A 72089-nucleotide genomic window follows, 5' to 3' on the forward strand; every position below is an offset into this window, starting at 1 on the left:
CAGCTTAGGAAGGTCTTTAAAGCAGTATTATGCCCCTTTCTCTACTCTCATCACAGACTCCTGACACTCATCCCTTGATCTTTTATGACTCTGATCTGAGGGCTATGACAGCTGAATTGCTGCAAATCCTAGTGAGTGATACCACCAATATTGCTCATTCCATTTGATACTTCAAGAAATATTGTTTAACCAAAATAAAAAGAATAAAACAATTTAAAAAAGCAAAATATGTGAATTAAAATATCTTAAATAAATTGATTGTTGAGAAAAATTATTCAGTAAAGCAACCGCCAGAAAATCAGCCAAAAAGTATATTTAAAGCAATCAGAGACTACCACTTCATTTTGCCATATGTTGAGTAGGTTTTTTAAAACTTCCAATTTTAAAAAAATGCACTGAAAGTCTTAAATAGTATTTAGAGCGAGAAAAGAATATGTGTGGTGTTATACATTTTGTTGTTAAGTGTGAGGTTGAAAATAATATTCTCAACTACTGAACTGATAGCACTTTATTTACAGTGCACTGTATTTACCCTAGCAGGCTACAGCCATAATCTTTTGCTACTGACATCCTGGAAGAAAAAAATTTCAGTGCCAGGAAGAAGTAATGATGAAAGTACATCCATGTGGTTATATTTTTCAAGTTTGTGCAAATATTTCTTTAACAAGAATTCAAAAGCACATCACTAGAAATGTAAAATAGATATACTGAATATGCTTTTTGTGGAACCTAAATTATGTTTTTAACCTTATGTCTACAATGTTTTGATTTTTAACCTTGGACAAATTTTACTAAACTTTTGGGGCCTTAAATTATCCACCCATTCAAACAAGTTTCAAATTCCTTTCTCTCTTGCAAACTAGGGTTTTTTTTATTATTTTCACAAAGATTCAATGTGGTTGGAAACTACGACTTAGTTGTCATTTTATGTGCATGAGGAACTTTTAAATTAGAAGAAATAAGACTACCATAATGAAGGAAAAGCAGTACCCTCTACTTATTTATATTTTCTAGTTTTTAATGTTCATCTATAGGATGGATGGATGGATTTTTTTATTATAAAATATTACCAACAACTTTGGGTTATTTCATTTCACTGTTTTTACAAGAGCCTATGCAGAACATGGGCACTAAATATACAAGGGTAAAGTACAAATGAGGATCTGAGTTGGATCAGGAATTAATCCTATTTTAATACTTAGCAATTAAAAATCTGATGGAACACTTGAAATTTTGCTTTTAATATTGGGTTCTATAATTTTAAAAAGACTTTCTTGAAAGGAAAATACAGATAGTTAATTTAAAAGAAAAGAAGCAGCAAAAGTGACCAATAACATATGAAACATATGAAAAGATCTGTCCTATTAGTAAAGAAACTTAAATACAAACAATAAACATACTGAGTATCTTTACTGTTGTTGGAGGTATGGGGAAACTGGAACTCTTACACTTCACAGAAGTATCATTTGCTAAATGTGAATAAATTAACTAGATATTGCAGTTTATAACCTATCCCTGGATTTAGCAGCATAAAACAACAAGCATTTATAGGCTCACAATCCTGCAGGCACCTTGGGATGTTCTGCTAATCTGTGCTGGTATGCTCACATATTTAGAGCCTGAGCTGGGACAACTATTCTGAATTAGCTAGATCCACATGGCTTGCTTACTTGCTGGAGGCAGGGTCCCATGGCAGTAATCAAAAGTATGCAAGGCTTTTTGAGGCTTAAGCTCAGAAGTAGCACAGTGTCAATTCCAGGGCATTCTATTAGGCAAAGCAATTTGCAAAAACAACACCAGATTCAAAAACTAAGAGAACGGAATCCATTTACTTATGGGAGAAGTGAAAAACTGTTGCCATTTCAACAGTAAGCTATAGGTAATTTAATCTATACGTATCAGCCTAAAAATTCACCATACTCTTATACCCATGAATTCCGTATCTGTTAAGTAAATATACTTTATGTGTGCAAGATATTTGTAGAAAGCTATTTATAGCAGCATTGATTATGTTAGCAAACATTGGAAATTTTTCATCAATAAGATTTTATTGTAATAAATTGTTACATTCTTTAATGAAAATTACTACAGGCCTTAAAGTGATATTTAAAATGATATGTGTGCTTATACACATATTTATATAGATAGCAAACACTATAAATACATTTTAAAGGACAAGAAACTAATTCCAAAAATTAACAGTGACTTCCCATGGATGATGAGGTTATAATGGATTTCACTTTTAAAACTTATTTCCTAAATTTCTTTTATAAATAATTCATGCACCTATCCATTAATTTACATTTTTCCCCTTTGGTTTCCATAACAAAGTAGACTCTATACCTGTGATCTTAAATCTTATGTTCTAGCTTTGAAAACAGACATTAAATAAATATTTTAAAAAATAATTACATGAATAGAATTCTTATATGTCCTAGAAATGAAAGGTAGAGTCAGCAAAGAGAATGTGTCCCAATGAGATCTAAGCTAATTTGGTGAATCGCTGGTGTCATTTTCTGGAAGAGTATCAGAGAAGGTGTCTCTACAACAGTGTCATTTTAGCTGCCTTCAAAAGACAGCATAGGAATGACTTAGATGTAGAAGCACAGGCCATTCCAGACAGAGGTAATAGACAGAATATGAGAAGGCCCAGAGGTAAGAAGAAAGAAAAACTGAAAGGTTAATGTTAGCTGTAGGATATTGATTATTTACTTATTTTATCAAAAAGATCACGCATGCATATGGAAGAAAAAGAAAACTACAAATGTGGCACAAGGAAATGTAACTTTTCCTATTACACTAGATTTACTGAGAGCTACAATCCAATTACTGGAATCTAGCTAACTCAGAGTCTGAAAGATCTCAGGGTCTCATTTGTGCAGGCTTGGAAACAAGTCTATTTCTCATTTCAGAACATGAGACCAACTGATCCCATCTAGAGCACTCAGTTCTGGCCATCAAATATGTACAGCCTGATCACCTGTCCTCTCATTTTTCTCTGCAAACTACGAGTCATTTCTCCCCACTCATCTTCTCTAGCTGGTGTCCTTTTTGATCCCTTCCCTTGTGCATTCTGGACTCTTATCTTGCCACCAAGAAGCATCTTTAAGCTTCTTATTCAATGGGTATTTTATCTCTGAATCTAGACTAAAAGCTATTCTGTCCCAGGGACATCATTTACAACCATCTTATTTCTAGGGCAGGAGAAAGGTAGCAGTATTTTCTTTGATTTTCATCACTTTTTCTAGACCTCTGGCAGCATCAATTTATACCCCTCCTCAACTTCATCAATTTACACATCTTTCCATTCTTCTCCATATTCATAAAGGGCTTTGTAGGAGGGTTCAAGTCTTTATCCATCCCTCTCATCATATTCTTGGGAGATTTCAATGCCTGTGGGGTTGATCCAATAGATCTCAATAACATTATTTTTAAAAATTTCTTAAGCCAATGACCTTCATTCTTATTCCATTTCAGCCTCCACTCTGTGTCCATATATCAGATTTTTGTGATTATATGGTACTGTTCCTCCTCCGAAGCTCTAAACTTCAAACATCAGCCATCTGTCTTTCTAGTTTCTCTTTCATTCTCCTACACTGCACAACTTTTTCCACTGTGCTGAGATTGCCGTCCCATGACACCTCCATTTTCACCCAATTCCTCTGGATATCTCCCTCTTTTCTCACTTGAACCCTGTTGTTGGCAACTTCAGCTATTATCTCTCCTCCACTCTCAGCTTCTTGCATCTTGTCCTATTTCATTCACTCTGCAGAACTTCAGGTCAATATTAAAATATTTTCTATTTAAACAATTATGGAGGGAAATATGAAAGCAAATAAATTGGTACCACAGTAGGTCAATGGATTTCAATTCACCTAGGTCCTGAAAATGCCACTTGATAATCCTTTAGCTTGCCTTTTTCACTTCTCCTGCTCCATGTCCTTCTCTGCCTCCCAACCTCCCATCCCAGTCACACTCACTTCATATTTTCTAGCCCAATCCATTTCAAAAGATGACTTCACGTCTTTTGCGAATGATTAGAAAATCATGACATCTTTAGTCCTGTAAGAACCGACTTTCTCATTGTCCAAGAATTTTTCCTACACTTGTATTTTGGTCCTTCCCAGTGATCTGTGACCCATCAAATGGTATTGCTTTCCACTCTTACAGGGAACTCAGAGGTAGCAGTTGTTTTGCCCTTTCAGTCAAATAGTCTGTCAGTTTTTGTAGATGCAGAGTTTGTGGTGTTTATCCTTGTATAACTTCTGTTTCTCTCTGATTTTACTTTTCATGCTTTTTTAAAAGCATAAAATGTTTCTAATGGTATATTTTGAAATGTTTTTAAAGTACAGAAAAAAATACAATGGACACTCATGTACCTGTTACCCAGATTTAACAATTTAAATAAATGTTCATATTTTCATTAAGAAATAAAATATAACAAATAGTCCTTAATATGTTGGATATAAATATACATACTTATATAAAAATTAGCCTAGGAAACTAGCACATTATCCACTGGATAGTAGATAACATTCTGCATGTTTTTATAAATTTAGTTCATAATACACATACTTAATACATACTGTTGTTGGAGCATTAATTCGTTTCAAATAGAATGAACAATCCTTTTGCTTAGAATGCACTATTCAAAGTGCTTTTTGTTTTAAAGGTTTCTGACTTTCTTAAACAAGGGTGTATTTCTGACATATGTTTGGTATAGCTAAACTTCAGATTTATATTGCCACCAGAGAAATACAGAACATCTGGCATTTTTGAAAGTGATCCTTTCTTGATTTATTTAAGTATAATAAATGTATTTACATGACGTTGGTTCTGCATTTTATACTAATAGACTCTAAGTCTAATGAATCTGAGAGTAAGTTAAATATCTGTTCACTCCCCAGCTTCACTGAAATGACTCTCATCTATTCTTTTCCTTCTAGCTATTCTTCTAATGCATTGCCTAATTGCCTAAGATATAAAGAAGCATTTTGCCTAAATGAAGCAGCATCAGTAAAACAAATGATGCTAGACTTTGACTATGATAGTCATTCTAGTGCTTAATCATTCATCCAGAGAAAATTATCTCTAAAGGGCCCTGTTCCCTCTCCTATCTGTCTCTAAAAACACCCACCTACATATTCTGGAAACATTTTATTTTATTTGAATTTTAGTGAAAATAGACTTATGTATGAGAAGTTTACCAAGTTTAAAGTCATGTGGCAGATTTCTTTTTTAAGTATTAAAATGCTACCTGGGCTTCATTCCCTAAATTCTTCTCTCAACAATATTTGAAAAATAGTTGTGCATGAGTAATAGAATTAGTATCACCTGCTTTGTTTAATGTAACACTATTTTTAAAATATTTCAGCATTCTAAACATAAAAAAACGGAACATTGCAAATCGTGTTTAACTACAGAAGGTTCTTAAACTTTCATTGATACAGTGGCAATTCGGTTTGCTGACAATGCATTAGAAGGGAATGCATTCGAAGAATAGCTAGAAGGAAAAAAAGTTCGACAGTTATTTTTTAAAAGCAGTTTAGAAACTACCACACTTAACTAAAAACAAACAAAAAAACCTACAAATACTTCTCATCTCACTGACCCCCTTTGTCCACAGCTAAGAATAGCAGCAGAATGCTATGTCACTATACATAGAAAGGAGACAACCTGAACCTAAATGGATGCCCACTGCAGAGACAACAGGTCCAACCTGATGGTGCACACCCTGAGCTACAGCTCCTTCAAAAGTTATCTTCCCTCACAGCCTCAACACCAGGCAAGGAGCATTAAGAGTTTGTCTCTGTTGTTTTGTTCTTCCAAACTACAGATATATACAGTTGAGAACTCAGAATTTCTAGCCAATAACCACATAGTTAACACCACCTTAAAAATTAAAATGCCAGAAACATCTTTAAATGCTTTGTCCCACCAGCAGCAAAGTGCACAGAGTATGAGGCATACAAGAGTGCCTTTCCATTTAAAAAATTTTTGGAAATACTTACAACTTTGATACAGTTTCAGGATGCTACAGACACTCATGGCCACTTCATGTGAACCACTGATAATTTCCAGAGCACTTTGAGAGACTGCACTATGATGGTAATCAATTTTTTTTCTTTTACCATACAACCCAGGAATCCCACTCCTATGTATTTGTTCAAAAGAAGTGTAAATGTGTATCTACACAAAACCTGTATGCTGATGTTTGTAGCAACTTATACAGAATTGCCACAAACTGGAAACCTCTCAAATCCTTTTAAAATTTTTTTAAATTTTTTTTTTTTAATTATACTTTAAGCTCTGGGGTACATGAGCAGAACGTGCAGGTTTGTTACCTAGGTACACTTGTCCCATGGTGGTTTGCTGGACCCATCGACCCATCATCTACATTAGGTATTTCTCCTAATACTATCCCTCCCCCAGACCCCCACCCCGACAGGCCCCGGTGTGTGATGTTCCCCTCCCATGGTAATCAAATTTTATAATTAAACCTAGTGAGGGTAACAGACACTTCTCAAATAAGGGATGTGTTGGTAACAGTGCTCCCTTACTCTAAGGTATTCACAAGGAGAGTTTTTTTTTTTTTAATTCATCCTTCTTCTCTTCTTCATCTGACTCTTCCAACGTTTTCTAAACGTTGGAAGTTTCCAACTTTAGCGGGACTGTCCCTCTGTAGCATCAAACTTTCCTTTAGACTTATAGTCAGCAACATCCTTCTTATACTTCAGCTTCACTGCCTTAGTGATGTCAGGCTGCTTTTCACGGTCACCTAAGTTATTCTGCATCTCACCCAACTTTTTTGTTTGTTTGTTTTGCCACATCTCCAGTGGAGGTGTCAAGGTTTCTGGATTTGATCTTGGGGCAGAATTCTGAACAGAACAGGAAAACTTCAGACAGTGGCCTTTTGGGGGCATCAGGGTCCTTCTTCTTGCCTCCCTTAGCTGGTCTGTAATCCTTCATTTCCCTATCATTGCATTCTTTATCCACATTTGCCATGTTATAATTTCAACTTTTCTTCCCCAGACATTGTCTTCGACTTCTCAGAGCACTTCTTGGAAAACTGCAAAATTGACAGAGATCTGAGTTTTTCTTATGTTCTCTGCACGTTTGCACAAAGAAGACATAAGCAGACATCTTGCCCTTGGGTTTCTTGGGGTCACCTTAGCCATGCTGACTGTATTGTCTGCTAGTCTCTATTAAAAAAAAAAAAAAGATAGGGTCTCACTCTGTCGCCTAGGCTGAAACGCAGTGGTGCAATCATAGCTCACTGCAGCCTCAAATTCCCAGGCTTAAGCAATCCTCCTGCCTCAGTCTCCTAATAACTGGGACTACAGGCACACACCCCCACCCCTGGCTAATTTTTTTATCTTTTATTTTTTGTGGAGATGGGTCTCGCTATATTGCCCAAGGTGGTCTCAAACTCCTGGGCTCAAGGAATCCTCTCACCTTGATATCTCAACATGCCAGTATTATATGTGTGAGCTACCGCACCGAGCCACAGCACCTTCTTTTGCATGGAACAGAAAAAATATATATCCACTAGCTTCCAGGAGGATAAACAGTAACTCCTGCTGGATTTCACTGGACATTTTATAGCCAGGGCATCACAGGATGAAAACAATATAAACAGGTGGGTCCACACTTTCCCCAGATCAGTTTCCTTTCAGTTATCACTCATTAGCTATTTAATAGAAAATTCAGCTTTCTGATTCTATCCTTGTGTTACTGTATCCATCAGGGTCTTGGGAGAAAATGCAAGTAACTAAGGTGAGGTTTTGAAGATAATTTAATGAGAAGACTAGTTACAAAAGTGTTGAGAAAAGAAAGCAATAAGAAATATTGAAGAATACTGGGACAAGTAAAAGTGGAAGGGAGTGAAGGAGCTGTGGAAATCACGTTCCAGCCTCAGACTCCCTGAACAGGACAAGTCTGCGGGATAATTTGGGGGCCTACTGCATCCGCATAGATTATGTGCAACTTGTTGGCATTTTGAAGAAAATATGAAAATAACCAATAAGTTAGAAGAAGAGAAGTAATCTCTGGCCCAAAAACAGAGGATCCTCATATTAGAAGTTACGACTCCATACCATACAGGGAATGTCAGTCCAAAAACACAGAAAATCCAGAGACTACAGCAAAGACCAGCCAAGCTGTCTTCCTTCATATTATATATTTCACAAGATGTGCTGGTCTGTAAAAATACCCTCCCTCTATTGCAGGCAGCAAGACAACTCTTCGTTCCTATTGATTATGCTGCCATTAGGATAGAATGTAAGATGCCTTTAAAATTCTTATGCTTATATATTGTTCTGACCAATTTCTTTCTCTCTAAGATAAACATAAGTTCTTGAATAGAAGAAAATCAATAAAAATGTCCTAGACATTCATCATAAAAGAATGATAGAGTAGAAACTTGATGAGAGCTACAGCCATAGAAGTTCCTGGAAGGAGCTATAATATTAGAGAGAGAAATAGACCAGAATCAATGTGCCCAGGTTTAGAGGGAGGTAGAAGAAAAATTAACTCATCCTCTGTCCTTCTTGTTCTGCTCTTCCATTGGCCACACTCAAGTGGAAGTCAGAGTCCAAACAGTCCTGGTGATGCTTCTGTAGGATAAGCCTCAAGGCACAGAAGCAGGTCAGAGAACTTATGGGCAAAGGAGAGGCAGATGCAAAATAACCAAATAAGTTACTAAAACTGTTCCCATTTTGTAAACGAAGTTGAATTGTAAAGTCAAGGGTAATGCCAACTTAAAGAAATCCAGGAGTGAATCCTCATTTTAGGTAAATTCTTATTTACCTTATTTTAAGAATATTTATATGAATACATAAAGTATTTGCTCTTGTAAACATCACATAAAGAAAAGATAATCCTTTTCAGAAAAATATTTTTTTTATTTCAGAAAAAGACTTTTGAGAAACACTGGCTTTAATTTCGTCATCTGAAAATAATTTAATGTTAAGTGCCCCCTACATGTCACTATAGAGACACAGTTCTGATTTCATAATATTACATTATCTTTATGTTAGCTATATCTTCTAATTCAGGATACCGCATAGATTTTTAAAGTTTTATGCAATGTTTAAAGCCATATGTAATACTATGTAACTGTGCAGCTAAGTTAGACCTTTATTTATTTTTGCCCTGTGGCTCTAATTATTGAGGTATAAATTTACATATAGTAAAGTATAAAATATTAAGCACTGTAAAATTATATGTACATATGCATACATATATACAACTACCAGATAAAAATGTAGACCATAAGGCAGGATTTTACATAAGAATCTATCAGCCCTGTTTATAATGGAATCATGAAAATGAGGTGTTCATTTGGGGCTCAGAAAAACGTCTCTCGGGCCTACTTTTCCTTTTCCTGTTTATTTGCTAGAGTCAACCTAACATGCTCTACTTAGACATAATTCTCAGTATCTGGCTCACATCCCAACAATATAAACTGGCACGGTTGTACTGAAAGACAAAGAGGAATCAACATTTGGCAAACATAATGATAAAAACTGATTCAGGGCAAAAATATCAACAGATGTTATAAAGTAAAAGTACAATGAGGAATAGAATAGTTATCTGGTCTCAAAATATTAATTATATATTTATTAATTACAAAATAAAATAACTTTACAATGCAGAAACCCCAATTGATCAGAGATAACATCAATAATTCTTCTGGATTCGATAAACCAAGAGCACAGTGCTTCTGTGGGTATTCCCATCAATACTGACTAACAGGAATTCAATAATGAGGAAACATCAGACAAACCTAAATTAACAGTCATTTTACAAAAGATTAAGCCAGTACTCCCCAAATATGTAAATACCATTAAAGACACAGAAATACTGAAGAGCTGTTCCGGAATAAAAGGACTAAAGAGACAGGATACCTGAATGCAATGCATGATTTGGAAACTTCCTTCAGTGTAAAGGATAATATTGGGACAACTGAAAAACTCTGAATATGTATCAGTGAATTTCCCAGTTTTAATTTTTTTTTTTTTTTTTTGATAGTTTTGCTCTTGTTGTCCAGGCTAGAGTGCAATGGCGCGATCTTGGTTCGCTGCAACCTCTGCCTCCTAGGTTCAAGCGATTTTCCTGCCTCAGCCTCCTGAGTAGCTGTGATTATAGGCATGGGCCACCACACCCAGCTGATTTTTTTTTTTTTTTTTTAGTAGAAACGGGGTTTCTTCATGTTGGTCAGGCTGGTCTTGAACTGCGTACCTCAGGTGATCCATCCACCTTGGCCTCCCAAAGTGCAGCAATTACAGGCGTGAGCCACCGTGCCCGGTCCGTTTTAATTATTATAGTGTGGTTATGTAAGGGAACATTCTTGTCTTTTGGAAGTACACACTGAACTGTACCACATAGAGACATGAACTATTCCACATAAAGTGATGTGAATTGTATAACACAGAGATATAAAGATAGAAACAGAGATAGTGACAGAGAAAATCATAACATTTAGAGAAATTTAATGAAAGGAGTTTGGGAATTCTTTGTACTAATCTTGAAAATTTTCTGAAATTATATCAAATAAAAAGTTAAACAGAGGGGCAAAAAACGGAGGAGACTAAACTAGGCAAAGGAGCCCTATGACAAGACAAAAAAAACTAGTCCCGGTCCTAAAACAAATCAAAGAAGAGGTGATAATTTTTTTGGTGAGAAGTTAGAGATGTCCATTCTTCCTATCACAAGGCAGAAATAAATCCTTCTGTTTTAGGAAAAACAACAAAACAGATAAACCTCAAAATAGAGTAATTTTGAGGAAAGCAAACTCCAGGCACAAGCATTTTCACTGATACATAGTATGCCATACTCCATGGCACACAGGCTGTAAAACAGTTTCCCCCAAAGGGACCAGGGTTGTTGCTATAATGGGTGTTCTCTTTGAACAGTGAGGACTGCTTGGCTGCTGATCACACAGCACCCTCAGTACCTTAGCGCTGCACTAAACTCTGGTAGGGGGATCTTCAAGAAAGGCTGATGTTAACATTTCCAGCAGCCTGGAAAAATGGGAACTCTGAGTCAGATTTGGGTTGTTTTAATGAAAATAGAGAGTTCTAATTTCTCCACATCCTTGCTAACACTTGCCCTTTGTGTATGTGATAACAGCCATTCTAACAGGTGCAAGGTGCTATCTCATTGTGGTTTTGAATTGCATTTCCCTAATGATTAGTGACATTGAGCATCTTTGTATATACCTGTTGGCCATTTATAATGTCTTCTTTAGAGAAATGTATATTTAAATCCCTAGTTCATTTTTTAATCAGGTTATTGCATTTTTGGACATTGGTTAGTAGGAGTTCCTTATATATTTTTGAAACTAACTTATCAGATATACGGTTTGCCAAATTTTTGTCCCATTCTGTGAACTGCCTTTTCACCCTATTGATTGTTTCTTTTGCCACATGTTGGCAAGGATGTGGAGAAACTGAAACCCCTGTACAGTGTTTGTGGGAATGCAAAATGGTAAAGCTGTTATGGAAAACACTACAGAGGCTCCTCAAAAAAAAAAAAAAATAGAATGACCATATGATCTAGCCATCCAATTTCTGAGTCTATATACAAAATAACTGAAATCAGGATCTCAAAGGAATAAATACACCCCCATGTTCATTGTAGAATTAGAATTATTAACAATAACCAAGATGTGAAAACAACATAAATGTTCATCAACAGATTAATGGATAAAGAATACATGGTATGTACATACAATTGAGTATTATTCAGCCTTAAAAAAGAAACACATTCTACAATATGCAATATCATGAATGAATCTGGAGGACATTATGCTAAGTGAAATAAGCTAGATACGGAAGAACAAATACTGCATGATTCCACTATATGAGGTATCTAAAATAGTCAAACTCATAGAAGCAGAAAGTAGAAAGGTTGGATACCAAGGGCTGGAGGAAGAAGAACATGAGGAGTTGCTAATCAACTATATAAAGTTTCAGTTATAAAAGATAAATAAGTAATGGAAACCCACTCTACAACATTGTGCCTATAGTTAACGATATATTGTACACTTAAAAATCTGGTAAAAGGGTAGATTTCATGTTAAGTGTTCTCACCGCAATAAAAAGACCCCATGAGCACCTAAAGAAAATAAAAACAGAGAAATGTGGCAAATATTAGACTGATATTCTGTGAATTAAAAATGCTCTCCACTTCTTTATGACTCTTCCATAAGGAGGGGAGGTCTGTATTTTTATTTTTGCTTTTTTTCTCACCGATTTTGGAATGGGCCTGTGACTGCTTTGGCCAATAAAATATTGGTGACATGTACTGGCTTTCCACCCCAACTTTAAGAAACCTGGCAGCTTTCACTTCCTTTCTTGGAATGTTTGTGTTGGAAACCCTGAGATGCTTTAAGAAACCTGCTGGAGAGAAACTAGGTGCAGAGGCCACGTGGAAAGAGAAAGAACTTGAGACTACATAGGAAGAGAGGCCTGAACAGCCCTGCTATGCCAACCAAACTGGTCTTCCTCTCTTCCCCTCCCAAGGCACCAGACATGTACATGAGCCATCTTAAATATTCCACACTAGTGGAGACCCCTGATGGCTGTATTCCCAGTTCATATCACATGGAATAGAAGAAACACTCAGGTGAGCTCAGTTAACATTCAGAATCATAAGAAGTCATAAAATGGTTACTGCTTTAAACCACTAGGTTTTAGGGTAGTCGGTTATAAAACAAAAAGTAAGAAGGACAGACTCATATTCACTCATGTGTAATTATTTCACCTATTCAATAATTATTTTATTAAGCATTTATTAAAGACCCCAATGGCAGGCTCCTTGCTGTTGATTTCTGCCTTATTGGAAAATAAACATAAAATACAAGAGAATAAAATACATCCATGATGTTTGTAACTAAAGTGCATGGTATAATAAAAGGAGATTGGACCCAGGCAGGAAAGTCAAGGTGAAGCCGCATCATTTGTGTGGAGAAATACCCAAGGTTTTTTGTCTTGCGCTAAGGAAAACAAAGACATGGACATACACCGAGTGGGTTTTAAGAGCAGAAAGTTTAACAGGAAAAAGAAAGAAGAGAGAGCTTCCTCATGCAGAGGAAGGGGGCGCCCAAGTGGGTTTTCAGGTTCGGGGTGAGATGCAGTTGATTTTCTAGAGGAGCTTGAGGAGACGGTGTCTGATTTACACTGGGTGTAGTGGATTGGTTTCACCAGGTGTGCCATTTACATAGCCCACGAAGAGGCTGGCCATCCCACCCTAATCTTTTATTATGCAGATGGGGTTTCCACTTGGCAGGTGCCATGACACTCGCACACGTGGCGGAAGAGAAGAAGGGAAGAGAAAACTTCCATGTTGGATATACCTGGCTTCTGGTATAGCTGCCAACATTCATCTATGCAAGTTACCAGCTTGCTTATCTATGCTTGCAGCTTGATTTTTCAGGCTGCTTTCTGTTATAAAAGAAATAATTTGGGGGCTGCTTTTTAATAAAAGAAAAACCTTACTGAGGATTCCTGTACCCTATCTGCCTAAATAATTTTTTTAACTCCTATATTAAAGGCTGTGAGGATTAAACTGAGATCAAGCAGTAGTAGGAGGTAATTGACATGGGAGAAACAACCTCCTGTGAAAAGCCATCACAGTATCACAGAACATGGTACTCCGAGGACTGAGAGGGTCTTGTGGCTAGGGCCCAGCTTAATGAGCAATATATATGGACAGGTGAGGACAGAATCAAAGACTGAAGCCAGAATTTAAACTTAATTACACTGTAAACATCTGGTTAGGGACTATCTTGTTTGCCTTGTATTCTTACTACCTAGCACATTTCCTGGCACCTGATAGGTGCTCAATAAATGCTAAATCTTTATAGGAAGGAGGAAAGAAAGGGAAGGAAAAAGAGAAGGAGAGACGGAAGGGGAAGAAGCGAAGAGAGAGAGGAAGGAGTAACTTGTCCTTTGCGCTGGCGTTACTCTGTTTAGACAAGAATACACTCTCATCCAGTAGTTCTCAAATTTTGTCACGTTACAGTTATCTGGGATTTCAAGAAAATCCTTGTATCCAAGCTGAATCCCATACCTAATCAATTAAATCCTCTTGAGTGAGACTCAGACATCACAGGTGCTTCCAATGTGCAGCCAAGCTCGAGGAGTGGTGTTCCCAGCAGTCTATGCTCCTCTATAGCGCATGATGCTCCCTGACTTACTTTCTGCAGAGACCTTGCAGTTGTAAAGGTCAGAAAATTAATCTAGGTCCTAATGCAACCAGACATTGGTTGCACTAGTCTCCACTAGTCTGGAATATTTAAGATGGCTCATGTACATGTCTAGGAACAAAAGACCACGTCTAAGAATCATTGAATATTACTGAAAATAGAAGACATAATTTGAAATATACGTCTCCATGCTTATGTCAAATAACCCATAATTGCTGAATAACCAAATCTCTGAACCAATGAAGTCCATGTTTCAGGGCCCTGACTTCAGCTGGCAGCATCTTTACCTGATCTGTCATTAGTTAATTCCTAAGTAAGCTGTCCTCTTTCTGACTTCTCCCCATCAAAAATCCATATACTGTTTGACGGACTAACAGAACATTTTAAAACGTAAGCTGTGTTTGTACTAATGTCACTCAAACCACCTTGTGGCTTTCCACCAGCTACCATATAAATTACATCCTATTGGTAAAAACTTTTATTACACTGTTTTTCTGACATTTTTTTCAGCAATATGATGAGCTTTGTTTGCTTATTTACAAATTAAACTCGTCCTTTTTATAAAATTATCACGATGCCTAAAACTCACCCTCCATTTGAGTCCACTTACCCTACTTATATAATTATTCCACAATATACCTTTGATTTCCTTTTCTACTGCTGTCAAGTTAAATTTCCCCTTCTACATGCATCTATTGTATCTTCTGCTTGTCCTTTCATTTCACTCCTTACACTTTCATTAAAAGTTCAATGTCTATCTTCTCTACCAGTGTGTAAGCTCCATAAAGGAAAAGCCTGAGTTGCCACACTATCAGAATATCCTCAAAGTCCAGCAAAATGCTGTGCACTTAATATAAACCCACGAAATGAGTTTATGAATGAATAAATGAGCAAGTAGATGAATAAATGCCCATTGAGGGCAATAAAGACGATTTATCTTTGACATTTTGTAGACATCTCAGAAAAGTTCTAATTCTGCCCAGAGTCACTTCCTAGAATAGATTCAGAAGGAAAAGGAGAGAGAGGAGCTGTTACTTCAGGCTTTCATTATGTTCCAAAAACTTTCCTTACGTGGAACGCTTAGAATCACTCAATCATGGATTATTGTCCTACTATAGTACACAGTTTGTTTGGCAACATCAAGGGCCAATACACTTCTTGGAAAAGTGGTCCCAGGCCTGAATAATTTGTATTTGTATCATAAAATATTTGATTACTCTGGTATATTCTTGTGACACTGAAGTGATGAGTATTTCTTTTGGCATCATCATAAGTACATTTATATTAGACATAAAACTACCTGCTTTCCTTCTTATAGGTGAGTATGTTTTTGATGATTTTAAATCTCAAGTTGTGGCTCAGCATCACAAATGGAAGAAAAAGTAAAAGGAAAAATGAATGACAATCAAAGGTAAGTTTTTCATCATTATAACAATAATGGCAGTAGAGGTATTAATGATATCTGTAGAAAAAACTTACTTTTTTGAAGTATATACTATAGATCATCTACTTTGCTAAATGTTTTTGTATATTATTTAATTTTTACAATGTATTCATGACAGTATTCTATTTTTTCTCACTGTACAGATAAGGAAACAGGTTAGAAGAATTAAGAGACCACCAGCCAAACAGATCATTACATATGGCTACCAGGGCCTCAAACTGAGACCTTTTTGTTTGGTTGTAAGACCAATACTTTAATATCAGTTGGGGTTAATGGCTCCAGTTTCATGTCCTGGTTGTGCAGAACATATATCTACCTTTTTGTGAAGGCATCATTTCATTTGCTTCATCTCCTTTGGAAGCCTGCAGGCAAGTTAACTGAATGCAATCTCACACTGACTCCCTTTTCAAAAGTAGCCTAGTCAGAATCTATGTACATACTCCAAATTGGATGGATAACAATACCATTTTACACACAAGCATATTGAATATATTGAATATATTTACAAATAATTGTCTAATATCAACTAAGATACTTAGAGGAGAGTGGTAAGAAATAAGATGGAACACTCAACCAGAATGTACAACAATGCTATGTAACTGGCAAAGATGCAATTAAGATGAACGTGTTCCAAGAATCTTACCCATAAAAAAGTGAATATTGAAAATGCTGGAGTATAGTTTGTAGAAAAAGAGCTGTGTCTACAAAGTGACCAAGGAGAGATGGTAGACCTTCAGTGGATCTATGAAATTGATTCCTGGTAGGCTCAATGCTACTTGTACTTCAAGTAAGAATTCAATCAAAATTCATTTTTTAAAAATGAAACCACCAGTTTAGTACAAAAGATCTCAGAAAAGGATATAAAGCTCCTAAGCATAAAAGAACACATACATAAATGAAAATAAACTGCACATACAAGTGTATTGAGGAGAAGAAAACTAAATCCAAATTTATATTTAAATGCTCCCATTTAAATTGTCTAAGAAAGAAACATTTAACTTCAGTAGAATGAGAGAAAGCTTGTTTAGCTGCACAGCTTCTTCAATTCACTTCTGCTTTCTGGAAACATTTACAAAGGGAGAAAGGTTAATAAGCTCCCCTGATGGCAGTAAGGGTATACACACTAGAGAGGAGAAAGAATGATTTTTTAAAATTATTTCTATCCAATAAGTTTTTCCTTTTAACTCTGATTAGACATGCCAAGTGCTCCTATTATAGTAATTTACCATAATATATGTGGTGAAATGACCCTGACACCAGGCAAAGCAATGACTGTATCTTTTTAAATAATTGAAAAAACAGACACAGAAACATTTTCTTTAGAAATGGACCCTTAGATTGTCTACACAGTATGCTGACTAGTGGAATACTTAAGGAACAATGACACCTGTATTTATATATTTCTAGACAGCTACAGCTGACAGTATAAACTCATTTTATAGGATTGCTAAAACAGCTGCGGGAAAGAGATAAAGACATTTTATCATTTTAATTTGCTATCACGTAACATAACAGCAGTGGAACAAAATTGCCTGGGATTATTGAAAATAATCTGTCATCAGAACTGATGGTATTTACCAAAGCAGTTTCACTAGCAAACTTCACTCTGCTCTCAAGTTTGAAAAATAAAAATCTATTCCATGCCGTGTGAAAATGCCCTTGGTTCTACCTGTATTTATAAACACTTACATCAACTACCAAAAAAACTGATTTTGGATAAAGAATAGTATTCTTCTTAATCACAAATAATTATCCTAGAAACGTGTATCAGAATATATCCAAACCGTCTGATTTAATAGAACTATCCCTTAAGACCTTTTATATCTAGGTTTAAAACGTACCTTAATTTTTATTCACCAATATAATCTCTATTCATGCAATTTTTAGAACTCATTAAAAGCAAACAACCTTGATAAACTCAAAAAAGAGAGAAATATAATCCCAGAGCCTCATTATCAGTTTCAAGCCATATCACTTTTATGTTGGATTTCACATCAAACAAATACCTTAGGTGGCCAGAGACAGACTTCAGGTTGTGATGGCAAGATGAAAATTAGTTTAAGTCCATCAAGGCTTACATCAGGTACTAGGTTAGGAAGTTATTGGTTTGTCTTTTCTATTAAGGGGAGAAAGACCTTCGCTGACATAGACCTAAGGACCTAAGACACACATCCCTGTTTCATGCCCCTTTGGAAAGCTATAGGTCTCCTGTAAGAAAGGGCCCCTACCCTTCTTTCAGGGATAAGTTATTGCTTCTTCCTTGGAATACCAACAGCACCTGTCATTAAACATTTTATCATAGTCTGTTTTCATGGTTGTAGAACTGAGAAAGTCACTCAGGAGAAGGGCAGCTGGAAATGACACTGTGGGGTATCATGTGCCAGACGTTGCTCATGAAAGTGAATGTGGAGAAAAGCTGCGAATTTAGAACATTTTCTTCTGACTCCAAAACCTCTTCAGAATCTCTCCACTATATATTGTTTGTGTCATATGCCCAGATAGGTTTGTAAGCAGTTTGAGGTGAGGAATAAGGTTTTATATAGGTCTGTGCACCCAGCACTACCTATACAACTGTACTGACATATACTGTTCAACAGAGATTTAGCTATCAAAACAAAACCCATAGCTGTGTTGGCTATTTAGTTTTGGTATTTTCTTAATTTTTTTTTACATTTTAGAATAAGCTTGTCAATGTCCAAAATGTCCACTGGAAGTTTGACTGGTAGTGCCCTGAATTTCCAAATCAATCTGGAGATAGTTGACATCTTAATAATTTTGAGTCATCACAATCATGACCACAGTGGATTTCTATTTAGGATTTACTCTCAGCAGTTTTGTAATTTTCAATGCACAGGTTGCTCGTATCTTTTCTCTCAAATTTTAAGTTCCAGGATACATGGGCAGGAGGTGCAGGTTTCTTACATAGGTAAATGTGTGCCATGGTGGTTTGCTGCGCAAATTATCCCAGCACCCATGTATTAATCCCAGCATCCATTAGCTATTCTTCCCGATGCTCTCCCACCCCCCACCCCCAACATGCCCCAGTGTGTGCTGTTTCCCCCATGTATCCATGTGTTCTCATCATTCAGTTCCCACTTACAAGTGAGAACATGCGATGTTTGGTTTTCTGTTCCTTGGTTTGGAGGATTACAGCTTCCAGCTCCATCCATGTCTCTGCAAAGACCATGATCTTTTTCCTTTTTATGGCTGCATAGTTTTCCATGGTGTATATGTACCACATTTTCTTTAACCAGTTTATCAGTGCTGGGCATTTGGGTTGATTCCATGTGTTTGCTATTGTGAGTAGAGCTGCAATGAACATGTGTGTGCATGTATCTTTGTAATAAAATCATTTATATGTCTTTGGGTATATACCCAGTAATGGGATTGCTGGATCAAATGGTATTTCTGCTTCTAGATCTTTGAGGAATGACCACACTGTCTTCCAAGATGGTTGAACCAATTTGTACTCTGACCAACTATGTAAAAGCATTTCCTTTTCTCCACAACATCACCAGCATCTTTTATTTTTTTTATTTTTCATAGCAGCCATTCTGATTGGCATTTGATAATATCTCATTGTGATTTTTATTTGCATTTCTCTAATGATCAGTAATGTTGAGCTTTTTTCATGATTCTTGGCCACATGTATATCTTCTTTGGAGAAGTGTCAGTTCATGCCCTTTGCCCACTTTTTAATGTGGTTGTCTGTTACTTGTAAATTTGCTTAAGTTCCTTATAGACTGGATATTAGACCTTTATCAGATAGATTGCAAAAATTTTCTCCCACTCTGTAGGTTGTCTGTTCACTCTGGTGATAGTTTCATTTGCTGTGCAGAAGCTCCTTAGAGCCCATTTGTCAATTTTTGCTTCTGTTGCAGTTCCTTTTGGTGTTTTAGTCATCAAATCTTCGCCTGTGCCTATGCCCAGAGTGACATTGCCTAGAGTTTCTTCTAGGGTTTTGACAGTTTTGGGTTTTACACTTAAGTCTTTAATCCATCTTGGGTTAATTTTTGTATAAGGTGTAAGGAACTGGTGCAGTTTCAATTTTCTGCATATGGCTAGCCAGTTCTCCCAGCACCATTTATTAAATAGGAAATCCTTTCCCCATTGCTTGTTTTTGTTAGATTTGTTGAAGATCAGATGGTTGTAAGTGTGTGGTCTTATTTCTGAGTTCTCTATTCTGTTCCACTGGTCTATGTGTCTGTTTTTGTACCAGTACCATGTTGTTTTGGTTACTATATCCTTATAGCATAGTTTGAAGTCAGGTAGCATGATGCCTCCAGCTGTGTTATTTTTGCTCAAGATTGTCTTGGCTATTTGGGCTTCTATTAGTCCATTTTCATGCTGAGGATTAATACATATCTAAGATTAGGTAATTTACAAGGAAAAAGAGGTTTAATGGACTCACAGTTCTATGTGACTGGAGAGGCCTCACAATCATGGCAGAAGGCAAAAGGCACGTCTTACATGGCAGCAGTCAAGACAGAATGACAACCAAGTGAAAGAGGTTTCCCCTTATAAAATCATCAGATCTGGTGAGACTTCATCACTATCCTGAGAACAGTATGGAGGAAACCACCCCCATGATTCAATTATCTCCCACCGGACCCCTGCCACAACATGTGCGAATTATGGGAGCTACAATTCAAGATGAGACTTGGGTAGGAACACAGCCAAACCATATCAGGGCTGTTTTTGGTTCCATATGAATTTTAAAATAGTTTTTTCTAATCCTGTGGGAATGTCAATGGTAATTTAATGGGAATAGTATTGATCTATAAATTGCTTTGGGCAGTATGGCCATTTTAATATTGATTCTTCCTATCCATGAGCATGGGATGTTTTTCTACCTGTTTTGTGTCATCTCTGATTTCAATGAAGAGTGGTTTGTAATTCTTCATGAAGAGGTCCTTCACTTTCCTTATTAGTTGTATTTCTAGGTATTTTATGCTTTTTGTGGCAATTGTGAATGAGAGTTCATTCATGATTTGGCTCTCGGCTTGCCTGTTGTGGGTGTATAGGAATGCTAGCGATTTTTTCACATTAATTGTATTCTGAAACTTCACTGACGTTGCTTATCAGTTTAAGATGCTTTGGGTCTGAGACTATAGGGTTTTATAGATACAGTATAACAAACAAAGATGGTTTGACTTCCTCTCTTCCTATTTGAATATCTTTTATTTCTTTCTCTTGCCTGATTGCCATAGCCAGAAATTTAATACTATGTTGAATAGTAATGGTGAGAGTGGGAATCCTTGTCTTGTGTGAGTTTTCAAGGGGGAATGCTTCCAGCTTTTGCCCATTCAGTATGACATTGGCTGTGGGTTTGTCATATACGACTCTTATTATTCTGAAGTATGTTCCTTCAATACCTAGTTTATTGAGGGCCTTTAACATGAAGGAATGTTGAATTCTATTGAAGGCCTTTTCTGCATCTATTGGGTAATCATGTTGTTGTTGTCTTTAGTTCTGTTTATGTGAGGAATCACATGTAATGATTTGTGTATGTTGAACCAACCTTGCATCACCGGGATGAAGCCTACTTGATTGCAGTGGATAAGCTTTTTGAGGTGCTCTTGGATTCAATTTGCCAGTATCTTGCTGAGGATTTTTGCATCAATATTCATCAACAATATTGGCCTAACATTTTTGTTGTTGTTGTATTTCTGCCAGGTTTTGGTATCAGAATGATGCTGGCCTCATAAAATGAGTTAGAGAGGAGTCCCTCCTTCTGTAGTTTTTTTGGATAGTTTCAGTAGAAATGGTACTAGCTCTTCTTTGTAGCTCTGTTAGAATTCAGCTATGAATCCATCTGGTCCTGGGCTTCTTTTTTTTTTTTGGTTAATAGGCTATTTAATATTGCCTCAATTTCAGAGCTTGTTATTGGTCTAGTCAGGGATTCAGTTTCTTCTTGGTTCAGTCTTGGGAGGGTGTATGTGTCTAAGAATTTATCCATTTCTTCTAGATTTTCTAGTTTAAATGCAGAGAGCTGCATATGGTATTCTCTGTTGGTTGTTTGTATTGTAATATCCCCCTTACCATTTCTGATTGTGTTTATATGAATCTTTTTATTATTCTATTATTAGATAGTGATCTTATTTCTTTTCCAAAAAAAATAGTTCCTGGATTCATTAATTTTTGAAGGGTTTTTTGTCTCTATCTCCTTCATTTCAGCTCTGATTTTGGTTATTTGTCTTCGGCTAGCTTTTTGGGTTTGTTTGCTCTTAGTTCTCTAGTTCTTTTGGTTGTGATGATAGGGTGTCGATTTGAAACCTTTCTAACTTTTTTTTTGAGATCTTTTCCAGCGTTTTGATGTGGGCATTTAATGCTATAAATTTCCCCCTTAACACTGCTTTAGCTGTGTCCCAGATATTCTGGTACATTGTATCTTTGTTCTCAGTTGTAAAGTTTTTTTTGTTGTTGTTGTTTTCTTTTGTTTTTAGCCAGAGTCTCTCTTTTTTGCCCAGGCTGGAGTGCAGTGGTGTGATCTTGGCTCACTGCAACCTCTGCCTCCCAGGTTCCGGCAACTCTCCTGCCTCAGCCTCCTGAACAGCTGGGATTACAGGTGCACACCACCATGCCCAGATAATTTATGTATTTTTAGTAGAGATGGGGTTTCACCATGTTGGCCAGGCTGGTCGAACTCCTGACCTCAAGTGATCCACCCGCCTTGGCCTCCCAAAGCGGCAAAGAACTTCTTTATTTCTGCCTTACTCATTTATCTAGTTTTCAGACTTTCAATGACTTTCACTAGAGCTCAAAAAATTACTGAGTTTGTTGGCTTTAATACCATTATGCAAAGATTGTGTGACTGATTAGTATTGAATGTGATTGCCTATAGCTTTGCATTTGTACATGAGTCACTATGAGACAAACTACAGGTCCTCAAAATCAAGCTTTGTACTCTGGGCACATTAGACAGCATTGGTATATAAACATATTTCATAGCATCTTTCTGACAGAATGGGTTTTTTTAGTTGCAGAATTTTTGTATAATTCAGATATTTAGTAAGACTAACACAAGTTCACCAGTAATTATCTGCATATACACCTATATTTTGAGGCAAATCAATGATGAACAACTGGTATTTATTGAATATTTTTAATGTGGGAAATAGATTTCTATATCTTTTAGGAGCTTAAAGACTAGCCATTTCATCAAGATGAAATTAAATATGGCACTAAATACAGTGTTGTGTGGAAATTTGTCATCAATTCAACAGTAGAGTTAAAATTTGCAAGATGTAAACTAATGCTATCAATTTTGACCAATACTCCAAACCAGGAAATTAGAAGTCATCCTTGCTTCTCTTATTTAGTCACCAGATTTGGTAGGTTCTAACTCCCAAATAATTCCAAGATCTGTCTTTTCACATCTATCTCCATTGGCTTGATTTGGACCTATATTGCCTCTAATCTGAGTAGTTCCAAGAGCATCTGAAATATTATGTGTTCTATTCTAAATAACACAAAGTTTTTCATGGTTCTAGTCTCTTCATCTTGATTTTCTTTGCCCAGAGTTTCAAGGATAAACTCAATATCACTTGGTTGCTGTCGTCTGACCTGCCCCGAAGCCCAGGAAGAGTTGGCTATTATGTCACTTGTGTTTACATATCATTTAATATATTCTTGTTTTATAAGCACTTATCACATTGTATTATTTGTATTGTGCCTGTCTCTTCCAGAGGGCAACCATAAGGTTTATCACTTCTCTGAATTCAAAGAATGTGGTCAATGCTTGGTTCATAGCAGGCAGTCGATATTTAACGAAGTGAATTGAGTTCCAGGACTGTTAGTATCTTAAATGTCTCAGTTCACTCTATCCATCAGAAGTGAAGAACATGACTGGAACTGACATGCTGTGCTCTTGTCACTCACTTCCACTTCCATCCCCATCCAGAGATGTAAGTGCAAAGCTCTGTGAAATTAAAAAAAATCATAGACCAGAGATTTTAGAAGTATGGACCATTTGATTATTTTTAGCCCAACAACCTTTCCAGCCTGCTTTATAACAAGGTAGCTTTTCAGACAAATTAAAAAGAACAGAAAAAAAGTGTTAGTTAATTATTTCTGGAATAGAAAGCTGAAAGATACACTTTGTTAGTTTTCTTGGAAGATATTTTCCAAATTCTTATTTATGAAAAAACATTAAGAACTTTGATACATATTCCAAAATGTTTGCCATCGTCGCACATCTACTTACGTTATTTTGTTTCAGTTTACAAACATCTCTGATGCTAAAATACCTCTTTCAATATACAATTTAGGATTACAAACATGCTTCATTTTTCAAACTAATTTCTATACTCCAAGTACAAACTAAATTATTATGAAGTTTTAAAACACCACATCATTAATAGTATAAAATCTAAAGAAAAAACCTTTTTCATTGTTCAAGTATTTCATGAATATCTCAAATCCAACTTGAAAGCATTTTTTCACGTAGTACTATTTTATATGCATTTTAATTTCTTCTTTACTTTCCCTAATGATCCCATGAATGGTTGAACACAATTTGAGTTAACATCTTTGTTTTTAACATAATTCATTTGATTATGTGATGAAACTATTTCATTTATGTAATAAGGCTCCAATAAATATCTTTTACTTTGTACTTGCTTTTTAAATTATTTGGATTTTTTCCTTAAGTCAAATTCCCATAAATTAATTATTATATCAATGAATGAGAACATTTGCATGGCCCTTAACATATTATGCCACGTTTCTTGAAAAAAACTGTGCCTATTTATTCTGGCTCTCAAGAATGAATGTAAGCATATCATGTTCACCAGGCCCGTTTCTAGTGCTCTCCTAAAAAGAGCCTTCAACTTCTGAGCTTGTTGTGCCATTCCCAAAACTGCTCCTCCTGAGTACAGATTGGCAGGAGAAGAGACCCTGAGGGAACCTTCACTGTTACCACCATATCCCCCACTCTTGTTGTTGCCACCACTTTTGCCTGCTACAGGGCTGCAGCTTCATTAGGGGCAGACAGGGAAGGTTCAAAGAGCTCTATTCTCTAATGAACTCCCTTCCAAGTCCTCCAACCAGCATTTTTTTTTTTTGTCTGTGGTTTTTCAAAATCCAAGAGATATATATGACTAAGAAGATATGGAAGTCAAAACAAACAAGCAAATAGAACAAATTAAAGTAAAATAATTCTCCAAAGTATGGACATTCTTTGAGTTTTGATTATCTCTACCCAGTTCACCTACTCTTCTTTTAGAGGCCTCTTACAGTTGCTTTATGAATTTTGCCTTCCTTTTCTTCTACCTTTCATCAATGGGAAGGATAGAATGGAGTGCACTTATTCCTTCCTGACACTAGAACCTATCAATAAGTTTTTAATCAGGAGACTAAGAAAGTACACTTACTCCTTTGTCACTAGTTGATTTCAAAGATAGTGGCCTGGTGACAGTATATGTTTGGTTTTGAGCTAGTTTGATCCAGTGAATATGAGATTTACCATTGACTCATTTATCAGAAATACATTACATTGGAATTAAACCAGTTGGGCAGATTTAATTCTGTATTAAATTTGCTAGATATGAAACATATAAGCAGTTGTCTTTTTCTTTTCTTTTTTCTTTTCTTTCCTTTCCTTTTCTCCCCTCCCTCCCTCCTTCCCTCCTTTCCTTCCCTTCCCTTCCTTCCTTTCCTTTCCTTTCTTTCTTTCCTTCCTTTCCTTTCTTTCTACCTCCTCCTCGCTGCATATGGGAGCCTAGATTCATGGTTAACATTTCTTTTTCCTCTGTAAAGGACCTGAGAGTATTTCAGGATTTGCGAGACACAAAGTCTCTACTGCAACTACAGTATTCAACTCTACTGTTGTGGTGTAAAAGCAGGCGATGGACAATATTTAAATAAATGAGCTGGCCAAATTTGGCCAACAGGCTATAGTTTGTCAATCTGTGGCTAAGAATGATGAATTAACATATTTGATCTTCAGTATTCACCCAGTAGTAAGGTTGTTACAGTAAAAACCCACCATAACATTTTAAGTGGTTTAAAAAATGTTTGAGTAAAAATGTGTTTGGGGTTATTTAGAGGTTATTGATGCCCGATATGATACTGAAATACTAGTATGTGTGGGTCCAGGTTCTGAGATTTCTGAGAGCCAATTTCTTCTAATTACTTTATTTACATTTGCTTTTTTTATCTATGTTCTTCTAATGAACGCTTTACTAGAATTTAGGCCATGAATGAGAAGGCCTAAACCCTTTACTAGAATTTAGGCCATGAATGAGAAGGCATATATATATGCACCTAGGAGATAGATAGATATATATATAGATATAGATATATAGATATATATATATATGCACCTAGGAGATATATATATATATATATATATATATATATGCACCTAGGTAATCTGAAAAAAAAACTGGCTTTCAATTATATAGGTTAAAAATACTGGAAAATAACATTTAATTAGACTCAAATCAAGAGCTGCCAGATTCCACATTGAAATGCAACATTACTGAAAACAGAATTTTTGAAGGTTCTGTATTTATGAGTATTAGTAAGAAATTATTTCAGCTCCCCTTTTTAGTATAGCACTCCAGGCAAGAAATAGACTATCTTGGCTTTTAAATTCTTCACATGAAACAAAACTCTAAAACAGTTTTATTTTTGTAAAACATTCTTACAAAGTATGAACAACTACAGTTGACTGACTTAAGTTGAGAGGTTTCTGTATAAATAAATAGCACTCACAATTTTTGCATTCACAATTCAACATTGTCTAGCTCTGTTAAAATGATGTCATTTCACCATAGTTGTGTCACCCATGTTTCAGAAAACAGAGTTGTTGTCCTGTCCTTCAGACAGGACAGGACCAGAAGATACTGTAAGACAAACATAAATTCTGGAGTGAGAAGAATCTAAGGAAGAGGTAATAACCAAAGCCATAAAATGACATATGTTTTACTGGAGAAATGAGCAATACCTATGTGGCTACTCGTGCTACAAACTAAGCCACCCACAAACATTCAGCAGACAATTCCCTTTGAATAGTTATAATTCAAGAAACAGAAAGCTCTCTCTAAAAAATGTGCCAAGTATTTTTAATAGAGAATTCATAAAGAAATACGGTTGCTCAAGAAATGAATGATAAGAGGATCAAACATATAGAACAGGGCTGTATGAAAAGCAAAATTTGGCTTAAAGGAACGTAGGATGAAAATAAATGAAAAAATAAAAAACTATCAGAATGCCTCCAGAAGTTATAACAGATATGGGCTCTATCGCTTTTCTCCCAGGTGATAGTAGTTTATTTCCTTGCCCAAAATGTTTTTTCAAATCACATTTGCCACTACCCAGAGCAGTAGCATTACATAGCCACTAAGTTTCGCTTTCTTAAAAGAGATATGTTAAGAATATGAATGTAAACTATGCTGAGGAGCAGCTTACTGGCTTTATGGAATTCAGAGTAGCATAGGAGATGCCAACCCAGTATTCAGCTGGGCTTTTTAAAATAACACTACATATGCAACTTTAAGTATCATGAGTTCAAACTTATAAGATTGTGCGGAGGAAAGTGCTATTAATGTTAATAAAGACTGCATTGCCAGATGAAGTATTTCTCACCTGCACCTCATTTGCTTTGTTAGTCTATGTTCAATACAGCATTTTGGGAATCTGAGAGGCTAAATTAAAAAAGCAGGTGAAGAGAAGTTTACAGTTTGATTTGACTGATAATTTATGCTATCATGAATTTCTAGGTGTCACATTCTAGACTATCTTTCTTAAAATTCTCCATCTTGGTATTATTATAAAGAAGAAATGCAGAAGACTCAGTCACTATGCATATTATTGTCTCTTCAATGCCAAGGCACTCCTAACACTGGGCTTACCAGGGCCTACTGAGAGAAAGGGAACTTCAGGAAGGCCTTGGCTTCAGGGGTGAGGATTCCACCCAATTCCTGCATCATCTCCTTTCAAATTTCATTTAGTACGATTGGAATGTCTAGACAGATTTTTGGTTTGAGTGAAGCAAGCCTAACAAGAAGCTTTCTTTACTACTTAAGAGAAGTGTCATTTGGTTCCTTTCTCACAACATTTTAGAAAGATGCCAATGTCCCTGAAATGATGTTGAGTGCTAGAAAACCAGTTACCATAAAATGTTAGGGAAAGATGATAAAATATGTGTCCATCCAATCTCTACATTTATTTTAATTTTTGTATTTTACTTTTTGGACATTTTTATTTCTATTCTTGAGTTTTGTCATCTGTAAAATGAGGATAATAGTACCTCCTTCATTGAAATGACATAAGAATACAACCTAGAAAATATTACAACAGGAATAAACACAAGAACAGCTGAGGGAGTGATATAATAAACTTGCCTTGGAGAGCAGGGGTTGGCTACTATATATATGTACACACACAAACACACATAAATACACACATACCTATATATACATATATACCTATATATACACTCACACACTATATATATAAAATATGTATGTATATATGTGTGTATGTATATATGTACACATATACTTACATATACATACATATATATGTATATATACATACATATATATGTATATATACATACACACTAGGAAACATGAGCAGGACTTTATATAATAAAGGATAAAAGCAGTGCAGAAGGAAATGCATTACTGATACACTAAAATATAGCTAGAAAGGGACATGGATAAGTAATTCTGGAGGAATACAGGGTTATAGGCCATGATGCTAGAAAATCAATGTGGGGCACAATTGTGAAGTTTTTCATAGCCTTGCTAAGTAGTTTAACATTTGTGGTTTTCATGAGAAGCCATAAAATATATTTAATGAGCAGTAATATGAACAGCCCTAGGGTTACTTGATGACCTTCCAAAAGCACAACAGTTTTAGCAGAATAATGATGAAAACAAGCCATTTGTGTTGAAGCAAATCAGACCATAAAAAAATCAATTACAGATGGATTGTAGATCTAAATGTAAAGGATAAATAAAGCTTTTAGAAGAAAATATTAAATGTCTTCATGAACTGAAGTGAGCAAATATTTCTTGAAAGGGCATAAAAAACCATAACCGTAAGTGGAAATTTTGAAAAATTAACCTATTAAAATTAAGAACTCTTATTCATCAAAAGGGAACAATGAGAGTAGAAGACAAGTCACAAAGAAGAAACAATCAATATTTATATCTAGCCATATATCTACATCCAGAAAATATAAATAGCTCAACAAATCAATAAAATGCAGACAATTCGATAGAAAGTAGGCCAAAAATATGCGCATCTATGACCTAGAAATCATATTCACAGATATATACAATAAGAATGTGTACATCTGTTCACCAAAAGATATGTTGAAGAAAGTTTAAAATACAACTACTCGTAAAAATTCCAAACTGGAACTAACCAAATATCCATCAAAAAAAGGCTAAACTTTTCTACATATGTACAATGAAATCCTACACAGCAAGGAGAATGAACAGCTACATGTAGAGACACTATGGATAAATCTCACAAATATCACAAGTCAAGTCCTGTACACTGTGGTAGTCCAGGGTATTATGTTCTCACATGGAGTGTGAGAAGCCTAACACATAGAGTGCATTCTACCTGATTCCATTTCTATAAAGTGCAAACCCAGGTATATGGTGTTAAAAGTTAGCACAGTGGTTATTTTCCATTTGGGCCTCATGATTGAAAGGAGGAATGGTGACACTTCTAAGAGGCTGACGAAGTTCTGTCTTGTGATCTGGCACTGGTTACATTTTTTGTTCATGTTGGAATCCATAAAGTTTCACTTATGATTTGTGCACTTGTCTGTATGTATACTTGAATAGAAATAATGAAAATTACTAAAAAAATTCAGAGGGACTTCTACTTCCAACATCATGGCTAACTAAATATTTTGAAGAAAAGTCCTCCAAAGCAAATGCCAACACACTGGATAAATCACAATGACTACTTTTTAATGCATTGCTGAGCTCACAGTAAAGTACAGGAAATCTGCATGGGACAGATAAAAACATACGAGATGTGATACTTGAACTCTGAGCTGGTGCTATATTGAGGGCACACCTATCCTGGGGATTAAATCATGGCCCTGAACTACCACAGTTTACAAGACTTGACTAAATCAATCTCTCTCTCTCTCTCCCGACACCCCAACCTCCATGCCTCCCTTTCTCTCTCTCATTGATGAATCTTTGGGATAGAAAAGAAGTTAAAATCTGGGCTGGGCACGGTGGCTCAGGCCTGTAATCCCAGCACTTTGGGAGGCCGAGGTGGGTGGATCACCTGAGGTCAGGAGTTCGAGACCAGCCTGGCCAACCCAGTGAAACATTGTCTCTATTAAAAATACAAAAATTAGCTGGGCGTGGTGGTGGTCGCCTGTAACCCCAGCTACTCGGGAGGCTGAGGCAGGAGAATCACTTGAACCTGGGAGGCAGAGGTTGCAGTGAGCCAAGATCACACCATTGCACTCCAGCCTGGGCAACAGAATGAGTTCCCATAAAAAAAAAAAAAAAAAGAAAAGAAAAGAAAAGAAAAAGAAAAGAGAAGTAGTTAAAATCCAACTGATGAAATACAAGAAATTTTCTGTGGAAAATAAGTTGACTTTGACTGCTTTTCTGTCCCAATTTTCCCTAAAATATATATTCTCTTGCTCTTCTCATTTTCTGACAGAAAATGGGCTTGCCCTCAGCAATCTTGCAGCTAGAATTCAACCCACCATGTGTAGACACTCTTTTTTTCCCTAACACCATTTAAGGTACCAGATGCTCTTCTGTTTTACCGATAAAGCTACCTATAGATACCTTATGTTCATCTAATTCCAAAAGAAAATAATATTATAAAAGAGTTCTGAATTGGAACTCAGGAGGAAACAAAAAAGCACCTGGTACCCAACGTGTCCACTGATTCCATGGTGCCCTCAAGCGTCGCTCTTTAGGCCTCAGTAATTTCATCTGTCAAATTTAATGAGTGGACACTGGTTTTTCTAGGTATTATGTTCATCAGCTTTGGAGTCAGGCAAACAAGGAACTGCCCTGTACTATGTAAGTAAATTGATAGAAGCATCCACTGAAACCCCACGTAGACTTTGCAAAGATGAAGCGTATCTGTGTGCTTGAAATGGAAAGACCTTTATGATGTACTGTTAAGTAACAAAGAGCAGAGCAGTATGAATGGTAGTTTATTTATAAAAGAAACATAGTGTGAATACAAAAATATTATTAATAGAATATATCTGCAGGGATCTACATAAATCAAGTTTCCTCTGGATTAAAAAGAGGTAATACAATGTTTCTGTATTGATTAACATGTGGATACATAACTTTTATAATTTTATAATCACAAAATTTAGTTAATTTTTTTTCAATGGCAGGCACAAGGCTGTAGTTAAATAAAATTTGGTTACCTTTACCATGGTGAACAGTCTAAGGAGCTACTGATTTTTATTATTTTCCTAAAAACTAAAAATAAAAATATTTGAAATTAGTAGATCGTATGACAAGGTAATAATACATGTATTTAAAAGCAAATAAATTTTACAGTGAGTCTCATTTATTCAGGGATAGGTGGTGGTTAGGTATGAAATCAAGCTTGATCAGAAAAAGATTAGATAGAGATAGGAGAAGGACAAAGGATTTGGCCCTGTTGCCTTCTTAGGGAGAAGAAAGCTGACATAGGACTGGTAATAAATAGTACAGAGACGGAGCATGCCAAAGGACATTGTTAATGACATGTTCCTGATTACAGAAGCAATCAAATAAATGTCCTGGGTAGAAAGATGTAGAAGCTATGAAAAGGAATGATGCATTTCTAATACAGGGTCTCAGACTGCAATGGTGACAGGAAAGTAGGATTAAGTTACTCAAAACAAGGATTTTACTCTAATTGTCAAATTCGATTTAGGGTATGCAACATAAGGCATAGCAGTGAGGGAAAACATTTAGTGATGAGTTTTTCTGACCACTGAGGAACTATTTAATAGAATTCCATTTTTAGAGGCATATAGTCCAGGAAAAAAAACAGTTTTTCTAGTTATGAGATTGAATCAAATAATCGTCCTGTGCCCAGAGTGACATAACTCTAAAATGAGCCTTATTTCTCATAAGTGTCCCTGTTGCTAACTGCTCACAAATTCTATGCTGGTTTATTGAAGGACTCTTGTGTCAATGCTGTCACTTTTGTCCCTTTGGCTCTTCATGAAACTACCCATTTTAGCTCTTTTTAAAGAACGTTCTTTTTTTCTCAGGTTTATTAGATCTCTAATACCCATCAGTTCTTGAATTCCTATCATCCTTTTTTCTTAAACCATGGTTTAGAGGAATACAGAGAATATTTTCATAATGTTCAAGTAAAAAAAAAATCTTTCTCAGCCTGTCAGGAAACTAAATAACCTCAAAAAGATGAAATATGGCAAATGGTAACATAGGGTAAATGGTAACAAATGGTAACATATTCCTAACCATAACTAACTCCAAAACTCTGAGCGGTCAAAAGCAATCATAATCTCAAGAAAAATAAATGTCTTTATAAACAGCAAAAGATCCTACAAGAAAACATGGGCAAGAAAATGCCTCAGTAAATTAAACCAAGAATGTAGTTGAAAATCTGAAAAACAATGACATCAGAATATGGAGAAATGATCTAATAAAGTAATTTGAATTAAAATTATGCTGTTGTCAAATTTCTATAATGTGAGAATGAAAATTTTAGAAGTATACATTATTAAACATAATTGAATGGCAATTTGTTAATACTACATATCAAAATTAAGATGTAAAATCTTTTAATCAGAATTAAACCTTAAGTATCCTCAGGTATAACAAGGAGTAAACAACATCACTACCCAGCACCAGATTTGCATTAAGAGATGATACATTTAATGAAACCTTAGGAAGTAGTGAACCAAGTAAAGGCCAGCCAACGGGTGGCAGAGACTGCTAGTGAGCACCCATGTAAACCCGCATTTTTCTCTACATGTTAAAGCCTTCCTGGACAAAGACTGGGGCTATGTGGCTGTGTTTTAGCCAATTACATGTGGGCAAAAGTAATGTATGCTGTTTTTAAGCTTTACCTTAAGACATCTGCTCAGTCGTCCATTTTCTATCTACAGTGAACATGGAGTCCATATGCTGATAGCATCAAGCAATGAAAATAACTTGAATCCTTGGCTTGTTAGACAGTTCCCAAGGAGAGCCACCTAACCTGAAGTGACTGTGATGTCATCCAGAATAAGCCTTTATTCTATTAAGCTATTGAGTTTTTTAGATTTATTCGAAATGTATGCAATTGCTTAGAACAGTGCTTCTCAAACTTGAGTGGACATAAAAATTCTTCGGAGACCTTGTTAAAACCCAAGTTTCTGGGTGACTTCCTTAGAGATTTTGACTCAGTAGGTCTGAAGATGGTGAAATTGAGATTCTACATATGTAACCAACTCCTGGGTATTGATGCTGCCAGTCCACAGACCACACCAGACTAAATATTCTGAATAAAATACTGGGGGTGGAATTAGATAACAAAATGTGTATATAAAAATACGAGGTCTTGAGGTAGGATGGAAACTTAGGCTGACATGCACACGGAAATGAAGATGGGTGAGTGGAAAAAATTATTGTAAGCAAAAATGATGAGTCAAGATGATACAGAAAGTTCAAGCTGTGAACTTTGAGGTCAAATTGGCACCAAATCAAATTCCCAGAGCAAGCACGTGGCACTAGTTCAAAATTAGATGACCCACTAATATTTAATGGTATTGATGGAGTGCAGAATTTGTTCACAAATAGGACACATATGACTGCCAACACACCCACCTCCTGTACCTAGAGGTCTCCAGTACAAATTGAACGAATTCTGAAAACTCAGAGAACAAGACATTTGTTATCAAGTGTAAAAGCTGCAGTGTGAATGGGCATTTTGATAGACTACTCCTGTGTGAACAGCCTTCCCTCCGTCTATAAATTAAGGCTGGAAAACGAAGAGGGAATCAGAGTATAATTATCTTTGTAGTCACCAGAGGCCTCATGTAGAAGCAGTGGTATACTCAATGGCAATGTTCACAGTGGGTGGGAATCAGAGACACACAGATGGACCTTACCACTGAGTGTGAAGAAAGTGTGACCAAAGTTCCATTTCCAAAATGAAACCCTATATCCCAATCATAATGTATGGTAGAAGCCGTGTATGGTGATGTTCATGAGTGGGGCTTCTGGAGCCAGATGATCTGTGCTCCAGTCAATCCTAGTCTACCACTTGTTATCTTAGTGATCTAGGGGCAAGTTACATTTCTCCTATTCCTCAGTTTCCTCATTTACAGTACTGTTTGCTGAAAAAAAAAAAACTGTAAACTAGAGTTTGATAGAGAACTAGACACTAATTTTTTTAAAAGAATGAATTAACTATGTATATATTGATAAGAAAAACTCTCCAAAACAGGTTGACAACTATTGCCTGTAGGCCATATCTGGCTCACCACCTGTTTTTTAAATAAAGTTTTAGTGGAATACAGCTATGCTCATCCATCTATGTATTGTTTATGGCTACAGAAAGGAAGCCTAAAATATTTATTATCTGGCTATTCAGAAAAAAAGTTTGCTGAGCCCTGCTGTAAGGTATTAGGCTAAACAATAAAAGTAATGAACATCTTGTATTGTTTATGCCATTAATGTGGTAAAAAATACATGTATATGCAAATGTAAAGAATCTCTATGGATTCAGAAAGAAAAATGAAAAAATTATGATGTGCACTCTTCTCTCCCCTCTTTAGTATCTTTTGAATCTTTTGCCATGTAACACAAATTATATATACGTATAAAAAGCATTATGCATGCATAAACATTAATGTTCAGTTAAACACAGACATATACAGAAATAGCACAAGTGTTGTACAGCCAGATTAAACCATTTGATAGAAGTTCCATTTATCAGCAATTTGGCTATATTAAATTATGCAGGCAATTGATCTAACTGATCACTCTCACTGATTATTCTTACATTAGGAAAATTGATATTCAAAATCTTTCTATCTATAATAGAACTGCTTAGTTTTGCTACATCTTGAGTTTTAAAACCACCTTAAGAATTTCCAGTGTCATCTCTTCATTAATATTATTGTAAATTTGGAATACTGTTTTATAAATATTCTGTTCCTGATAACAACTTAGTTGATTCCCACTGTTCTAATAAAATACCTTAGACTTAGCAATTTATAAACAATAGAAATGTATTGCTTACCATTCTAGAGGCTGGGAAGTCCAAGATCAAGGCACCAATAAATTCAGTGTCTAATGAGGCTGCTCTCTGCTTCCCAGATGGCACCTTGCTGTTGTATCCTCACATGGTGAAAGGGGTGAATGCTGTGTCCTCTCATGGCAGAAGAGTTGAAAGGACAAGGCAGCTCTCTGAAGCCTCTTTTATAAGGGCATTAATCCCATTTATAAGGGTGGAGCCCTCATGGCCTAATCACTTCCCAAAGGCCCCACCTTTTAATACCATCAACTTGGGGTTAATGTTCCAACACATGAATTTTGGAGGGACATGTACATTCAAAAAATAGCAACCACTTTCTAAAATCTCTAAGTACTTCTATGTGCTGTCCCAATAACGCCAGGGAAAAAACTTGATCGTGGTGTTCTCAGTCCTTCTTCATGTCTAGTTCCTGAGCTACAAGTTCTGAAAAGACTGCTCCAAACCCATGTATGAGAAAGGCTTGACTGGCTATGTTGTAGTATAAACAACCCTGAAATTAATAACTTAACAATATTTATTTCTTGCTCATACTACATGTCCAACTCTGGCCAGGGCACTCTGCTCCATGCAGGCACTCAGAGACCCAGCATGACAAAGGCTCTACTATCTTGTGGCTTTACTGTATGGAACATGCAGTCTCAGTTGCTGTGTTAGGGAAGAGTGCACTCGAGGGCTGGACACTGACTTTTAAGTGTTTGAACTCAAAAGTGACATTGGACACCTCTGCCTACAGCGTAGCAGCCAAAATTAGTCACAGGGACCCAACTAATATTTTGAACAAGGAAGTACCAATAATAATACTTTGATCTCTAATAATACCTTGGTCCAGTTTCTCAAAGTTTTTGCTATTTTCAGAGTTTTCACTGTTGAAACACTGTCAGTTGACATAAGCAGTTTTACTATATAATTCTAAGGCCTACATAAATTTGTCCAGCAAGGGAAAAACGTAACTTGACTGCAGAAACCTATGGAGACTAATACCTAGAGCACTGTTTCTCAATGACAGCTGCACACAAGAATTAGTGAGAAGCTTTAAAAACTACTCTGTCTGAGCCACCCGTAGAGTCTAATTCAATTGATCTGGATTAAGGGAGCCCAGTATATCTTATGACGCCTCCCTACCTTTTCTCTCACTGAGAGGGTGGGAGTTTATGTTAAAAAAAAAAAAAAACTCATATCCATAAATGTTCAGATCCTTTTAGTTTAAGTCATTAAAACTTTAGTCATTTATAAGCTCCTGGGTTTATGAACTTCTTTAAGTCAGATATTAGGTGCTGATAGTAGAACTTCAAAATAAAAAGATGACTGTTCCCCCATTTACTGTAAAGTTGATTAGAAGGTAATACTGGTTAACTTGTTTTAACCTGTTTGAGATTCACCAAATTGAAGTTAAAATAAAATATATGAGTCTTATTAGAGAGCTCGCTTAGGAATTCATTTCCCTAAGCATTCAGTAGGTGACATTAACTTTATTAATAATTTTCTGAGCTCTAAAATGCTCCATATGAGAAAAAGAAATATATGAGAATTGTTAACTGTGAGATCATCAGCCTATAACTTCATTGAATATGACTCATATACAAATTGGTTAAGTTACTTCTGCAAATGGTATTCTTGATGACTGTTCATAAAGCCTAGTGGCCTAAATAAGATACTTTTGAATAAAGCATCAGCCTCTGGTCATGTATCTAATTTTATTTAGGTTAATTTCACTTTAATCTACATATAATTATCCTTTTTCACATTTTTCTACTAATCTTTACTCTTTCTGAGGCATTCTTTAAACCACTGAAAGATAAGATACTATTATATTCCTTGAATGACATGCTTTTCTAAGAAAAACTTTGAATCAGTAAAGGAAAAAGGTTGATAACTTCAATCACATTAAATCAAGGAACAAAATAAAAAAAATTATGGCAAGAAAGCAAGATAAATAAGTTCGAAAAACATTTTACAGTATATATGTCACATGAATTACACAAAACTCATAAAATTAATCGAAAAACAATACAATTAATCAGAAAAAAACAAAATGAGTGAAAATAGTTTTTAAATCCTCGGTGGGACAAAAATAACATTTATAACATTTATAAATCCATAGAGGACTTATAAATTTGACATATAAATTTCAAATTTGTTGAGGCAAGTCTAACCACAAAACAATTAAAAATTCTACCATTAACAATGAAATCAAAAAACATGAAAACCTACTAGAAAATTGGATAAAAGCATAATGTTAACGCATATAAGAAAAAGATAAATGCTAAATAAGGTTATAAAAAATGCCAACCTTTTCAATTACTAAAGAATTAAGTAGACTTTTAACTTTTAAGACTGGCAAAGATTTAAAATTAATAAAATTCAGTATTGCAGGGAATGTAAACTGATATTTTTTGGAAAACAATTTGTGAATAACTACCGAAAACTTCACTTGTCTTTTAACTACCAATTTCAGTACTAAGAATTATAAAAACAATATACTTGAGTTGGTAGATATATGTTTTAGGGCATGCACTGCAGAAATTCTATAGGTCCACTCTTGGGAGCAATTTGTATTTCAAAATTATTTTATGACTTTAGAAAGTCTACATGGTGTGTGTGCACATGTGCACGGCTGTGTGTGTGTTATGCAGTACTATCAGAGGCATTCAGGGAAGCATTTCATCACAAAACAACATTAATATTTCTAAATAGGAATATATGAATATTTGCACGAAGTGGAATAAACACAGACAGTAAATAGTTTTAGGTGAGTTCTGGTGAGTTTCTGACATCAAATGACTTCAGGCTAGCTTAGTTTCAACCTCTAAATTAGTGAAAAAGAGACATTTAATTTTAAGTGCTTTTGGGGTTTCAAAATTGAAAATAAGGGACTATGGACCTAAATTATTTAAAAACCTGAAAACTAAACTAATAATTATCTTAAATTGATGATTCTCCCATAATAGATCTACTAAGGAATCATTTTAAGCAGTGATAGAATTAACGTTAAAATATAAATGCCTAGGATATATGATAAAGTGAGAAAAAGAACAGCAACGTTATCCATTTCTTTTGTGCAACAAAATTTCTGGTGATATTTCCTTTCTGTTGAGAGAAATAATGCAAGACTTAAAGGCTACTGGGAGGGGACATGCAGATTTTATACATTGCCTGGGGTCCTTTTTTGAAACTTGACTTCTTCCTCTTCTTATAAATATCATCTATTACCTATGGGTAATAAAACTTGTTAGAATGCATAAAGATGCACCTGATTGACCAAAGTTGTGTGACAACTGGGGATAAGGATATCATCTACACGAAGATAGAAAGAGAGAAGATCAGGAGCTAGACTTTGCAGAGTCAGGTGACGAAGATAAATGGAACCTCAGTCACACCTAAGATTCCTATTTATGGGGCTGTTGTCTAATGGAATCTAAAGATCTGTGATTTGAAAGGCTCAGGGCACTGTAAGGCTCAAATTACCTAATAAACAACAACAACAAAAAAACTGCAAATAAAGTAGAAAAACACTGAAAATTTTAGAAGCAAGTCAAAACCTAAGAAAATCCATGCATGCATGAAAGGATATGTAACAATACTTAAACATTTTTAATGTTTCTTTTCTCTGTGTTTCATTTAAAATAGTTTCTATACCTATGTCTTCAAATTCATATAAGATGCCTAATCTCTCTCGGCATAAGGGATTTGTATATTAAAACTACAGTGAGGAGTTTCATTTCCAACCAGGATGGAATTCTGGAAGCAGATTTGTGCTCCCACCTGAAATAAGTAAAAATGGAGAAAGTATGTGAAACAATTTTCAAGACACTGGACATTACACAATGAAGGACAGTGATCCATAATAGATGAGAAACAAACAAGCTGAGCCCTTTGGCAGCCCCAACTGAACTACTTTTGGAGCTTCTAAACTATGGCGCTGGGATAAGAAACCAGAGTACAGCCCTGCTGATTGCTTGAATAGGGCAAATGGAGCTGACAAACATGAGAGATCAAGGCTAGAATTCTCAGGACAGAGTATCAGAGAGAGAAAAAAGCTGCTCAATGAGAGAACTGCAGAAAGCTTCAGGTGTCTCCCTTAGGCACTTTCCTCACATGTAATTTAAAATATCCTCATTCTTCAGTAACTTGACTTTCTTTTTCCAGCTGTTTCTGATAATTTTTTCCCCTTCTCACCAATATTGAACAATTTGTTTTTTATTTGAGTTGGTGCCTTTTTTTTTTTAACTTTTTTATGTTCGAGTTTCATTGATCTTCTTGGTTTTGTGGATTTATGATTTTCATCAAACTTGGAAAATTTTTGACCATTATTTCTCCAAACATTTATTCTATCTCCCCTGCTCCTCTGCTCCTGTGACTTGTATTTTAGGGTTTTTGAAGTTGCTCCACAGCTCACCGATGCTGTTCATTTGTTTATTTGTCTGGATTTTCTTTTTCTTTTTCTTTTTCTTTTTTTTTTTTGAGTTTCATTTTAGATGATTTACACTGCTATGTTTATAAATTTTACTTTTTTTTCCTTTTTCAATGTCTAATCTGTCATTAATCCCATCTTTTGACTTTTTCTTCTCAAACATTGTATTCTTCATCTCTAGAAGTTCGATTTACGTCTTTTATATATCTTTCATGGTTCTTAATTTCTGAACACATGAAGTAGTGTTATCTTAATGTCCTTATCTGTTAACACTGACATTTGTCAGTTCTAAGTAAGTTTCAATTGATTGAATTTAGTAGCCTATGAGTCATATCTTCCTGCTTCTTTTTCTGTATGGCAGTTTTTTATTAAATGCCTGACACTGTGAGTTTTATACCTTGTTATTCAAAATCACTTTGAATTAAGTAAAACTAAAAAAAAATAGGACATCAAAATGTGTGGGATGCAGCTAAGCAATATTTAGGGGGAAATTTACAGCACTAACACCCTTAGGAAAAAAAGAAGTTCTCACATTAATTGTCTCAGTTTCTACCTTAAGAAACCAGGAAAACATGATTAATTAAACCCAAAGGAGAAGCAAAGAAATAATGAAAGTCAAGACAGAATGAATAAAATACAAATTACAAAATATCAATTGAACAAGAAAGCAATGCAGTATTGATAAATGCAACAACATGAATCAATCTTAAAACAATTACGCTGAGTAAAAACAACTGGGCCAACAAAAGAGTACATACTATACTACGTAAGATTACAGAAAATGAAAAAAAGTCTGTAGTGACAGCACATCAGTGGTTGCCTGCATGTGGGGAAACTGTTAAGATTAGAGTTAGGGAGAACAGAGTGCCAAGAAGTACAGAGTTCAGAGGAAATCTAGAGGGTTGATGGATATGCTCATTATTTTATCATCATTAGAGGTTCAGTTATATACATATGTCACAACCCATCAAATTGTACATTTTAAATATATGCAGTCTATAATGTGTCAGTTATTTCTTAATAAAGCTGATCCTAAAAACTCTGCACTGGAAAGCAAATGACAAGTGACGTGTGTACAAGGTTATTCTGCATAAAGTATAAAAACAATAAATTCAATGCAAACTTTATGTCTAGGAACAGAGGACTTGTTAAATTACGTTCATCCAGTTCTGCAGAAAGAAAACACAATGTCTTTATGCATGGCTATGAAACAGTCTCCATGACATACTGCTGAGAATACACGTATACACACACATCCCCCTCAAAAATAAAAACAAATTCGTAACAGCGTGTATTGTATGCTTCTATTTTTGTAAAAAAAAAAAAAGGCAAGGAACATTTGCTATATCTGGAAAGTGTATATATAAACATACAAAAAGTTTTATTAGCAACAGCAAGGTGACATGAATGGCTAAAAGACAGGGAAGAGAAATCAATTTTTTATTCTATATATTACCTTTACCTTTCAATCTTTGAAACATGTAAATGTCTTACATATTGTTAAGAGCCTAAGCAAAATGTATCATAGTGATTACTGAGCTATGGAGTCAGATAGCTTGTGCTGTGTGACTTTGGACAACTTAGTTAAACTCTCTATCTCTTAATTTCCTTTAAAGTGAAACAGATATACTGATGGTGTCTTGTCATAGGCTGTTCGTAAGTAGTAAATAACTCTTATAATAGAACCTCCCACATGGTAAACATACACTACACCACTGATATTACCAATGTTATAGGTTCAGTTAAACCTGGCTGGTTGCTAAAGAGGACTGCCTGTTTAAAATTCACAAGTTATAGAATATTAAACAAACATCTGCATATTGATTCATCTTATTTGCATCTCTTTTCTCACACTAAACTGACTTGCAAACTCTAGAAAGCAAGCCCAATGTTTATAGGAGCACATCCATTGTTTCAAATACATGGTACTTCAGAAGTAGCTGAGGGCTGTTAAAAAAATTTGTCATCGTTCCCATTCTAAAGAACCATACAAAATGTTGCCATTATGGATTATGCAATCTATTGTTAATATAGTCTAAGTAGGTAAATACAAATATAAATTTTTTTTATGTTTATGTGTGTATATGTGTGTATATGTATATACAATTTGGTAATATGTTGCTACATGGTTTGAATGTCCCCTTAAAAACTCATGTTGAAATTTAATTGCCATTATGATGGCAATTAAAAGAGGTGGTTAGATTATGAGGGCTATGATTAGATCATGAGGCCTCTGCCCTCAGAAGGATTAATGCCATTACCACTGAAGTGGATTCCTAATGAAAGGATGAAATTTAGCCTCTGTCTTCTCTCTGTCTTGCACATGTTCTTTTGCTTTTCCAATTCCTGCTGTGATGCATCAGGAAGGCCCTTACCAGTGCAATGCTCTTAGACTTCCCAGCCTTTAGAACTGTAAGAAATAAATCTCCATTTTTATAAATTGCCCAGACTCTGGTATTTTGTTATAGCAGCAGAAGATGGACTAAGATATATGTCAAAAGTAGTTACTTTTCCCAATTCCCCACCATGGCATCCAATGGCGATTTCTATCAGAGATGACTTTTATATGGTTTGAAATATAGCAATTAAAATGTATGCAAATGTCCCACAGGTTGTTTGTAGAGCAAAATTTGCTGTGTACCTGCTGGATGCCAAATAATTTTGTATTTTACTTCTATTTTGTAGGACATATTGATATAATGAACAGCATTCCTCACCTATCAGTGAAGAAGGCAGTTCAGAGAGTTTAACTGATTTGCCAATGATCACAAGGCTCACTTAGTAGGAACCAATAACTGAATATGTATATAATGGTACCAAAGTTACAGTACATTGTATCATAAAAAGTTATTTATATCTTCTCCTCTTCACTTTCCCAACATGTAAAATACAAATAAGAGTTCAAATATAATTGACGAATTCTAAGAGGAGTGAGCAGATCCCATTCCTGGTTTATAAAACAAAACAAACAAAAAAATGAGGGGCCTGGAGAGTAGACCGAGTTTACGGAGCAGGTGACTGGCACCATGTTGCCTAACACCCCCTCTTCTTTTTCTTTGAACTGCATCATATTCTCTGTCTTCCTTTTGATCTTGAAAACGCCAAATAGAATCCCAGAACCCCAGAATCTCAGACAGAAAGGCCTGTTTCTGCATTACCCATTTTTTGAAAACGCCTTTGAAACAAATGTTTCCTACATGATTAGTGACACACTGATCATTCTAACATTATGAAGCAAGAAATATATGGCAAGAAAAAAAGGGAAAAGGAGAAGAAAAAAGAAGAGAAGGAAGGGGAATAGGGAGGAGGAGAGGAGGAAGAGAGGAAGAGGATGAGGAAGAGGAAAATGATGGCAGTGGTAAAGATCAATTACGTTTTAAAAAATTCTAGAGGGTTCCGTGACATCAGAACAGATTCAGACCAATGGCACACACAACTTATAGCTCAATTATACTATATTTTACTTGATTACATTGTATTTAAAATACTAAATTATCAACTAAGGAAGCATGTATGTCATGATTTGTGGATTTAGGTCATCATTTGGTTACTTTATTCTTGATTCTTGTGTTGTACATTGCAAGAATTTGTTGTGGAGACAGATGGGGGTAACTGTTCTCTCTTCAAAGGGCTGTGACTAAAAGGCTCTCACTCTTTGTGCTGGCAGCCTCTCCAAACCCAGAATAAACAGGGAGGTTACCAAAGGTATCTGAAACCGTATTAACATTGGTATGTTCCCAACTTTGATATGTTCCCAACTATGCACAGTGTATTTTTTAAAAGGGACTCTTGGATGAATTTCTAGCTTCTCCAAAAAAATGAAAACAACTGAACTTTACATTAAGTTATGTAAGTCTCAGAGACTGTGCTAAATTCTTCAAATACATTATTTTATTTAATCCTCAAAACAACCATCTGAGGTGGATATTATTTCCATCTCCATTTAATGGGTGAAGATATTAGGCACTAAGCAGTAAATTAATTTTCCTAAGACTAGAATGTGTACAAAGCTATAATTTGAACCAAAGTAGTCTGATTTTCCAGAACTTTGCTCTTCCTCTTTGCCTAAGAATTCAAAATTAGAGTGCTCTTCTGACAACAATTATTTACATCTGGAACATTAAGAACTGTGAGGCTTACCAGGACCTCCTTTTAACCCATGGATATGACAAAGCTTGCTTACCCTAGAGATTTAATTGTAGATCTCTGTGCTAGTTATTTATTTGCCTTACTTCCTCCATTTCTCTTGTTCTTTTATTCTCATTAAGCATTTGTATTATCTTGCTATATTTTATGCATTCTCTGTTAGCTGTCTTACATCCCTTCTGTAATAAGTAAATACGTATATAAATGCATCCTAAAACAGTCATCTCAGAAAGAGAAACATGGGCAGTGACAAATAAGTGATAAAATCCAAAATTACAGAAAATTACTTCATTATGTTTCCATTACTGTATAATTAAAAATATCTTGTCTGTTTTTAGAAAGGTTGCAAAATTATCACCACAATTAAGGATGAGCTAAGGATCTAAGATCCTTGAACTATGAATGAAGGCTTTATATCAATATAAATAAATGAATCCACCACTTAGTAGAGCCAATGAGGCCACTGGAATCAGCCCTGACAAAGCAAACACCTCCAGAGAAAATTTTGAGTGCTTCATCATGTACATCACATCTTAAAAGGAAAATAAATGGTTCACCAAGTCTACAGTACAGTGAAAGCATTTAGGATTATTAATCTGTTCCTCTCATGCTATATTCAAATGGCCTTCCACATCTCACTTCCTATCTCATAACGGATCTCTATCTCACATAATGAGTACACATAATTTCCTTTCTCTCCTCTTTAACCAAATAATTTAACCATTAATCTGGAATTCAGGTTTTAAAATGCCCTTAGATCATGTAGTATAACACCTCTATTTTTCTAAAGAAGGGACTGAGTCTCAGGGTGGTTAAACCATTTCTGAGATCACACTGCGAGTTAGACTCAGTACTGGCACTAGACTCCAGTCACCTTAACTTTAATTCTTTGATATTTCTAATATGGACATACTGCATATTTCCCAGAAAAAAAGCTTTGACTCTTATGGCTCTTCTGGTATTTTACCAAATATGAATAAACTCCACAGCATTTAGCAAACTTTCAGTGCAATCAATTAATAGTTCACATATTCAAAACTGCATCTTCCTAGGTTAAATGTGGAAGAACCAAAATTGTCTAGAAAATTCCTTCTACATATTTGAAATTCCATCTCACATGAAAGAGTTGAGAATCGGAGTGGAGTAATGAAAGTCTCAAAAGAAATGAGCCACTCAGATGCTTGAATTGTCAGTCATATGGCTATCCTTTACCTCTTTTAAGGTTTCTAACTCACTGAGACAAGTTCACTGTGACAAGGTGGAAAAGTTTAGGGTGGGTGGTTTGTTCCATAGAAAAACAATTGTTTTATTTTCTTAAATTTATTTAATTTATAGAAGAAAAAAGATATTTAAAGAGGATCTATTTGACTCTTGTATCAAATTAATAGTACTGTCATTAGAAGGCTTTCAAAATGAAATCTTATTGACATTTGTTTTCTGTGAATGAATAGAGCTAGCAAACTGGGATGAGGATTAAACATAGAATGAATATAGGTGTTTAAATTGGTCAAAATTTTGTCCGTTTGTTTTTTAATGAAAACTAAACCAAATATTTTAGGATTTTTTTTAATCAACAGAAAAGATACTAAGGTTTAGATTTTACAAGGACATATGAAAGACCAAGAGAATATTTTTAAATTTATAATTTGATGGGATAAAGATATCAAGTTACAGGAGGGATTTGCTGCCAGAAATAGCTAAGTTGGCTGAGAGCTGGAACAAAACTGCTATACAAGAACTCAATATGACATAATGCTTTTGCTTTATTTGATTTTCAGTATGTTCACTGTAATTTTGTTTTAAATATACAATTCCTTTGTGATTAAACAGTGTTGATTTTCTGGTCCAGTAAAAGCAGATGCTTTTATTAGTCATAATTTGAAAGCTTTGAATCTCCGCAAACAGTAAGCACATCATGAGGATTTCTGAATAGAAGGTCAGCTCTGTGTAGAGCTTAATGAGAGAAAGCACATCGAAGGAAGTACAGCTGCTACTGTTATTTCAATGCACCATGTTTTAAGTAAGTAAGCAGACATCCCTAACTCACTGAGGGGGGGTACCAAGTAGATGGAGAGAAAATGAAGCTGTAAGAGTCAACTACAATTTGTGTCTTTCAAATCTAAATATAAAGAGACAATCCTAGTTTTTTTGCATTTAGGTGTGAAAGTGAGAAGCTTTTGTTTGAATTATTATATCCTTACTATATGACCCATACTGGTCTTACAGCCTATGTTTTGTATTTGACTTATAAGTAATTTTATTGTATAAATATATGCTTTTTTTTTTCTTCAACTTTTAAGTTCAGGAGTACATGTGCAGGATGTGCATGTTTGTTACATAGGTAAATGTGTGCCATGGTGGTTTGCTACACAGATCATCCCATCACCTAGGTATTAAGCCCAGCATCCATTAGCCATTCTTCCTGATGTGCTCCCTTCCATACCCACCCCACAACAGGCCCCAGTGTGTGTTGGTCTTCTCTTGTGTCCATGTGTTCTCATCATTCAGCATTTTATTGTATCAGGTATTATAAGTAATCTAGTGATTATTTAAAATATACAAAAAGATGTGAAGAGTTTATATGATGACACTATGCCATTGTACATAAGGGACTTGAGCATCTGCAGATTTTGGTATCTGTGGGGTCCTGGAACCAATGCCCCATCAATACCAAGGAAAACCTGTTTTTAGCTCATTGTCGATAAGTATAAGGCTGAGAAAATCTGGAAATTCCCAAATCCAATGAAAGTTACCAAAGTTTCTGAGTAAAAACAGGACTTAAATATAATTCTGGCTAAGAAAGCAAAATCTAGTTCACTGTATAAAAACCATATTAATGTAGACTGTTAACAAAGGGGAGATGGAATGTGTGAAGTGTAGAACTAAGTGGGGAGTATCAGAGGAAATATATACTAATGTTCTTTAGCATTATCTATATAATAGAAGAACTGGAATATTCTGATCTTTAAATACCTGAGGCCTGCTATGAGACAGAAAAAAGTCCACTAAGTTTCTGTTTTTTTATTCACTTGCTTCATGAGCCATGAAAGGAGCCCCTTGAGAATTTTTCTGATTTTTTTTCACTAAGCAATCTTCTGTTCATTGAGATCTTACACCCAGGCAATACCATTCAGGACATAGGCATGGGTAAAGACTTCATGACTAAAATACCAAAAGCAATGGCAACAAAAGCCAAAATTGACAAATGGGATCTAATTTAACTAAAGAGCTTCTTCACAACAAAAGAAACTACCATCAGAGTGAACAGGCAACCTACAGAATGGGTAAAAATTTTTGCAATCTATCCATCTGACAAAGGGCTAATATCCAGGATCTACAAAGAACTTAAACAAATTTACAAGAAAAAAAACAAACAACCCCATCAAAAAGTGGGCAAAGGATATAAACAGACACTTCTCAAAAGAAGACATTTATGTAGCCAACAAACATATGAGAAAAAGCTTGTCATCATTGGTCATTAGAGAAATGGAAATCAAAACCATAATGAGATACCATTCTCTTGCCAGTTAGAATGAAATCATTAAAAAGTCCGGAAACAACAGATGCTAGAGAGGAAGTGGAGAAATAGGAACGTTTTTACACTGTTGGTGGGAGTGTAAATTAGTTCCACCACCGTGAAAGACAATGTGGTGATTCCTCAAGGATCTAGAACCAGAAATACCACTTGACCCAGCAATCTCATTACTGTTTATATACCCAAAGGATTATATATCATGCTACCATAAAGACACATGCACACGTATGTTTATTGCGGCACTGTTCACAATAGAAAAGACTTGGAAACACCCCAAATGCCCATCAATGATAGACTGGATAAAGAAAATGTGGCACATATACACCATGGAATACTATGCAGCCATAAAAAAGGATGAGTTCATATCCTTTGCAGGGACATGGATGAAGCTGGAAACCATCATTCTGGTTCCCAAACTAACACAGGAACATAAAACCAAACACTGCATGTTCTCACTCATAAGTGGAAGTTGAACAATAAGAACTTATGGACATAGGGAGGGGAACATCATATACTGGGGCCTGTCAGCGGGTGGGGGGCTATTGGGAGGGACAGCATTAAGAGAAATACCAGGGTAGATGATGGGTTGATGGGTGCAGCAAACTAACATGGCACGTGTATACCTAAGTAACAAACCTGCACGTTCTGCACATGTATCCCAGAACTTGAAGTATAATAATAAAAAAAATTATAAACTGGTTGAGGCTTCAAAACGATCTGAAACATACAGGCAACCTCTGACTTTAATTCTTAGCACTGAATAAGCAATGTCACTTTGAGAGAAAAGATTGTAAGAACAACTGAAGATTCTTATTGTTCAGAGCCTATGCAACAGCCATCACCACTCACACCTTCTCCTCTGCTTATGAAACTCTGATCCATTCATGTAAGCAGGCACAAATCCCTCAAACTCTGGGAAAATATGTGTGCCTGCTGATACCAGTAGATTAATCAGTATTAGTCTAAACCAACCATGATAATACCAGTCCCCTTTTCCATGTATTTTCCCACCCTCTCTTCATAATATGCATGGCCATGAAACATAGGTTCCAGGATGAAAGAAGAGTAAGTTCTGCTGGGGAAATTTTGAAATAGATTATTGTTCCAGGTCAATACACACAACTTTGTGAAAAGAAAAGCATTTCCCGTAGCCATTTCTTTTTAGCTTAAAATATTGAGATAAAGAAGTGATGCCTGGAGGTGTAACAGCTATCTTGTCACAATGTGGCAATAAAGCAGAAGAATGAAAAGCCAACACTCTGGGCATTTTGAAACATAAGGATGGAAACCCTGAATACTTGACATCAATGAACCTCTAAAATAAATCTGGACGTACATATCTGTGGATTTCTGAACATATTAAATATTCTTTTAAACCAAAGCATTTGGTGGAATTTTAGTTATTTGCAGTCAAATTTATCTCAACACTCATTTTCAAGCAAAGAACTGGAGGAAATGTAGATAATAGACAAGTATTATTTGGACATTGAATTTGATAAAGGCACATAAAACTTTTGACTAGTCTTTTATTCTTGCGCTGTGTATTTAAATTTGTTTCATTTCAAATGACACAATGTTCTTAGCCAAAGAAGAAAAACATCTCAAAGACTGGGAACTCATAAAATACATGAAAAAATTTTACATTTAAACTAAAAAGAATTACTGCAAATGATGAATCTCTCTAAAGACATCGTTTTGTTAGCACAAAGACTTGACTCTGGTTAACATATGTATTAGGGTTCCATAGAGGGACACAACTAATAGGAGAATATATATATATTAGAGCAATGCCTCACATGAAATTCTAGGAAATCCACATTGGACTCTCTAACTTAATAACATCAGAATCTTTTTACTTGGAAATCTAATAATCACATTATATAGATACTTCTATATATATATATATACACACACACACACATATATCTCATCTCATATATATATGTATGAGAGAGGAAGAGAGGGAGGAGTTTATTAAGTCTTAACTTACACAATCACAAGGTCTCACAATAGGCTGTCTGCAAGCTTGAGGAGCAAGGAGAGCCAGTCCAAAGTCTCAAGACTGAAGAACTTGGAGTCCAATGTTCGAGGGCAGGAAGCATCCAGCATGGGAGAAAGATGTAGGCTGGGAGGCTAGGCCAGACTTGCCTTTTCATGTTTTTCTGACTGCTTTATATTCATTGGCAGCTGATTAGCTTGTGCCCACCAGATTAAGGGTGGGTCTGCCTTCCCCAGCGCACTGACTAAAATGTTAATCTCCTTTGGCAACACCCTCACTGACACACCTAGGATCAACACTTTTCCTCCTTCAATCCAATCAATTTGACACTCAGTATTAACCATCACACTATAAATAGATATTTTAATCTCAGATCTTGAATCTGGATCCCTGTTTTCCTGTATAAGGACAGTGGAGGAGAGACTAATAATTTTAGTCTAACTACCTTAACAAATCTATGGTGTTAATTTTTTAGACCTTCATTTTGTTTGTTTCAAACTGGACCTTGGTCACACTTTTCAAACTCTCTTTCCCCATCTAAAAAGTAATTCAAAAGCATAATAGTATTACTTCTAAAAGTAAACTGGATTTATTCGGAAGGTAATTATTTCTTTTTGTTAGCCAAATAATATATTAGTGCTTTCATATAGATAAAAAAAAATGTACTATAAACAAAGTCAAAATTTCTGCTCGTGTTTTTACCAGGGGTTACCTCTATTCTAAGTTTGTAATTCTTCTAGCTATTGTAAGTTTGTAATTCTTCTAGATTTTTCACATTTATTTGCTTACCAATGGCTTTACCTACAGAATAAATTTATGCATACATTTATATAAATACATACAGTTTTTTTGTATTTTCTACTTACATAAAGTATGTATACTATATGCATCATTCATTTTTCCAATCAATGTCTCTTTAATTATTCCATAGAATTTCATAGTGTGTACATACGATAGTTTAATTATAAATGTATTGTCAGATATATAGGATTTTTTTTTTTTTTTTTTGAGATGGAGTCTCACTCTGTCGCCCAGGCTGGAGTGCAGTGGCGCGATCTTGGCTCACTGCAAGCTCCACCTCCTCCAGGGTTCACGCCATTCTCCTGCCTCAGCCTCCCGAGTAGCTGGGACTATAGGCACGCACCACCATGCCCAGCTAATTTTTTTTTTTTTTTTTTTTTGTAGAGACGGGGTTTCACCATGTTGGCCAGGATGGTCTCGATCTCTTGACCTTGTGATCTGCCCGCCTCAGCCTCCCAAAGTGCTGGGATTACAGACATGAGCCACCATGCCTGGCCTAGGATTTTCTTGATATTTTGCTTTATAAATAATACTGCAGTTAATGTCCGTGTATATGCAACAAGTATAAGTGAATCTCAAGATAGACATGAAAAAGTGGAATACTTGAGTATAAATACTTTAAATTTTAGTGGAGTTTGCCTGTTGAAATGACAAGTCTAAACTTTATTCCCATAAAGAAAGTTTGTGAGAATTATCTACTGCCCAATTACTTGATACTATCAGATTTTTCTATTTCTAATAAGCTGATATATAAAAGTAAACATCTCAGGGTTATTTTAATTTACAGTTTTCAGTATGCAAGTGAGGCTTAGCATCTCTTCATATATTTAATGGCTGCTTACATTTTCCCTTAAGAGAAAAAAAGTTATATGTTTAATTTCCTACTGAGTTTTAATTTTTTTTTACTATTTTGGAGCTCTTTATGAACCCTGAATGTTAATCCTATGTCTTTAATAAATAATTATTTTTATCAAAAATATTTTATCCAAATAGTCTTTTAATTTTTTTAATGTCTCTTATAATACATTTTAATATAGTCAACTTATCAATGTTTCCCTTTATTACTTTTGTTTTTCATACTATTTATGCATGCTTTCAGAGTATACGTGTGTGCATATACATAATATTAATAGAGACATATGGTATTTATAGAAATTACATTTGGAGAACAAATGCAATTAGATTTTTACTTTGGTCACACATAATAAAATAAATTTCAGCTAGATTTAAAACATAAAAGTAATATAGATAATGTTAGAATGAGACTGCAACTGTATATAATATGCATCAGCCACATACAGGCAGCACAATGTTAAACTGGCTTAGGTTTAGAGCAATGCCTCACATGAAATTCTAGGAAATCCACATTGGGCTCTCTAACATAACATCAGAATCTTTTTACTTGGAAATCTAATAATCACATTATACAGATACTTTAGGCCTAATGTATTTTACCCTTGCTGAAATAAACATAACTACAAAGCATAATACTTTATGCCCATATTTCTGTGAACATAAGCTTGCTTTCACAAAAATCATATACCACCGAGAAAAATAAAATTTTTAATAAAACAATTTTGTCAAAAAATGTCTAGGAGTCAGGAAATAGAATACTAATAGATTTTTTTAAAAGTGGAAGGAAAGAGTTGGCTTTGTGCCATGTTAAATGACTGTAACTTCTCCACACTGCAATTTATTTAATTATTGGTACCAGCTTCCCAGAATGAGGTGAACAGAGTGGATGTGTTCCTGGAGCATAGAAACTAGACTAGGTTAAAAATGTTGTGACATTTTTTTAAATGACTTTGTATCTTGTAAAAGACATTAATTTTCAAAAGGGTGATTATGGTTTGCCTTTTTGTACCATTATGTCTAATCTGTTTTATGTTCCAGCAGTGAAAATTATTTTCCTCCTCCAATTTATATCACAAACACAAATGAATATTCGAGTAAAAAACTTCATTGGTTTAATGTGACCATCCTCTGCATCAGCATAAAAGTATACACTTTATTCTAAATTATTAGCAGAAATAATGACTGGTCTGTAAATCACTGCAATTCATTCAACTCCAAAAAGAAAGATTCTTGGAAATAAAGTATAATTCTCATTCCAGGAGGGTAAGACAGTGAATGTACCTGAAAGAAACCAAAGCAATAGTAGTAATACCTAAAAACAAATGACTCAATGTGTCCTTAGCCTTAGTTAACAATTTCTCATTAGGAAGAGGCAGAAAACATGGATAGCTAGAAAAACTTAAGCAATTCTGTCTGACAAAATGAGATCTGAAAAATTCTTTTTCAGATATTAAAACAATTATACCAGTGTTTATTTATTTTCATAAATAAGAAGATTGAAACCCAGTATTGTGAGGGAACTTATAGAACCAGGGAAGTCGAGATTTGAAGAGGTTATTGATGCTTTACATTGCTTCTAGTAGCTAGATAACATAATGAGTGTATAAAACTTTGATAAACATCAAGTTATTATGATTATCTTAGATCAACCATAAATTATCAGAGAGAAGTTTTAACATCTTCACCGGTCTAGAGTACATGGTCTCTTCTTTGGGGAGTAAAACTAAGAACCTAAGCCAAATGGTATAACTTAAATGTATTCCCCGAAGTTCATGTGTTGGAAATTTAATTCCCAGTGCAACAATGTTGAGAGCTGGGGCCTAATGGGAGGTATTTAGTTAATAAGGGCTCCAACCTCATGAATGAATTAATGCCAATTATAAGTGGGCTTGAAGCTGTGAGTTTGCTTTTTTCTAACCTTCTCTTTGGCCTTCTGTCATTGGATGATGCAGCAAGAAGACCCTTGCCAGATATTAATCCCATGATCTTGGACTTTCCAGCCTCCAGAACCATACAAAATACATCTCTGTTCTTTATAAATTACTCAGTCTTTTATAGCAGCATAAAACAGACTGAGACACCCAGATAACTCTGCCTACACCCTGAAAACCAAGAGGAAGGTGCATCACTCTGAAACTGAGCTAGGATTCATGGTGGGAGGTTACACTGTCACGACAACTAAGAAATTCTAACAGTAAAGAAAACATAGCCGAGTCTGTATGAACCTGTGCTCTACCAAATCACAAAATAAGCACAGAAATCAATCCAGGGTTTGGCCTGTGTGAAGAGAATGCCCTATTTTTTCTGCCTGCTGAATACAAGTTCTCATGGTTTGTTGGCTGTTTGTACAGATTTGTTCAATGGAACACATGCAATTTAAGCTAATAGAGGAATGAATGTAGAGCATGATGGTGGCTCATCGTTTGCCTTCACTTTAGGGGTGCAGGGAGAAGATGAGGCTGCAGCATGTATCATTGTGATAGTGACAGAGCATACGTGGAGAACTGAAGCTGTCTTGACAAAAGTGAAGTTGGCTTGTATGAAACACAGTAACGCGACTAATGTCTTAGGCCTTTTAATACGCCCACATTGCATACTGCTGTTCACATTGTACATATTGCCTGTTTGTTAAATGATTGACTATTTAAGCCACAGATGTCTGAAATTGATAAAATGTACAAAAAAGGTTGTATTTAGTGAACACATAACTTAGTAGTGAACATATAATATAACTTAAGAAATCTTAGCTATTATTGCGAATAAATAAGGTTGGCATAAGAGTTTAAGTCACAGTAAGATAAATCACCAAAAAGGTAAAGTTTTACCTTTATCTGTAAAGGGGAGGCAAACTTTGATATATTCAATATTTAAAGGAAATGAGACTTTACATCTGAAGAGACAGAAATATCTTTCAATTGTTTCCCCACTCAAGGTATTATAACTTCTTGAGAAAAAAAATGGAACTGCTTTAAATATCTATCTATCTATACATATTTATGCTATTTTTCTACATACCTGAAGGTATTATGAAAAAATTAATGATAGTACTAAAGTAGCAACTTCTGATAAGAGCTATAGAGAAATAAAAGGGTCTCAAGATAGAAAGTTATGGTGAGAAGCAAAGTCTGAAATGAGATACGGTCTAGTCACATATAAAGGTGGTGGATGGTAAGGAAGTGGGGACAGTGACAAGTATATATAGGGATTTCCAGATATAGGGAAGTTCTACACAGGCAATGACTGGGTGTGCTCTAACAGCTGAACATCTTGTGGCTAGAGTACATTGGGAGTGGGTGAGAGAGGTATATGAGAATGAAAGACAACAGGAAACAATATCTATAGGAGAGCAAAATGACCTGATTTATAATTTAGAAAAATCAAACCATATTCTACTTGAAGAATGAAAAGGGAGACAAAAATCAATGAGGTCCTGGAGGTTTCTGGTTTGACTGGAACGGTATGACAGAGACTGAGATACAAAATGGGATGAAAAGGAGAGTTGAAAAGAAGATACGGGTTAAGGTTGAGCTATATTGCATGTGATGCCTTCTATGCAGACTGTGGTATGAGGTCCAATAGGCAGCTGAAACTATTGATTTTAAGCTCTGATAGTTGGAGATGGGAGCTTATATGCATACGAGGTCATTGAAGTTATGGGAAAGTTAATATAGAAAAAGGAAGAGAAGTTGACTGCACATCAGTCTTTATTAAAGTAGCCTATGAAGTTAGTTGTTAAAGAAGGCCTGGGAATATGCATTTTTGAAAACACATCAAGTTGTTTTTTAAAATTCTAAAGGTTGAACACCACCTGTTTTATATTTCAAAACAAGCCTCTGGAGTCAGACTTTATGAGCTTATATCAATGCTCCCTCATCTAATGGATGTCTAAACTAAGGCAAGTAGTAAAACTTTTATCACTGGCAAATTCCTCATCTCAGAAAAGACAAATAAAAAATATTAGTGTTATCATGGACATTACTGAGTTGTACATGTAAATATTCAATGATGTCATAGTATTCTGAAGTCAGTTGCCATCTCTTTCTTGGTTATTACTAGAAGTATGACCCCCAAAGGATATATATGAATATATAGCCCAGTTGATATTTATTATGGCCCAGCTGTTTACCTGAGTCCTGAATTCTACATGACAGATTTTATGTTTGCAAAACTGTTAAATCAATAAATAATCACATAGCTATAAAGTTAGGATCAATTATCTAATGCATCTTCTGCCCCCTGACAAGCAAAATGTCAGAACTCTTTCATCATTATTGGACCATCTTTTAGGATTATTCAAAAAAAAAAAAGACTTTTAGGAGAAAAGAAGAATTTGAAGAATTTAGGGTTCTCCTTCTCTGTCCATTCCCTACTCTCATCAGAACAGGGAAGCAATTTTCTTGACTTTGTCTAGTTCTAGGGTTTCACAAAAGATTTCTCTAAATACTAGGAGTTTGTTATTTAAAAAATCCTAATTGTTTTTTCAAATTTACCTTAGGAAGGCAAACACACTCTTAGGGAAAGGTCATAGGAATTTCAGAGAAGATTGTTCAGAGTACCAGGCCCAGGCACAAGCATTTAATTGTCCACACTAATATCTTCCCCAAAAAAGAAAATGTAGTACCTATTTTTTGTTGTTCAAGCATCACTGGAGTGTCTAAGCTGCTATGTTCTCTGCCTGTAAAGAGGACATTTTTTTGCAATTAATACTGATAATATTTGACAATACAATTTATTCAGCTACTCAGGATAGTCTCAGGATAGAGGAAGGAAAATTTGACTTTCTGCACTTAAAGTAGAGTAATATAAGTAGAATCAAAAGAGTTCAAGTCATCTATCCTCATATCTCAAATCTTAAAGTCAAAATATTTATTACTATTCTGCTGCATCCATCCTGTGGATAGAGTTAGGACGTTCTATCTGCAGAATTCTAGGTTCCTTCCTATTTCTTAACCTCGGTGCTCTCCAGAATACAACAGCTAGCCCCATTCTAGTTCCCAGGCTGAATGTAACTTCAAACAGGAAATCCTTAAATTGGCTAATTTTAGTCTGACAAAGATAAGCTGTGGGCTGAAGTTTACAGGTCCTCCTCGAAGAGTCATTACATACATAATACAAATTTTGAATTTGTTGTCCAAGTGCAATGCCCCAAAGTGCCCTTCCATGATCTCTGAATGTCCTATATGTTTCTTCTTTATTCCCTGCTCTCTAGGACAGCACCCTGACTTATCCTTGATATGGACTCTATCAGGGAATATTTATAAAATAAAGGTGTATTCACTAGAATTCTCCCATTTTATCCTCAGAAGGAAAGAAACGGCAGGGGTATAGCTCTTATAGCCATGCAATTTCTGTCACAGACTATAAACTTTGATACACCCGTGAGAGAATGTTGAAAATGAATATCGTGTCACAAGTCTTGTATGGAAAACAGAACAAATTTTGGCAACTATTATTGTAAAGAACATGATGGTTTACGAACAACTGGAGAGCCTGCTTAGTGTCCAAGTTGTGTTTAATCCAGAGGAAGAATCAATAAGGCCATTAAAAAATCATTAGCCATACATAACCAGTTTTGAGGTAGAATCACAATGTAGGAAATTTAATGTTTAATTACACAAAAGTTTATTAGACAAAGGGTATTTATAAAAAGCAAGGAATGCTCATAAATATAGATACACTAGATCCATGAATACTTAGCTATAAATAATTTTTTTAAAAATTTTTATGAAAAAGAAAGAAAATATCTTTTTAAAAAGGAACAGGAAGGTACTGTCACGTTAAACTTGTAATTTTATGTAGTCAACATAACAGTGAATAATAATTTTTTGTTGTCTCAGTGGTTACTGAAGTTGTTAGAATAATAAAACTACTATAATCATCAATATCTATGTAGATCATAAAAACAGCACCTTGGATTTTCATTTCTTTTACTTTCTGACTCCTAACAACTATTTGTGTTACTTTATCTCAGGTAACCAGCTCCACAGTCAGTACAGATAACTGCACCAGCTGCAGTGCAAAATCTTTTGACTCTATTTGTACCTCCTATTCATGGTTACTTGCAATACACCTTCACTTTCCTTCTTCTTCAGCTTAGTGTTCATAGTCAAACACAATTGTTGCTTTAATTACACAATCACCCAACTTGCCTCTCTCTTTATCGTCAACTGATGTACTTTCCAATCTACTCACCTATTATTTTATAAGATTTAAAGGTATTTTGATGGTGGGACACAATACAGTCACACTCAGACGTATTAAAGGTAGAATTTTTTGTTACCTTCAGCTCCAAGCCAGAGAAATATGTCAGGCAGAGTTGTGCAGTGTTGCACCTCAGTGCAGGGAAACAGCAAGCTGAAACTGTAATGAGCCACTTATGTATGGCAAGTGGGGTAGGACTGGCTAGGTTTTGCAGGTTCTTCATGGGTTGGTTAATTTGAATAATCTTAGTGAACTCTGGAACATAGGGGTTGTCCTTAGTTGTCCAGTACCTTGTCCTGGGGTGACCAGGGCAGGTATATAGTGGCCTGGAGTGAAAGACGGATAAGAAAAGTAGTTGTGGGTCATGGATTTAGCAGCTCACTAAGAAAATTGGCAGGCCTCTAGCTAGGACCTCAAAACTGGATCAACATATCTCTCACCATATAAAAAAGTCAACTTAAAATTGATTAAATGTAATTTCTTAAATATAAGACCCAAAACTATAAAACTATAAAACACAGGGAAAACCCTTCAGGGCATTGCTCTAGGCAAAGATTTTCTGAGTAAGACTTCAAAAACACAGGCAACAAAAACAAAATAAACAGGTGGTACTATATCAAACTAATAAGCTCATGTGCAGGAAAAAAAAATCAACAATCAACACAGTGACCAGACAACTTTTAGAATACGAGAAAATCTTTGCAAACTAGTCATTTGACAAAAGATTAATATCCAGAATACAAAATAACTTAAACAACTCAACAGCAAGACTACAATTTGGTTAAAAATTGGGCAAAGGCTATAAATAGACATTTCTTAAAAGAAGAATTAAAGATGGCCAGCAGATACATTTTTAAATGTTCAGCATCACTAGCTACCAGGGAAATGCAAATCAAAACCACTATAAGATATCATCTCACTGCAGTTAGAATGGTTATTAGCAAAAAGATGAAAAATAACAAATGCTAGCGAAGACGTGGAGAAAAGGTAACTCATATAATTTTGGTGGAAGTGTAAATTTGTATGGCCATTATGGAAGACAATATGTAGGTTTCTCAAAAAGCCAAAAATAGAACTACCATGTCACCCATCAATTCTACTACTGAGCATTTATCCAAAGGAAGGTAATCAGTATTTTGAGGAAATATTTGTACTCCCATGTTTATTGCAACACTATTCACAACAGCCAAGACAAAATCAACCTGTGCCTATCAATGAATAAATAAAGATGATATGTGAGTACACAGATACACACAATAGAATACTATTCAGCCACACACAAAAAACAGAATAATATCTTGTTATTCACAGCAACATGGATAAGCCTGTAGGACATTATATTAAGTAAAATAGGTTAGGTTCAGGAAGATAAATAATGCATGTTCTCACTCATATGTGAGAGCTAAAATAGTTGATCTCATGGAAGTAGAGAGCCAGATTGTTATTAGAGGCTAAGAAGGGAATGGGGGAAGGCAAGATAGGAAGAGATTGATTAACAGATACAAAATTATAGCTAGAATGAAGGAAAAAGTTCTACTGTTTTGTAGGGATATAGAGTGAATATAGTTAACAAAATATATTGTATATTTTCAAAAACCTAGAAGAGAGTATTTTGGATGTTCCCAGCACGAAGAAAAATGTATGAGGCAACAGATATGCTAATTACCCTGATTTCATCGTTACACATTATATACATGTATCAAAATATCACTCTTTATTCCGTAAATATGTATAATTATGTATCAACTAAAAATAAAACATTAGAAAATTTAAAACTGAGTCAAAAAAGCACACAAACTATAATTACATTGAGAGAAATATAACTTTCCACCAACTTCATGCTTTTACCCAAGCAACTGAGTACATCTGAAGACAAATCTACAACTCTTCTTCCTCTCCTACATGATCAATAAAGGCAGCATCCTACGTAAGCCTCATGTCCTTTTCCAGTTACTACCCCAGTTCTCTGATATTCTTGAGGATAAAACTCCTCAGAGTTTTTTTCATGGTCTTCACTTCCATTCCTTTCTTTAACACATTCCTGTAATAATTTAACCTCTATTATTCCTCTGAAACTGTCTTACTTTGGTCACCAATGAACCCCAGATCACTAAACACAATGATTTTCTTACCTTACTCTACCTGTGAGCTGCATGTGAGATCACTTCCTTCCTCTCTAAAGACGTTCTTCACTGGGCTTCTAGAACATTCCACCCTTGGTTTGCTCTCTACTGCTATTTATCTTCCTCCTCTTCTACCTCTAAATATGGCAGTGGAGCTGGGTTCAGCCTTTGGCCTCCCCATTCTTCTTAGTTTCATTCACCTCTTAAGTGATCTCATCTTATTATTTTAAGTGATATCTATATGTTCTTGACTATAATTCTATAATTTTTTCTCTTATTACTCCTTTGATCTTCAAACATAAAGCTAACTCCTTATTTTCAACTCCATTTCCGATTGGGGCAGAAATTTTTTGTTGCCTACTCCAAAGCCACATTCTTTTCTTCCTTGTGTCACAGTTTTGTTCTGGTACAGACAAACATTCACTAATAGCATGAAAGTTGAGTCAACTCTTTTATGTTGATGCATGGAAATTGTTTCTGCCATTGAGAAACTAAAGGGAATCTACCTGAGGAATCTCTAGAAAAGGTTTGTAAAATAAAAATAAATCAAAAGAAAACCTCCACTTCAATTTCCTCTTTCTGAAAAAGGGTGTCTCATACTTGTACTACAGCAGCCATCTTGTACAGGGAGGAGAAGGCCAAGAGAATCATACAACATATTTACCCAAAACGCTGACACTGTGGGGCCACCTCTCAACCACAGCAACATCTCCTCTTAACGATGGACCTCCTAAAACTGACTACGCTGATTTTTGTGTGTGAGTGTGAGACAGAAAAAAAAAAAACAAAAAAAAACAGAACCCTCCCTATTTGATTAAATCTTCCTCAGATATTCTGTTATTTTGGATAAAGCATGGACTAACTGATATCAATCTACACACATTGGCACACTTGAACTTAACATTTCCTAAGTAAGATTCTGTTTTCCTACTCCCTACCAAACAGGTTTGGGTTCCCACAGAAGATCCTGAAATGAGAATTTGAATCCAAGTATTTTACTTGGAAGATGATCCCAAGAAAAATTGTTCAGGGATAGGAAAGTTAGACAGGCAATGGAAGGCAACAAATACGGAGTGTGTAATCAAGCTGATTACCACGGAGGGCAACTGAAGCAAAACTTTATGGGGAAACTCTGGTAAATGGTGTTAAAAACATTCCTTGAAGTTATTCCAGCCCCAGGATGAAAAGACTGGTGTTTGTATATCAGCTCCTGTAGGCCATTGCTTGAGTGCTGCTGCCTGGAGTGTTAATTTCTTGGCACATCAAGTCTGCCCTGTATGTAGGCAGAGCAACATTTGTTGGCTTCTGAGAAAACCCTTAGGCAAAAAAAGAAGCAAATCCTTACTGTTAGAATTTTGCATCTAAAATCCAAAAGATATAGACAAAGAACCAACTGTTTCTGCTTTGCTAAACCTCCATGCCCTGATCGTTTCTATTGACACTCTACATTAAGATCACCCTGTGATATTATTGCCTTCTTCAAAGAACTAACCAGTCAAGTTTTCCTTGAGAAACAGAGTATAAGAGAGTTAGAACAAGCTACATTAGTTGATGTTTTAGTTAATTCCCAAGGCTGCAAGTTAATCTTCTGAACCTTGGGTTTCATGTGCTTTTCAGGCTAAGCATGATGCCTTTTCTCATGTATAGTTGTCATAGAACTTGGAAACACCAAAGGAGGCCCAGGGAATTGTCCTAGTTCTATGTCTCCTCTGGTTCATTATGGAAAAGCAGCCTTATCTTCTCCTAATAGTCAATTACCCCTGGAAGTGTAGCCACCCCTTTCTTTGATTGCTGGTCTCCTGGCATGAGGATGCCAAACAACTAGATAGTAGTATGAGATGGGAATACAAATTTCTCCAAGAGAAAAACTGGAAGACATGGTAAGTAAAGTCATTCCTACTTCGTTCTTGGATACATGTAATTTACCTATTGAAAGCATAACAATGCATAATGGTGATCACTATAAAATATACCCTCCAGTTTTAAAACTAGTCACCCAAACTTTCAGAGAATTATTCCCAAATGAGCATCGTGGCTGTGTCTTTAAGAGGCCATTCAATGTTCCACTAGATTGGCAAATTCTGGTTGATTCAGTATGTGGTAGTATTTGTCTCTAGGCAGTGACTCCCATCTTCATATCTTCATTATCACACATCTTTCATTATAAAAGCTCCCCTGGTCCAGTATAATATCTGTAATATCCCATGCTGATAATCTAGATATTCCCTGATTCTTCCATGCTGTTGCTTGCCAAAATGCTGTCAGCAGGGAAGGCAAACTCATAAAAAATTATGTATCTATTCCAGTGAGGATGAATAGTTTCTCCTCCAACTTACCAAAAACTGATTCACTGGTCTTCAATTGATGGTGCCAAAAGTAGGACTTGGCATCAGTCCTTGCTGTTGATAGCCCATGCAAGGAACTGATACACGGCCCCTACTGATACATGTAGGGGCCATCCCTCCATCCCAGACACCATGATTATTCCATTCATTTTTTCACCAAGGTTGCCAAAGGTGGAGACTGGCTTGTTTTCTCCACCACGCATGTCTTCTGATATGTTTCCAAATACTAGACCTATATTTTATATAAGAGCCTACCTGATCACCAGTAATGCCTGTGTTAGACTTTGCTCTTAGCTGAGTTTTACATATTTCTAAATAAATTCACATTTCCCTTTACTAAAATACAGCTTAAGAAAACCCAGCAATTTTGTATTCTGTATTAGTTTCTGTTCTAGTCTTTCCTACATTCATCATTTAGAAAATATTTCTAACAAATATTTAGGTTGAATACCTAGTCATGCATTATAATAAATAACTATTTAATCTTTTCTTTTTTTGTTTTCACGAGCATGGATCATCCATCGTATGAAGTGCTGAGTTGGATGATCAAACAGATCAGCTTATATTTTCCTTGTCTCATTCTAATATTATTCCTACACAGACATTCACCAATGAGGAAGCAGAGTTTTAGAAATGGTAAAAACAAAATTGGCAATGGTCCTGCAGCCAGTATGTGACAAAGGTGGTGTTTGAACTCAGTATTTCTGATTAATAAAACATTCATTACAGGGTGAGGCATACTCAGTTATTCAGTAAATATTAGATCATTTTATTTCTGCCATCCTCTGCTCCTCTATACAGTCACTCCAAATTAAAGAAATATGTTAAAAGCATGTGTAATGTCTCATGATTCATAAAGCATTTTTATGTATTAAATAAGAAAAGACTTATATGCAAATGTAAGTAGACAAATATAATTAAGTATAAACAAATAGTGTGGACAAAACACTGTGAGGTAGATATTGCTTCTATTTACATTGATGGACCTGCTTAAAACCTTGTCCATGCATGTCCATACTGGAAAACCCAGAGGGGAGGTGCTCAGGAATCGGACAGCTCATTTTCCTGGAACCCTTGAGCACCCACTCTTAGATTACTTGGTAAAGAAGATGACACTAATGAGAAACCACAAGTTTCCTGGCACAGAGTTACAGAAGCCTCATGAATATTATGTTACAAAATACTTAACTGGATGACAAAGGTAAAGTAGTGCCTCTTTGTACTGAGGAAGCACAATGATCAAGGTTCACTTGCCTATACATGACACCTTCTGTGATACCCGTTCTTCTCTCTGCTACCCCTGAGTGATCCCAGCACAATCTCTGCCTCCCACTCTGCTCTCTCTTCCTCATGTGCTAAACACCAGGGCTGCTGTCCAGAAATGACCTGTCTTGTTCTCCAAGATAATCCTTGCTTGTCAATGACATGGCCTATTTCACTCTAATAAGAGCAATCTATGCACATCTTTCTGTACACTGCACATGAAGGCACCTATTTTTCTTCTCCATTAAATCTTCTGAATGAGGTGCCTCTCTCTGCATTTCAGTCATTATCATTTCTATAAGTGGGCCTGGTTTTCCTCCTCAGAATAAAACTGTAAAGTTTCCATTGTCATACGATGTCTTTGGCCCTGTATTATCTGTCAATCAATCTGCTTCTCCAGGATATGAATTATTTTTGAAGGATGGAAAGAGAAGCCTATTAAATGTGATAGTAACACTTAAATTTTCTCAGCCCATTCCAGTTGAAGTGATATGAAATCAGGTCCTTTTACTAGCCCCTTCTCTTCTTTTGAAAATAATAAGATTTGCACGAGATTTAATAAGAAAATCAGCATATGTGAATGGGTTGTATATTTGAAAAATAGAAATTCCAGGGCAGACCTGTGTTACATTGGAATAAATGCAATGAAACAGGAAGGAGGCTCGTTTTACTTCTGGTACTAACAGGATGTTGTTCAAATGCCAATTAGGAGAGCAAAAAATAAGAAACTTTAATGGTGCTTCTGGGAGACCTTGACACAAGAAATAGTGTAAGAATTTTAAGCTGTCTTGTAAAGCTTAACATATCATGTGCTGCCTTGACATCTTGGAGCTTCCCAGGGCCCCAAGGGCACAACCATGAGTTCCCTCACCCTGGCCAGAAATACTTCCCACCCAGTGGGAAAGGGTCTTTTCCTGGCTCGTTCTCCATCAGCTAGACAACTGCATGTGATTCACTGGGTCCTCAGTCTAATAGTGTTCACTTCCCTGGAAGCTCACAGAATTATTAAAATAAGCCAATCATATCCGGCCGCAAAAACCTGGTAGCACTTCACCCCCTTGTTACTGCGAGGCCTGCCTCCTACAGCCCTATTTGTTTACTCCTCTCTCCAGTGCAACCTCCATGAGGCCCTGTAATGCGGCAATTACACATCCATGGCCTGTGATGTCCTCCTGTGGGATGTCAGTATATGTGACTAATAAATTGCTGTGAACTCATCTGTCCATTGTTGGATGTCATGTTTCTGGCCACCTTGGATTATTCAAGATGTGTATCCCTCCCCCACCAGGAATGTGAACAACAGGCAATCAAAACACAGCTCATACCTGGAAAGTCAGAATAATAAGATTTTTTCTTTATAAAAAACTTATTAGGTAACTTTTCAACTGATCACTGTTGCTAATAAGTGGCCAGGTAAAAGATGTATATGAACATTAAAGAATTATGTACAACTATGATTGTAACCACAGCATTTTGCAAAGACACATTAAACAGATTAGAATGGTTAAGTGGTATGTTAAGTGAATGAGAGGTGAATACAGGGATAAAAGGGAATTTAAAAAACAAACAAAAAGGGAATCTTGGGTAGAACATATGTAATAACATGTCATGAATTGAGGCCAGGAAAAACAAAGCCTATTTGAAAACTCCCTGCCCAATTTAAGGCAGTAATACATGCACATGGTGAATGTGTGTGCAATGGCTGATTGTTTTCTACATTGGAAACCTATTTATTTTTATATACCAATTTTGTTACCAGCAACATTATTGACCTATTTTATGTTTTCTAATAGCTCAAGGTCCTTTTCTAGGCTAGGGACTGACAAGAATGTATCCTAATCATCTGCAAATAATGATTTTAATTTTGTTGCCTTCTTTGTCAGTGTGTTCCTTATATTTCTTTCTCATATAATAGAGGTGGCTAGGACCTCTAGAACAATGTTAAATAACAATAGTGCCTCTCTGTTTCTGACTTTTATGAGAATGGCTCTAGTGCTTCATGATTAAAAAGGATTCACTTCCCTGAATATTTATAGTAAACATTCAGCATTATACCTAATTTGAAACAATATTATACCTAAATTTGAAACAATAAAAATATGCTTACCTTCATATTAAATGATAATTTCATTAATATATGTTATCTCTTTTATAAACTAGAAGTGGGAGTTTGATTTATCATATGTAATTTTGTATCTCTGAAATTAGTTCTATATCTTTTCTGCTTTGGCCTCTTCTTGGAGTGATGTATCGGATTTTCTTTTATTTATATTATTGTTAGAATAAGCATAGTACATTTTATAATATAAAATGCATGCAGTCTGATTCCTGTTCTCAAGTTAATTTGTTGAAGAGTATTACTATATGAACATGCAAGTCTAATTAGAGATAAATAGGCAAGAAACTTTGGGTGGCATTGGATGTAGTTTGGAACAAACTCTTTTCATTTTGCCTCCCAAAAAGTGATCCCTTTGGGAAACCAGCTCAGACTTCAACTACATCTCCCTCAGAGTGCATATCACTATTAAAGCATGTTTACTTGTGGTACAGTTTTACTTCTGTGCAAACAGCATTAGTTTCTGTTTTCCCAAGAGGATCTGTTTTCATACCTACATTTGGTCCTAATTATGAACTGCATGATATATTCAACTGTGTTTACATTGCAAATTTTCTGCCATGTTCTATGACTTGTTCAGAATTTTGATGTTTTAGAGCAATTACTTTGATATAAAACCTGTAAGCTCTGTGAAGGCAGAAACTTCATTCATTGCCTCTCCGCAGCCTTCTTAGAATAGTTCTCAGTGTACAGAAAATGCTCCATAAATATTTGATATTTTTGTTTAAATTTGTCTTGAAAAATTTGCTTTTATTGCAAAGGTTATATGGTTATGTCTTTAGAAAATATTAGTTTGGTGGGAAACACTGCCTTCTGAATGCTGTAAAGAATACTGGTAAGAATCCTACCTCTTATGTATTTTGGATATAAGGACATTAAAAGTCCTTCCATGGCTTAATTAAGATTTTATTCCTCTTTAAAGTGAACAAAGCATTTTAATATATTATATCAATGTATTCTCACCCAAACTCTTTGATGTATTGTTAATACCCTATTTTAAAGATAAAACAAATGAGAATCTCAGAGATCAGGTAATTTACACAAAAGTGCTGATTTGGTAATCCCTGAAAAACACACACAGAATTTTAAGTCCCAGATATCTGAATGTTCCAGTAAATGCATATTTTTTAAAAATATCCATTCCCCTTTTATATTCATATCCAAACATATTGATAAGCAAGTCCATTTAAAATAAACACTAATGTCAATCTCAAAGCCAAAAGGATAGACGAGATTATAAAGTAAGTTTTTGGCTTGAAGCAACTACACAGAGGATAGTAGAAGTATATTATTTGAAGACAATAAGTATATTTTGAGATGTTTTCAAATGAGAAAAGAAATATTGTTGAACAATTCCAGTGAAGAAAATCATCCAAAAAAATTAATCAATGTATTTATAAAAAGTCCTCAGAGGACACATTTTTCTCTTTGCTTTCCTTACATTTGTATAATTAAATATTCAAAATTGTTTGATTAATGAGAGAATAAATAATTGTAATAATTGACTATACTTCCAGTTTTATGTAAAACATGTTGAAAGTCATGGTAAAATTTCAAAATGTATATTCAGTCTTCAGGTGTTTTATTTTATTAAAAATTGCCACTTAGCTGCAATTTACTTAAATGTTGTTCCCAAAATGTATCACTTAGAGGTCAGCTTTTACTTATTTATGTATTCTTAAGGAAGGGTGGATGCACAATTCTTATCATACAGAATTTGATGTTTAGCTCTTGAGTTTGTGACATTTTTTTCTGGACTTTCTGCTCTTAGGGTTCCCATCTAAGAAATTAGACGGTATCTGTGATGGCTACTTTTATGTATCAACTTGACTGGGCTATGAGATGCTCACATATCTGATGAAACATTAATTCTGAGTATGTTTGTGAGGATGTTTCTGGAAAAGATTAGCATTTGAATTGGTGGACTGAGTAAAGCAGATGGCCCGCCCCAATGTGGGTGAGCATCCTCCAATCCGCTGAGGGCATAAATAGAACAAAAAGGTACAGGATTTGTCCTCCCTTAGCCTGACTGCGTGAGCTGGAACACCTATCTCTTGCCCTCTGTGCCCCTGGTTCTCAGGCCAGACTATACCACCTACTTTCCTACTCTCCACTGTGCTACTGGCAGATTATAGGACTTCTTAGCTCCATAATTACCTGACCCAATGGGCCCATCAATACCTTATAGTAAATAGTAACTCTCTGTCTCTCTCTCTCTTTCTTTCTGTCTCCCTCTCTATGTGTATATATATATATGGTTCTGTTAGGAGAAATAGACTAACACAACCTTCTTATGACAGTAACTGTTAATGTGACCTTTCTTAAGCTTTATACACCTCATAAAGAGGTGTCAGTAAAAATCCAGACTGTGTCCAGTCAACTGGAGATCAACAAACTTCACTTTAGATGTGGTAATTAAATACAGGTACAGACATACCAAATAAAGGGAAATTAGTGTCATTCTATTTAGAATTATATGATCTCAGAATCGAAAGGAAATGTTCATTTAGTTTACTCCAACCACTCACAGAATGTGTAATGGTATACTACAACATTCCATTGAATGATTTGGCTTATAATTATTTTTATCTATTAATATGTGCTTATTTCACTGCATTTGATCTTCTAAATTAAGTAATTATTCCTTATTTTAACAAGCCAAACAATTCAGAAGTATAAAGTTAATAATCTGCATTGAGTTCACACCTTCTTACAATATTAATCCCTGAGAGTAACTATTATTAACGATTTGATCTATATATTTTCACATCTTTATGCTCTTAAAAACATTTACAGACATTTAAAATTACTTTCAAGAAGAAGTAATTCAATCCTTGGGTACGAAACCATAGAAACTGAGATGTATTTTAATTAATACACTAATTATTTTTATTAAATAAAGTTTTATTTAAAAGAAATGTACTTTTTGAGTTTATTTAGGTAATATCCTAGTCAATATAAAGGACATCTAATTTGACTCATACAAGATTGTAATTATCACAATTTTACAAAGCAGAGTTTGCTTTAAAATATATTAAGTAAAAATTATAATAAAAAGATTTACCACAGAATCACATGGTTTTATACTACTATACAACTGATTTAGGATCAAGAAAAATATTTAATATTGTTTTGCATTAAGGCAGGAAAAAATATAAGACAGAATTGCAATAATAATTAACTGTGATCATTACTTTCAGGTGTGAGCTTGAGTGGATTAATGAATACCAACATAGCTGGTAAAGCATTATTTCTGGATGTGTCTGTGAGACTGTTTCCCAAGGGGATTGAGAGGAGCTTGTCATGTGAGACTGAAGATCTGCCCCCAGTTTGGGGAGCACCATCCAATAGCTGGTAGCCAGACAGAACACAAATGGCAGAGGAAGAGGAAAGGTGTATGTGCTCGATCTTTCTTTCTTTTTCTCTCTCTCTCTCCCGACACACACACACAGTCCCCCATTACCTTGATGCCATATCACCACCACATGGTTCTCAGGCCTTTGGCCGTGGATTCAGAGTTATACCATCCATGGTTCCAAGGTTTTCTGACTTGTAATGAGCCCCAGGCTACCAGCTTCCCTGGGTTTCCAGCCCTCTGATAACCTGTCATGGGACCTCTCAGCCTCCATAATCCGCAAGCCAATTCCCCTAATATATCCCCTTTTATCTCTCTCTCTCTGTCTCTCCCCCACCACCCCCCCATTGTTTCCATCTCTCTGGAGAACCCTAACACAATCACTTTATTAAATTTATGATTTCAATGAAAATCCAAGAAAGTCTAAATTTACATAAAATAACAAAAGTTCAGAGATATTATAAAATAACATGAGAAAGTCATCTTTCTGTATATCCGCAAAATTTGATTTGAATTTACAATTAAAATAGACTGAAATCAATATAATTAACAACAGCAAAGAAAACTAGGTCCTTAGCAATAAGTTAAATTAAATATATGCAAACTTACATGTAAAATATTTTACTAAAATATTTTTTAAATGTATTTTGTATAGACAGTGTCTCATTCTGTCTCCCAGGCTAGAGTGCCATGATGTGATCATAGCTAACTATGATCTGAAACTCCTGGACTCAAAGGATCCTCCCACCTCTGCCTCCTCAGCATCTAGGACTAAAGAGATATGCCACCAAGCCCTGATAATTCTTAAATTTTTTGTAGAGATTGGGTCTTGCTATGTTGTCCAGGCTGGCCTCTGACTTCTGGCCTCAAGCAATTATCTCACCTCAGCCTTCCAATCTGCTGGAATTGCAGGCATCAGCCACCACACTCAGCACTGAAAGATTTTACATAATTTCTGAATCAACAAATGTTTCATACTCTTGGATGAAAATCTTATAATGTGAATTATTAATGTATAAAATCAAAATCCCAACATTTTGCTTTCCTTTAGAATTTCCCAATTATTTGACATTTATACTAAAGTACAAAGGGCCAAGAATAACCAAGACACTTTTTTTTTAATTTTAAGTACAGGGGTACGAGTGCAGGTTTGTTAAATAGGTAAGCTTGTGTCATGGGAGTTTGTTATACAGATTATTTCATCTCCCAGGTACTAACCCTAGTACCCATTAGTTATTTCTCCTGGTCTTTTCCCTCCTCCCATCCTTCACCCTCTGAAAGGGCCCTGTGTGTGTTGTTCCCCTCTGTGTGTCCATGTGTTCTCACCATTTAGTTCCCTCTTACAAGTGAAAACACGCACTATTTAGTTTTCTGTTCCTGTGTTAGTTTGCTAAGGATAATGGCCTCCAGTTCCATCTATGTCTCTGCAAAAGACATGATCCCATTCTTTTTTATGGCTGCATAGTATTCCATGGTGTGTATGTACCACATTTTCTTTACCTAGTCTATCACTGATGGGCATTTGGGTTGATTTCATGTATTTGCTATTGTGAAGAGTGCTGCAATAAATATATGCATTCATGTGTCTTTATAATAGAATGATTTATCCTCCCTTGAGTATATACTCAGTAATGGGATTGCTGGGTCAAATGGTATTTCTGTCTTTAGCTCTCTGGGGAATGACCACACTGTCTTCCACAATGGGGGAACTAATTTACACTCCCACCAACAGTGTATAAGCATTCCTTTTTCTCCACAACTTCACCAACATGTTATTTGTTTACTTTTTAATAACAGCCATTCTGACTGGTGTGAGATGGTATCTCATTGTGCTTTTGATTTGCATTTTTCTAATGATCAGTGATGTTGAGCTTTTTTTCCTATGATTGTTGGCCACATGTATGTCTTCTTCTGAAAAGTGTCCGTTCATGCCCTTTGCTCACTTTTTTTATGGAGCTGCTTGTTTGTTTCTTGTAAATGTGTTTAAGTTCCTTGTAGATGCTGGATATTAGAGTTTTGTTTTGGATGCATAGTTTGCAATTTTTTTCTCCCATTCTGTAGGTTGTCTATTTACTCTGTGGATAGTTTCTTTTTCTGTGCACAAGCGCTTTAGTTTAATCAGATTGCATTTGCCAATTTTGGTTTTTTTGCGTCTTTGCCATAAAATCTTTGCTCATACCTTTGTCATGCATGGTACTGCCTAGGTTGCCAAGACACTCTTACAGAATAAGGTAAGGGGGCATGGTGGTATAACACCACCAAATCTCAAGGCTTAATGAAATGACTAAGATGGCCTGCTATCTAACACGTTTAGAAAAATGAAGCATTGCAACAAAATAGAGAAATTTTTTTTTATTATACTTTAAGTTTTAGGGTACATGTGCACAACGTGCAGGTTTGTTACATATGTATACATGTGCCATGTTGGTGTGCTGCCCCCATTAACTCGTCATTTAACATTAGGTATATCTCCTAATGCTATCCCTCCCCCCTCCCCCCACCCCACAACAGGCCCCGGTGTGTGATGTTCCCCTTCCTGTGTCCATGTGTTCTCATTGTTCAATTCCCACCTATGAGTGAGAACATGCGGTGTTTGGTTTTTTGTCCTTGCGATAGTTTGCTGAGAATGATGGTTTCCAGCTTCATCCATGTCCCTACAAAGGACATGAACTCATTTTTTATGGCTGCATAGTATTCCATGGTGTATATGTGCCACATTTTCTTAATCCAGTCTAAACTAAAGAGCTTCTGCACAGAAAAAGAAACTACCATCAGGGTGAACAGGCCACCTACAGAATGGGAGAAAATTTTTGCAATCTACTCATCTGACAAAGGGCTAATATCCAGAATCTACAATGAACTCAAACAAATTTACAAGAAAAAAACAAACAGCCCCAACAAAAAGTGGCCGAAGGATATGAACAGGCACTTCTCAAAAGAAGACATTTATGCAGCCAAAAGACACATGAAAAAATGCTCATCATCACTGGCCATCAGAGAAATGCAAATCAAAACCACAATGAGATACCATCTCACACCAGTTAGAATGGCAATCATTAAAAAGTCAGGAAACAACAGGTGCTAGAGGGGATGTGGAGAAATAGGAACACTTTTACCCTGTTGGTGGGACTGTAAACTAGTTTAACCATTGTGGAAGTCAGTGTGGCGATTCCTCAGGGATCTAGAACTAGAAATACCATTTGACCCAGCCATCCCATTACTGGGTATATACCCAAAGGATTATAAATCATGCTGCTATAAAGACACATGCACACGTATGTTTATCGCGGCACTATTCACAATAGCAAAGACTTGGAACCTACCCAAATGTCCAACAAAATAGAGAATTGTTTGTGGCAAATTAACAATAAAAGAATAGACTGCATAGTAAATCCTTCTGCTGTGATAACTGTAGATACATAAAGAGAAAAAAGTTAAATTCTCACTATGTAAAAATTTGGGGAGAAAATCTTTTGACTATTTTAGAATAAGTTTTTAAAGTCAGCAACAAAACAATCATAGAATAAGTTGATAAATTTGATTACTTCAATAACTTCTATACATCAAAAGGTTATCTGTGTGAGACTGAGATACTAGACATTTGCTGAACTCAAGAGAAACATACATACTTGAACAAAGAAACAATATGGAACTATGCATTGTAGTATTGCTTGCAACGATAAAAGACTCAAAACAAAACTCAGTATGTATCAACAGAAGAATGGATATATAAATTACAGGATATTTATATGGTGTGATGGCATATAGTAAATAAATTTTAGCTAAATGTTCAACATGAATAAATGTCAAAAAGGAAATACTGAATGAAAAATCAAGCTGTAGAATGATAACAAATTTCTTAAAAGTATTAAAATATTCTTGAACACATTACACACTAAATTTAAGATATTTCTATGAAGGTGGATGACAGAAAAGTGAGAGTAGGAAATGTTAAATGTTAAAATTTGATAGAGCTGTGATTGGATAAATGGGTGTTAATGTTTTTCTCTGTTTTATCTGCATGTTTGAAAATTTTCCATTAAAAAAAATCCA

General features: G+C 35.5%; 1 pseudogene, besides 1 other annotated feature; it reads right to left on the minus strand.

The window, feature by feature from the left end:
• HMGB3P23 (high mobility group box 3 pseudogene 23) lies at window positions 5363–7202 on the minus strand (annotated as a pseudogene).
• Window positions 32787–33986: an enhancer, noted in NCBI's record as "MED14-independent group 3 enhancer chr9:31670767-31671966 (GRCh37/hg19 assembly coordinates)". NCBI's record gives its function as "activates an origin of replication core promoter dependent on BRD2, BRD4, P300/CBP and CDK7 cofactors, and independent of MED14, by STARR-seq in HCT116 cells {active_cell/tissue: HCT116}" and the evidence as "EXISTENCE:reporter gene assay evidence [ECO:0000049][PMID:35650434]".

This window comes from Homo sapiens, chromosome 9 (genome assembly GCF_000001405.40).
Source record: "Homo sapiens chromosome 9, GRCh38.p14 Primary Assembly".
NCBI lineage: Eukaryota > Metazoa > Chordata > Mammalia > Primates > Hominidae > Homo > Homo sapiens.